Below are 72,089 nucleotides of genomic sequence, written 5' to 3'. Positions count from 1 at the left end.
TGTACTAATAAAGTTATTCGAGATTTTTTACTTGTCTGTGAATGCTATTGCACGATACGTACCATCAACGGATAACAACATTTCAGTTACTTCCCTTGTTTTTATCAAGAACTGTATAATGCATGTCTTCACTTTACTGAGCTATAAATATTTCGAACTTTGTAATTCGTGCCTTTTGATTAATTGTTTTGTAATTTAAGTTTGAACTTTTTGTACGCACTTTTTTAAAATCCATCAGTTTGTGGTATCTATTTGGCATGTCCAGTCATCCCGCTAAATTTCAACACTCTTGGCCTAGTGGTTCTCAAGTCACTGTTCAGGCTCCTGTGACCTTGACCTTTGATCAAGTGACCTCAAAATAAATAGGGGTCATCTACTCCGCATGTCCAATCATCCTATTAAGTTTCAACATTGTAGGTCAAGTGGTTCTCAAGTTATTTCCAAAAAATGATTTTACATGAACAGGCCACTGTGACCTTGACCTTTAATAGACTGACCCCAAAATCAATAGGGGTCATTTACTCTGCATGTTCAATCATCCTATGAAGTTTCAACATTCTGTGTCAAGTGGTTCTCAAGTCATTGATTGGAAATGGTTTTCCATGTTCAGGCCCCTGTGGCCTTGACCTTTAACAGAGTGACCCTAAAATCGTTAGGGGTCATCTACTCTGCATGACCAATCATCCTATGAAGTTTCATCATTCTGGGTCAAGTGGTTCTCAAGTTACTGACCGGAAATGGTTTTCCATGTTCAGGCCCCTGTGGCCTTGACCTTTAACAGAGTGACCCTAAAATCGTTAGGGGTCATTTACTCTGCATGACCAATCATCCTATGAAGTTTCATCATTCTGGGTCAAGTGGTTCTCTAGTTACTGACCGGAAATGGTTTTCAATGTTCAGGCCCCTGTGACCTTGACCTTTGACGGAGTGACCCCAAAATCAATAGGGGTCATCTACTCTTCATGACCAATCATCCTATGAATTTTCAACATTCTGGGTCAAGTGGTTCTCTAGTTACTGACCGGAAATGGTTTTCAATGTTCAGGCCCCTGTGACCTTGACCTTTGACGGAGTGACCCCAAAATCAATAGGATTCATCTACTCTTCATGACCAATCATCCTATGAATTTTCAATATTCTGGGTCAAGTGGTTCTCTAGTTATTGATCGGAAATGGTTTTCAATGTTCAGGCCCCTGTGACCTTGACCTTTGACGGAGTGACCCCAAAATCAATAGGGGTCATCTACTCTTCATGACCAATCATCCTATGAGGTTTCAACATTCTGGGTCAATGGTTCTCTAGTTATTGATCGGAAATGGTTTTCAATGTTCAGGCCCCTGTGACCTTGACCTTTGATGGAGTGACCCCAAAATCAATAGGGGTCATCTACTCTTCATGACCAATCATCCTATGAGGTTTCAACATTCTGGGTCAATGGTTCTCTAGTTATTGATCGGAAATGGTTTTCAATGTTCAGGCCCCTGTGACCTTGACCTTTGATGGAGTGACCCCAAAAACAATAGGGGTCGTCTACTCCAGCAGCCCTACAATCCTATGAAGTTTGAAGGTTCTAGGTCAAATGGTTCTCCAGTTATTGCTCGGAAATGAAGTGTAACGTACGGACGGAAGAACGGACGGACGGACAGGGCAAAAACAATATGTCTCCTGGGGGAGACATAATAAGATTGAGCTAAAAAGGTATTCTTGCTGTTGTCACCAGTCTGGAATGTAAACAAAGATGTTTTTCAACCATTTGAGAGAATTATCAACAGAAAATCACTTTTTATCATGAACATGTTTTATTTCATATTAGCCATATTTCAGAGTCATACTGTTTGAAAATAACAATTTATTTATTAAAATATACCCCATTCAATAAGCCTCATAATAAACACTTATTTACATGAATAACAAAAATATATTCAAATGTTTCTCTATAACAACAGCTGTCAGTGGACAGCGCGCTCGACTATTCTCAGTGCTTGATAGTATAATATAAGCAATGAGTAAAACTTTAACATTACAATAAGCATATTTTAAGTCAAAAAGGGGCCATAATTCACTCAAAATGCTTGATATAGTTGCCTCCTCCTTTTTACAGACTGGGGTCATGATGGTAAGCAAGTATGCAAAATATGAAAGTAATATCTCAATGGACTTTGAAAATATTTGGGGTGGTACGCAAACTTTAACATTTATTCTAAGTCGAAAAGGGGCCATAATTCAGTCAAAATGCTTGATAGAGTTGCCTCCTCCTTTTTACAGACTGGGGTCATGATGGTAAGCAAGTATGCAAAATATGAAAGTAATATCTCAATGGACTTTGGAAATATTTGGGGGGGGGGGTTACGCAAACTTTAACATTTATTCGAGGTCGAAAAGGGGCCATAAATCAGTCAAAATGCTTGATAGAGTTGCCTCCTCCTTTTTACAGACTGGGGTCATGATGGTTAACAAGTATGCAAAATATGAAAGCAATATCTCAATGGACTTTGAAAATATTTGGGGTGCTACGCAAACTTTAACATTTATTCTAAGTTGAAAAGGAGCCATAATTCACTCAAAATGCTTGACAGAGTTGCCTCCTCCTTTTTACAGACTGGGGTCATGATGGTAAACAAGTATGCAAAATATGAAAGCAATATCTCAATGGACTTTGAAAATATTTGGGGTGGTACGCAAACTTTAACATTTGTGTGACGCCCACGCTAACGCCGACTCCGGGGCGAGTAGGATAGCTCCCCTATTCTTCGAATAGTCTAGCTAAAAAACAGTATTTAATGCCTTAATTAATAATTATAGAACCTGTATAATAATCGTAGCACCCCCAAAGTAACAGTGTAAATGCAATACTTTTTACAGACAGGACTATAAAAAAAAAAGCTTACATACACATTTGTCCCACTTTATCCTTATATATTACCCTACATGTACAACCTAATGCTAATCTATTACCCTAAAACATTAGCGCTTTTCAACCTTAAAAGAAAACATATACTCATTCTGTATGCATTTAAAACTTAAAATACATTCACAGAATACAGTTTCACAAAACATTTTTACCAATATTCAGTTACTTCTGCTGAACAGAGAAACCCGATATAATGACATTCAGACAGTTCAAAAAGACCATAACTATATGTAGTATGTTGTTTCCAACAGTTTCTTCAATAGTTTACATATTCATTAAATATATGACCTTAAAAAGTACAGATGTACAGTCAAACTTTGTTTGCTTGAACTGGGATAATTCAAATACCACCCTATACTCAAACTCACTGTCAGTTCCCGGCACAATCCCTGTATTGTGTATATTGTTCAATGACTGGAACTACCGATAACTCAAACAAATTTTGACAATCCCGACAAGTTTGAGTTAACGAAGTTCGACTGTAATTACAAATGGACAAGAAAATATATATCAAGACTCTGTGTAACTGTAAGTAACAACATCTCTCTGTTTTCTAATGATGCTTGATTTACAGGTTGTACGGTATTGTTAAAACTGGACATAACTTACAGTTTCATCCATCCAATCTGTTTTTATCATGAATTTTTTTTTTGCAAACATCCTAACAGAAACTATTTAACATTCTAATGGTCTGTAAAAAACGGTAGGAGGATCTTTTGGAATTTCTAAAATATATTAAATATGTCAGTTTTATGGCTAAAAAAATGTATTTTTCACACTGCAAATTCAGACAACTTATTTCTAGACTTTTACATTTTTTTTTTGCATGGGAATACTGTTTTTATTCTTAATACTAAGATATCCTGAAAAAATTATAATATCGACAAATAATTTCAAAACTGATTTAGAAAAAAATCAAGTGAAGAAAATGTGCCCATCAAAACAACTAATCGAGATATTTTGAAAAATTAACCACTACCTGTTACAACCTTTAGTTCTTTAGAATGAAATATACCGGTCATCGTGGCCCAGCGGTTAAGGCGTCCGCCTCAGGATCGGGAGGTCGAAGGTTCAAGCCCCATGGGGAGCGTTCGTCCGGGGGATGTTTGTCATGGGACTCATTCAGAAATGGCCAGTTCGTGAGCTGCGAGCTAGTTAAATGAATGGTTACCGACTTCTATCCGCCTGGCGCCTGGCATAGTGGTAGAAGTTGGGAGGTAATTGGTAAGCACAATAAAGGTGTCTCATAAGCCAAATTGTCTGGCCCTTTCAATAGGGGTGACACTATAATAAACAAGACCTTTACCTTTACCTTTTTTTTTTAAAATCAATGGCATTGTCTTCTACCGTAATTAAAATTATCAACAAGGAAAATCCTTTTTATGGAAGAAGTGGATCAAATGTTAAAATTATACTTTTTCTCATTGGCAAAAATATCTAACATCCTTCAGTAACACAACAGAAAATAAAATCTAGTCTTAAATAAATACAGCACATTGCTTTAAAACTAAAATACACAAACTGTAATGTAGTCTCTACACAATATATATGTCATGACAGTACAACTATTTCCGCTGAACACAAAAAATATAACACAAACTAAATGCACAAATGCATGTGACACAGTTAATAAAAAACATGTAACATGTTACAATCATAAAAATATTAAAACAAAACATACTTCAATATACTGAATAAGTTACACTCAAAGCATTAATAGCAAGATATGTGAGATCAACTGGGTGATTCAATGTCGGAGTACGCTAACTCAGTATATAAAACTTGAGGCTAGGAACCATTCTTGTACTGCGATAATGACATCAGACCTTAATAACCTTAGACCCTGGTAGTTACAACTGGAATGAATAGGACGTTCATTCTACAAATGGATTTCTTTGTTTGAAATTCAGTAACAGTCTTTACAAAGAATGTGTGAAGACTAATACATACAGACATTAAAGGGACTGAGCCACACATTTTAGGCCAAAAATAATTTCTCGATTTCTCTCAAAAATTCATAAAAAGCGAGTACTCTGAAAGTGACTACTGGTACAAACTTACCGACATATGAATTTTGCTAAATATTCCTCAATTATTATAAATAAGCAAAACTATTGTGCAGAAGGTAGTAAAACATTGTAGCACCTTTGTCATGAAATAATTCAGAAAATTTACATTCTTCTTGCATTTTACCAATATCTAACTTTTATTTTTACCCATTTTATCTTTTTTCAGTGTCACATATATATTCTATGCTAAACTTGGTGGAAATAACTATGTTGAAAAATTTCACCCAGTTGCTTTAAGCAGGAAAAATAGCATGGAACAAATGGAAGTCGCATACATATATATGCATATATGCAAATAATTCTCAGATATTTTTTGAAGGGGTGAGGGACTGCAGAGTTTCCTTACCTTCACTGCATTATTTTGCAAACATCTCAAGGTAAATCCATGCTTGACCTTATGGTGGCATATTCACCATGAAATGATTGTTGTATAATAATTTATCACAGAAGCTTAGGTTCTACACCACCACTACCATTTGGGTGTTTATCCGACTAAATATTTTTTCTTGCAAAACTAACATGTCTTTTCACTTTTCTTTTGATAATGTGTAAGCACAAACAGCGTTATTAAAAAAGAAGTCGGTTACAGACATTTATAAAGACGGTCTTTTTTAGCACTGCAATCTGTGGAAGTCTGTCCATTCCAGACCAACTATTTAGTGTGCAGATGACTAAAACAACCTTATTTGGGATTATGGAGTACATACATTATCTATGCAACAGAATTCTGCTGGGGCATATTCCATTACCTCTCATTAACAAACTGAATCAAGCTGAGTCTGCTATTATTTTGCTTGGTTGCTCTCTATGCTTGCAATGATATTCTCACAGCCTTTTACAAATGTCATGTTTAGTATGGAGAAAAATATCATCAAATTATCACCAAGACAATAAAAAACAAGAGGGCCATGATGGCCCTATATCGCTCACCTGTCATCATTGCATTTAAGGACAAGAAGGTCAAAAAATCATAATCAAGATCAATCAAAAGAATCATGAGAAAATATAGTTGAAATTTTCTTAAAGGTACAGATATGTCAAAATACACTTATAAATTGGAGGTACCATCCATGTTGTACCACAGGAAAGTGGTCTCGGTTTTTCCCTACGGCCAATAGTGTTTCATCGTCCCGCATTCAAGACTTCTACTACACAAGGGCTCCTTCTTCCCAAGTGCAATACGGCTATGGAACAGTCTTCCAGAGTCAGTAGTAGCAGCCAGTACCATCGAGGACGTCAAGTCTGGGCTGCTATTATCATCACTAAATTAATCATAGAACTGTTTTTACTTTTAATTGTAAAAAGGACATTTTAAATTCACTTGCTGCCCTCGGCAACACATGCATGTACAGTCACAATTCCGAGAATACTCATCTTGAGGTTTGGAGTTAAACGGAAGAAGAAGAAGAAGAATAATAAAAAAAGTTACTAAATAAGCTATTTATAGTTACATGAAAGGGAACTAATTAAAACTAGAACTATCACTAAAGGTGATGAATGTACCACCCTCATGCACTGACACAGTACACTGCAATTTGACACACACAAGATTGCATAATTATGTGGACTGTATGTATACAGTATAGTAGCAAAAAACAAAGTCCCATAACTATGCAGAATATTTATCTAAAAGAACGTAACATGCACCATGCACAACTAGGGTTGGTACTAATCACTTGTGTGAAGTTTCATTAAATTATGTGCAAGGGTTCGGAAGATTAGGCGCGCACAAGATTGCATATGCAGACTGTATGTACATAGTATGTTAACAAGAAACAAAGTCCCATAACTCTGCAATTTTTATTGTTGAAAGAACCTAACATGCCCCATGCACAACTACTGTTGTTACTGATCAATTGTGTGAAGTTTCATTAAATTGTGTCAAGGGGATGAGGAGAGATGGAGCGCACAAGATTGTGTCTACGGACAGACGGACAGACAGACAACCTGAAACCAGTATACCCCCCCTTACAACTTTGTTGTCGCGGGGTACAAAAAAATTATTGTAAGTGATCAAAAGGATCTGCCAAATAAAAACAAGAGCACTGCAATGCAGAGCAATATACACACAAAACAAACTCATATGACCTTTGACCCCTAACTGTGACCTTGACCTTGAAGTGAGCCATCCAAAACATGCGCTCTGCACATCGATTTGATGAGGTGAACATTTGTGTCAGGTTTCTTTGAAATCCTTCAAGGGGTTCAAGAGTTACAGAGCAGAAGGGAAATTGCTAACCAACAGACAGACAGACAGATGGACACCGAGGCGATAACATAATACGTCTCTTATGGTGTATAAAAAGGAATCGATATCTTATGGTGATACAAGTTGTGTGCAAGTTTAGTTAAAATCAAATCATAAATGAAGCTGCTATTGTGCAGACAAAGTCAAAATAGCTAATTTTGGCCCTTTCATGGGCCATAACTCTGGAACCCATAAAGGGAAAAGGCCAGTTCAAGAAAGGAACCAAAATCTTATGGTGACACAAGTTTTTGTGCAAGTTTGATTAAATTCAAATCATAAATGAAGCTGCTATTGTGCAGACAAGGTCAAAATAGCTAATTCTGGCCCTATCAGGGGCCATAACTCTGGAACCGATAAAGGAATCTGGCCAGTTCAAGAAAGGAATCAAGATCTTGTGGTGATACAAGTTGTGTGCAAGTTTGGTTAAAATCAAATTATAAATGAAGCTGCTATTGCACAGACAAGGTCAAAATAGCTAATTTTGGCCCTTTCAGGCGCCATAACTCTGAAGCCCATTACGGGATCTGGCTAGTTCAAGAAAGGAAACGAGATCTTATGGTAAGACAAGTTTTGTGCAAGTTTGATTAAATTCAAATAATAAATGAAGCTGCTATTGTGCAGACAAGGTCAAAATAGCTAATTTTGGCCCTTTCAGGGGTCATAACTCTGGAAACCATAAAGGAATCTGGCCAGTTTAAGAAAGGAACCAAGATCTTATGGTGATACAAGTTGTGTGCAAGTTTGGTAAAAATCAAATCATAAATAAAGTTGCTATTGTGCAGACAAGATCAAAATAGCTAATTTTGGCCCTTTCCGGGGCCATAACTCTGAAACCCAAAATGGGATCTGGCCAGTTCAAGAAAGGAACCAAGATCTTATGGTGATACAAGTTGTGTGCAAGTTTGGTTAAAATAAAAACATAAATGAAACCACTATCGTGCAGACAAGAAATTGTGGACGGACGGACGGGCGACGGACGAAGGCGATCACAAAAGCTCACCCTGTCACGTGACAGGTGAGCTAAAAAAAACAGTCATGCTTTGTGACCCTGGCCTTAGGAAAAATCAACTTAAACATGGGCAAGGAAAATGACCTCTATTTACAAAATACAGACTGAGGGACAAGGGCAAATGAGTATACCCCTCACAAACATTCAAAACAGACACATTTATACTTAAATAAATCTTTTAGAATATAAATTCACAGTTGGATATTTGTTATGGAGAGCTCATGAAAGACAATGGAATGGCAATTTGTGGCGAAAATGTGCCCTCACTGGACAAGATCAATGGAATATAACTTCTGAAGACAGGACAGACATTTTCTTTTTAAATGTATCTATATCTAGTACAGTTTCTCAACACCTCCAGAACCTAGAAAACAAGTGAATGAAGTATTGCCATGCAATATAAAGTCCCCTACTGGAAGGCACCTAATTTTCTCTACTGCAGTTTAACATAATGAACTAATATCTGTCAATGATGTATAAACAATATTGTACTATATATATACAATATGTTACAACAGCACTCTTGAATTAAAATGTGCATATATAAAAACCCACAGTTACTTTCATACTGAATTGTTATGGCTAATTATGAAAAAGTTATCAAATAAGTTATTTATAGTAACAACAAAAGGAAATTAATCCTAAAAAAAAATAATAATAAAAAAAAATCTATAAAATATAAGTCCACAAGAAATTCTTTACAAGGTAGAGATAGGTCAAAATACACCTAAAAATTGGATGTAACATTGTAAAGTTGTACCAAAGAAAAGTGGTCTCGATTTTTCTCTACCGCCAGTAATAAAAAAAGTTACAATAAAATCTATTTATAGAAAAACAAAGGGACATAATTCTAAAAACAAGGGTGCCTCATGATGGTGAACATTTCATCCAAGTTACATCAAAATCCCTCCATGCATGAAGAAGAAATGCTCCATACAAAGTCATTCTTGAATTTGACCTCTGACCTCTAAATATGACCTTGACCTTAAACCTAGAGACCTGGTTCTTGGGCATGACAATCCGTCTTATGTTGGTGAACATTTGTGCGAAGTTACATCACAATCCCTCTATGCATGAAGAAATGCTCCAGACAAAGTCGTTCTTGTGTCTGACCTTTGGTCTTTTAAGTGTGACCTTGACATTAGACCTTGGGCCTGGGTTTTGCGCATGACATCTTGTCTCATCAAGAGGAATATTTATGCCAATTAATATCTAAATCCTGTTTTGCATGACAAAGTTATAGACTGGACAGGAAAAAAATTCTCTTGACCTTTGATCTCAAAGTGTGACCTTGACCTTTAAGCTAGGGTACTGGGTGTTGCGCATGACACATCATCTCATCATGGGAAACATTTATGCCAAGTAATATTGTAATCCCTTGATGGATGACAGAGTTCTGGATCAGACAGGAAAAAAGCCTTACTGACATTTGACCTCCAATTGTGACCATGACCTTTGAGCTAAGGATCTGGGTTTTGCGCAAGACATGTTGTCTCATCATTGGGAACATTTGCGCCAAGTAATATTAAAATCCTTTCATGGATGGCAGAGTTATGGACCGGACAGGAAAAAAACTCTGTTGAAATTTGACCCCCAAGTGTGACCTTGACCTTTGAGCCAGTGGTCCGGGATTTGCACATGACACGTTGTCTCATCATGGGGAACAATTGTACCAAGTGAAATTAAAATCCTTTGATGAATGTCAGAGTTATGGACCGGGCAGGAAACAGACCCTGTTCATGCTATGTTAACATTTGACTGCTAAGTGTGACCTTGACCTCTGAACTAGGGGTCTGAAAGTTGTGCATGACACATCGTCTTATTTTCAGGTACATTTGTGCCAAGTAATATTAAAATCCCTCCATGGATGGCAGAGTTATGGACCGGACAGGAAAAAAGCCCTGTTGACCTTTGACCTCCAACTGTGACCTTGACTTTTAAGCTAGGGGTCCAGGTTTTAAGCATTACACGTCGTCTCATCATGGGGAACATTTGTGCCCTCCATGGATGGCAGAGTTATGGACCGGACAGGAAAAAAGCCCTCTTGACATTTGACCTCCAATTGTGACCTTGACCTTTGAGCTAGGGGTCCGGGTTTTGTGCATGATACGTCGTCTTATCATGGGGAACATTTGTGCCAAGTATTATTAAAATCCCTTCATGGATGACAGAGTTATGGACCAGACACGAAATTGCGGCCAGACAGACGGCCGGCCGGCTGGAATGACGGAAAAGCGCATTCGGAAAAGCGCATTCCTATAGTCCCTGAAACTGGTTTTCAACCAGTAGGGGACTAATAAAATTCCTGTAAAAAAAACAACAATGTGTCAGACAGAAATAGTGAAATTAATTTAGCTGGAGTCTTTGAATCAAATTCTTACTGGAATGTTGACAGCTCCTGGCGAAAACATATTAGCAGGTTGTATGTGTTTAAGGTATTGGACCCGTAATAGAGTATCTCCTTTTTGAAGAGTATTCAATTCCTACCATAAACCTACTTTGACTGCAATTTTCAGGGGTGCGTAGGTTCAAACCCCACTGGGACCAAATTTTTTTTCCGTGTTTTCATTTTTTTTTCTAGTAAGTTTTTACTTCTTTCACGAGTAATTATGGATGCACAAAAGTGGAAAATTTTCATTTTATAAGCGATTTTTGTTGTTTAATGTGAATTTACCTCCTAATCAGGAGGGGTATAGTTAGACATCTTTAAAAATACTGAGTTACGTGCGGTAAAAGTTCTCTATTTTGCCTTCATTCGTTAGATTACATGTTGTGGAAGAAATGCAGGTAGGTTTTACTATTGCCCAAGGTTATTTTTGAATGAAGTGAGCAAAATTCAAAACAGACACACCAGATTCGACCTTAATTTTTCAATGTTGGAGCTAGAATTCCGTCTCATTAAATCTGTTTACTTGAGGCACCCTAGACAACAAGAGCTGTCACAGGAGACAGCGCGCTCGACTATTTCGATGCTGGATAGTGAAACTGGGCACATCTGAGGAAACTAGAGCTGTCACTGGAGTGTTTAATGACTCCAATTGTGGATGAAGATATTGCACAACAGCCTGAGTCTATGTCAAAAATATCAACTTAAAGTAATAAGAGAGGTAAAGATAAAATGTATCAAAACACTATATAAGTATATCCTTAGCAAAAAGGCGCATAATTCATTAAATATTGGTGCCAGAGTTATGCAGCTTGTGTCATATAGTGTGGGTGATGATGTTGAACAACTACTTTAAGTTTGAATCAAATCCATTCAGTAATAACAGAGACAGAGTGAAAGTGCATCAAAACTTTAACCTAAAATTCTAAGTAAAAAGGGGGAATAATTAATGAAAAATTGGTGCCAGAGTTATGCACCTTGCGTCATATGGTGTGGGTGATGATGTTGAACAACTATTTTAAGTTTGAATCAAATCCATTCAGTAATAACAGAGACAGAGTGAAAGTGCATCAAAACTTTAACCTAAAATTCTAAGTAAAAAGGGGAAATAATTCATGAAATATTTGTCCAAGAGTTATGCACCTTGTGTCATATGATAAGGGTAATGATGTTGAACAATTGTTTAAGTTTGAATCAGAGCCATTCAGTAATAACAGAGATAGAGTGAAAGTGCATAAAACTTTAACCTGAAATTCTAAGTAAAAAGGGGAATAATTCATGAAAAATTGTGCCAGAGTTGTGCATCTTGTTTCATATGATGTGGGTGATGATGCTGAACAACTATTTTAAGTTTGAATCAAATCCATTCAGTAATAACAGAGGTAGAGTGAAAGTGCACCAAAACTTTAACCTGAAATTCTAAGTAAAAAGAGGGAATAATTCATGAAAAAATGGTGCCATGCACCTTATGTCATATGATGTGGGTGATGATGGGAATAATTCATGAAAAATTGTGCCAGAGTTGTGCATCTTGTTTCATATGATGTGGGTGATGATGTTGAACAACTATTTTAAGTTTGAATCAAATCCATTCAGTAATAACAGAGATAGAGTGAAAGTGCATCAAAACTTTAACCTGAAAATCTAAGTGAAAAGGGGGGATAATTCATGAAATATTGGTGCCAGAGTTATGGCCTTTATGTCAGATGATGTGGATGATGATGAGTAATAAGTATTTCAAGTTTGAATCAAATCCATCAAGTAATTACAGAGATAAGTTGAAAACCAAAACTTTAACCAAGGTGGGGACGCGGAAAGACGCCGAAGCCGGGGCGAGTAGGATAGCTCTCCTTATACTTCGTATAGTCGAGATAAAAATGATTTTAAAGTGTTTTTTGTGTTTTATAATTGTTTAACAATAGTTTGATGTTTCTTTTATCAAAATTAATGTTGTAATGAATTCTCTGCAAGCGTTTTAGATAGTGGCCATCACACTGAATTTGTCACTTCTTGAGCGTGAGGAAATACCATATATTATACAAAATTTACAAAAAAACGCACGGTGAAAGTTGTTTAAAATTTGCAACACAGTGTGAAACATGGTCAACATTAAGAATATACCAAGCAAATGCCATTTTTAAATCATTACTATTAGGGGTCCAATACCTTAAGTAAGGTAGGTGAACAACCCGTGGTACTGCCTAAATTAAATGATGGACCAATCCATTTTAGAGCAAGCTAAAGGTTAAGTAAGGCATGTGTACATGAATTTTACTTTGAACAATTATCCATCAAGAAACAAGTGATGCAGATATAATAATATTATGATGAAAACAAATCTAGGCCAGTTAGCAAGACCTGAATCTAAATTTTAACTTACAGCCTAGTCTAATCAGTAAGACTTTGATAACCCTAATTCACTCAACATGAAATGCAGCTAAAATAAAGCCAATAAAATGAAATTATTAGTCTAAAGAAAGCCAATTTCACATACATCAGTGACAAATATTTATTAACTATTTAAAACAAAGACATTATATATAAATAATGTTCAATGACACAAGGGTGTCATCTAGAAGGCTGCTCTGCCTCTTGTTGAACCAAAAGTACATTTTTTGTGCTTCCTCTCCAATCTACAGCTCCCGCAATCTACCCTTCATCACCAGGAATGTCCTCAATTTCAGCAGTTTCTGCTATGGTTCCAGAAGCTAACTTACTTCCCTCACCAGCATCAGATGCTGAGCTTTTAGGCATACTGACAACTGAACTTGCAGATGTAATTAGATTTTCACTTGTTGACGTTTTTAGTGTGAATCCAACTGATTGTGATGAGCAATACGCTGAACTGTCCTTTGAGTATGCATTACTTGGCAACATTTTGTCCGTCCCCTGCTGATACAGCTCTGAGAAGCTGACATCATCCCAGTATAGAGCTGTAATAGGGTCTCCTCTGACAGGTGGCCATCCTGGTGTAGATACTATCTCCTCTTCAATGGTGCTATATTTTGAACTTGAGGGACAGGAACCAACGTTCCTTCAATTGCATGAACTTTTCTCTGACAACAGCATGGTCGAGAAGGAATGTCTGAAATACCAATAGATGTTATAGGTTATAATAGAAGTGACAAAATGTCAGAATATATAACTGACAAAGTAAGTTCAATATGATAAAAGACTATTTACTACAGCTCTATACTCAAGAAGGATAAATACTGACAGAAATTCTGACATGACCCGTTCCATATTCCTATTAAACAAAGAAGGTTGAGAACTGTGTGTTATTTTACAACAATTCACTTTTCTAATGTCACAATTACTGTCATAGCGTCAAAAGGCATATCAGTTGGATGTACTTTAAAATCCTTGGTAACATGTTAGAATCAAAATAATTTATCTCATTCAGTGATTTGTCGCTGAATAAAATCATTGTTTGACGTTGACATGCACATTATTAGCCATCATGATATAATTACTTCACCTCTGAATTCCAAACAATGACTTTACTCCACGACAAATCACTGAATGAGATAAATTATTTCTTAAACAACTGGCAATAATATTCGCTTGCTTGGATTTCAAGGGGCACTAGTACAGTCTAGGTCATATGGGGACTTTATAGCTTTAAATGATGGAGGAATCCTTTTAATGCTGGTTGCTAAGTGAGGAAGCTACAAGTATTGTTTTTTTACAGCTTTGGTATAAATTGATGGGGTCAGGGAGCGAACTCATGATCTCCTGCACTTGAGGCGGGTGCAATACCAAAGCTACCAAGGAGGTTCTTGTGGTAAGTAGAGCAATGCTCTTACCCGCAGAGAGTAGTAGTAATTAACAAACAAGAGGGCCATGATGGCCCTGTATCGCTCACCTGAGTACCATTGCTCAAAATGATATGATCAAGTCTTGACATAGAGCACATAGGCAGACACATTTTAACAAGATATGAACAAAATTTGCAGAGGTCCACTAGGCAATGCTACATGTCAAATATCTAAGATCTAGGCCTTCTGGTTTATTTTTAGAAAATTTTGAAGATTTTTCTATCTACAATCAAGTAACCCCATGGGGCGGGGTCGGGGGTCATGATTTGAATAAATTTTGTAGAAGTCTGCGGCAATGCTACATGTCAAATATCTAAGATCTAGGCCTTCTGGTTTATTTTTAGAAAAGTTTTGAAGATTTTCCTATGTAAAATCAAGTGACCCCTGGGGCGGGGTCAATTTTGACCCCGGGGGTCATGATTTGAACAAATGTAGAGGTCCACCAGGCAATGCTACAAGTGAAATATCTAAGCTCTAGGCCTTCTGGTTTATTTTTAGAAAATTTTTGAAGATTTTCCTACGTAAAATCAAGTGACCCCTGGAGCGGGGTCAATTTTGACCCCGGGGTCATGATTTGAACAAACTTGGTAGAGCTTCACACCAAATATCTAAGCTCTAGGGCTTCTGGTTTTTGAGGAGAAGATTTTCAAAGTTTTTCCTTTCGGTTGCCATGGCAGCCAGAGTTCTGCATGGAATTCAATTCTGTGAACAATTTTGAAAGGGGGCCACCCAAGGATCATTCCTGTGAAGTTTGGTGTAATTCTGCCCAGTGGTTTTCAAGAAGAAGATTTTTTTAGAAATTGTTGACACACGACGGATGACGGACATCAAGCGGTCACAATAGCTCACCTTGTCACCTTTGTGACAAGGTGAGCTAAAAACATTCTCAGCTGCTCATCCATGACACATTTTTGAAGATTAAAAAAAAACGTCATTATACCAGAAAGTTGATGATTGCCACACCAAAGAACTCAAGTCTATATGACACACTGGGTGGAGGCTGAAGCTACAAAAGGAATGCAAATGTGTCTATAATAGATATTGATAATGCTGTTGTGTAATAATAGATGTCTGTAGGAGACTTACTTTGTGTTCTGCACCTTTCTCTCCTTAGTAACTGAGAATTTATTATTAAGTACATAGAAACATTTGTAGCTTTTTGGCATTGTCAATCCATGAAATTAAATACTGACAAACAAATGCTCTTGATCTATCTTTAAAATTTGTAAAACCTGAAGCAATAAAATTTTGTGTGGACAAAATCAACTGATTAACCAGGAATCCAAACAGAATCCCTTCAATTTGTTACTGTTAATACCCCAGTCACACATATGGCGTGGATAGCTATGTCTAGCCACAGATAGACATGCAGTAATCCGTATCAATCCGTACCTGAGCTGTACCTTAAAATAGTAAATTTTATCTATATATCAATATGTATTAATCATATCAAAGTATTATGTGTGGCATTTGTGTTTAAGTATGTATACTTAACATCACTAGAAAATGTAAGTTCTAAGTAAGTGCTAGTTATAATGTTGTTCATTTCACATGCATAAAACTTCTTTTTTCTCATCCCCACTGAAATTACAGCACGACTATCACTTGTGACTTACCATCAAAGTTTTTACATCCATTTAGTATGTAATAATTATGTATGTTGTATACATACATCAAACTTGAAAGCCATAAACCACTGATATAGAAACATTGAAAGGGTTCAGCAGAAAATAAACTCCAACTGCTTTCACATAAACCCATCATATTTTGAGAAGTATTCAAACATAAAAAACATCTCCCTTTGATTACAATATACTCATAGCTACAACAAGGCAGTCTCAAAGACAGCTAAATCCCCTGCCACTGGTATGGATAGTGAATTGGTAAACCTTTGACCTTGAGCTGTGACCTTGAACTTGAACTGACATGGCTGACCCATGAATTATGCACATCATCTAGATGAGGTGATCATTTGACCCAAGTTTCAGGTTAGAGACCACCAATTGTTTTCCCATAGACTTACATTGTAACATTATGGCGTGTACGGCCTTCCATACACCGAAACATGTATATCTAATTACAAGTTCTACAAAAATATCGGACGAAAAACATATGAATAGTGATACTTTATTTAAGTAATTTTCGTGTGAATGAGATGACCCCCTGTTTACATTATTGACATGGTGGGAGAAATTTGTTTGATAAAACTTTTTTTCAATACACATAAAATGTAGCAAATTTTGTCAAAATGTATAATAAAATACTGTAAATGCAGTGAAAAAATATCAATTTTGAAAAAATAATCACTTCCTGGGTTTGTTTACATGACTGACCAATCAGAACGCACAGACATTACCTTATTCCCAGGTATACACTTACCTCATTTCCAGTAAGTTCCCTGTACTTTTTTGAATTGGTGGTCTCTGACCTTCATGAAAATCTTAAAAGGTGTTTTGGAGATACAGAGCTCAAACCTTTGACCACTCAATGTGACCTTGATCTTGAGTTGACATGGCTGACTCATGAGTTCTTGATGAGGTGATCATTTGACCAAACTTTAATGTAAATCCTTCAAGGGGTTTAGGAGATACAGAATGGACACAAAATGGAAGACTCAAACCTTTGACTCTAAGTTGTGACCTTGACCTTGAGCTGGCATGGCTGACTAATCAATTCTGCACATCATCTTGATGAGGTGATCATGAGACCCAAGTTTGATGAAAATCCTTCAAGGGGTTTAGGAGATACAGAGCGGACACAAAATGGAAGGCTCAAACCTTTGACCTTGAGTTGTGACCTTGACCTTCAGCCGACATGGCTGACTCATGAGTTCTGCACATCGTCTTGATGAGATGATCATTTAATCCAAGTTTCATAATTATCTTTTAAGAGGTTTAGGAGATACAGAGCGGACACAAAATATTACGGAGGATGGAAGGACAGAAGGACGGAAAGAGTCCATTCCTATAACCCCCCCTCCACTTGTGGCGGGGGATTAACAAAGTTTCATATGCAAGTTCTGGCAAATAAAGATTCACTGTATATCTTGTGAAATCATTTCATTTTCTGATCATGAAGATTTATGGTTTTGGTGAAAAAGATTGTTTCATTGGTATTTGATTTCATGGACTGATAAAACCATGAAAACTAGAATGATTGTACAGTAATACACCTACTTGTGTTTGCATGAATAAAGTCCTGTACTGGCATCCTTGCTGATACAAGAAAATTCACATCCATCTTCCCAAGCCTGGTCCTTAATGTACAACTGTCCTTTAATATAAACATCCAACTGAAATAGCAAAGAATATATATGCCTCAAGAAGATAGGCCAACTAAATAAGTTACTGTTGTTTGACAGACACTTATTTTCAAAGCTATTTTTTGTTGAAATTGAGGTAGATACTCTGTTTAATAGGTAACTGATAGGAGTCAGTGGTTAGCAGGTTAAACCACTGTGCTAGAAGCCTGGTATCAATTTTCTGTTGCACACCTGAGTATCAATTTCCAGTTGTAAATAGATGTTAGTTCTGGGTAATTCCTTAAACTGGTACTTTTTTCAGCTGTATCAGCCTAGACATGATGCTGGGGAGGTACGATGACACCTGCTATGTTCCATCCATTCCAGGCGGGTACTTTTGTCAACTACCCACTTTAATTTTATGACAGTCTCTCTATTGCTGAGACATTTGTTAAGTACAGAAATACAACAACTTTGATATCTGATTCTTGTCTTTATTCTCAATTACGGTAGTTAGTTACATTTGAAAGGGTCAAAGGTCAAAAGTAAATACATACTGTGATGATGATGAAAACGCTTACTTATTGTTGGTGCCGTAAAGCCTGCACTACCAGCTCCCAGTAGCAACACCTCCCCTGATGGTAAAGTTGGCTGCACTTGTTTTTTTCCTACAACTGTGATGGCAAAGACAGCTTTGTTCATAACATAATCCTTTATTCTTTAATAACTACAGCATCATTACATTTTAGGAATAACTTAGTAACAAAAATATATTTTTGTTATAGTTTATTTTAAACAGGAATTACTGGCACGCGAGTAGTCCCCGGACACACTCCTACAATGCCCTATTTTCGAGATTCTTCTAAATATTTTTGTGTCTAATGTAAGAAGTTTATCAAGTTCATTTTTCAGGTAATCATATGAGTATAATAATCGTGGAAATTCCTACAGCATGGTTACTTGTTTTGTTTACATTTTCACTGGTGGGGCTTCCGTTTTTATTGTGGATGCGAAAAAGAGGTCTGTCTGGAGGGTTTTAAAATTAAGGCTACATGTCTTTACTTCACGACTAGCGGACATACACTTTCAACAAGAAAACTTATTTTCTTTGTGACAAAAATACTAATTTGCCAAAATATTTCATTATTGTAAAATTAATATCTGTGACTTAAGCATAATTATCCTATTTTCTGTTGTCGCTAATTCTGTGTGGCTGGGACAAATAAATATGACGCAAACTTGTGATCTTTTTACAGTTATATAAAATATCAGTTCCAAAAAGTATATTCATGAAAAATTGGTCTCCAGGCATTACTATCAGGCACTTTAAAATTTGACCTTCTACAGACCCCTTTTCTTGCCTCGCTAATCCCCCACGAACGTGATGTCATTTCAAAGAAAAAACACCAAATTGATAATACCGGAGCTGAGGTATATATATATGTAAATCGTCTTTATTTTTGAGATTGTTTAAGCTTTCCAGGATGAAATATATGGGAATACTTGCGTGCCAGTAATGTGTGATGTGAATCTAAGTACAGCACTAATGAGATATATTATTAATTCCTTTTTATAAATTTATGTTACAATTATATATATCTAAACATTTCTTCTCACCTGCTGGAGGGTTAGAAACACTTAGAGCCAAGCCGTTAGCTAGGGAACCGAGGTTTGTGGATGAGGAAAAGAAGTATCCATCCTGACACTGAACTACTGGGCAACATTCACCAGACTTCTTCACTACACGGCAATATCTTGGCAAGTTGTTGTACGATGGATATCTACAAAATGCCAAAGAGAAATACGTAATTCAATAAAATATTTGGCATTCAAGGAAAATCATTCAGACATTATTCTGCAGTAAAAATCAAGTACAGATTCAATAAACAAATACATTAGCTGGTTCCATTGTTCTAAGGTATTTCCTTATCATATGGTGATTTTCTAGCTTTTGATGGTAGAGGAATTTGGTAGGTACACCGCCGTCCTCTATTTCAGTGACAGTCTGGCCCCTGGGTTGAATCATCCACCTTCCGTTAGTCATCTCTAATAGTTACTACACATGAATAAGTCATCTCTAATAGTTACCACACATGAATAAGTAATCTCTAATAGTTACCACACAGGAATAAGTCATTTCAAATAGTTACCACACAGGAATAAGTCATCTCTAACAGATACCACACAGGAATAAGTCATCTCTAACAGTTACCACACAGGAATAAGTCATCTCTAATAGTTACCACAAAGGAATAAGTCACCTCTAACAGATACCACACAGGAATAAGTCATCTCTAATAGTTACCACACAGGAATAAGTCATCTCTAACAGTTACCACACAGGAATAAGTCATCTCTAACAGTTACCACACAGGAATAAGTCATCTCTAACAGTTACCACACATGAATAAGTCATCTCTAATAGTTACCACACAGGAATAAGTCATCTCTAACAGATACCACACAGGAATAAGTCATCTCTAATAGTTACCACACAGGAATAAGTCATCTCTAACAGTTACCACCACACAGGAATAAGTCATCTCTAATAGTTACCACACATGAATAAGTTTGGTTTGATTTGAAATCATTCTACATCCAGAGTGCGGTTTGAACCCAAAGCAGTGACGGACAAGTGACTGGAATTGTTCTTAACTTTTTTTGGTGTTTTTTATTCTTTTTTTTCCCCTAAATACATCAAACTTTTCAACAGTTCATAAATAAACAAGAGGACCATGATGGTCCTGAATTGCTCACCTGTTCCCACATGACCCAGTTTTGAGTATGACGTCGTTTTTTCTATAATTTGACAAAGTGACCTAGTTTTAGAGCTCATGTGACCCAGTTTTGAACTTGACCTAGATATTATCAAGATAAAAATTCTGACCAATTTTCATGAAGATCCAATGAAAAATATGGCCTCTAGAGAGGTCAAAAGATTTTTCAAATTTTAGATCTACTGACCTAGTTTTTGACTGCAGTTGACCCAGTTTCAAACTTGACCTAGATATCATGAACATTCAGACCAACTTTCATACAGATCCCATGAAAAGTATGGCCTCTAGAGAGGTCACAAGGTTTTTTTATTATTTGACCTACTGACCTAGTTTTTGATGGCACGTGACCCAGTTTCATATTTGACCTAGATATCATCAAGGTGAACATTCTGATCAATTTTCATGAAGATCCATTCAAGGGTATTGCCTCTAGAGAGGTCACAAGGTTTTTCTATTTTAGACCTACTGACCTAGTTTTTGATCGCAGTTGACCCAGTTTCAACCTTAACCTATATATCATCAAGATAAATGTTCAGACCAACTTTCATACAGATCCCATTAAAAAATATGACCTCTAGAGAGGTCACAAGGTTTTTTCATTATTTGACCTACTGACCTACTTTTTGAGGACACATGACCCACTTTCAAACTTGACCTAGATATCATCAAGATGAACATTCTGACCAATTTTTTCTATTTTTAGACCTACTGACCTAGTTTTGAACCGCACATGACCCAGTTTCGAACTTGACCTAGATATCATCAAGATGAACATTCAGACCAATTTTCATACAGATCCAATGAAAAATATGGCCTTCAGAGAGGTCACAAGGTTTTTCTATTATTTGACCTACTGACCTAGTTTTTGAGGGCATGTGACCCAGTTTCGAACTTGACCTAGATATGATCAAGGTGAACATTCTGACTAATTTTCATGAAGATTTTTTTAAATATATGGCCTCTAGAGAGGTCACAAGGTTTTTCTATTTTTAGACCTACTGACCTAGTTTTTGACTGCACATGACCCAGTTTCGAACTTGACCTAGATATCATCAAGGTGAACATTCTGACCAACTTTCATAAAGATCTCATGAAAAATATGACCTCTAGAGTGGTCACAAGCAAAAGTTTATGCACGCAGGCACGGACGAACAACGGAATCTGCGCGATCACAAAAGCTCACCTTGTCACTTTGTGACAGGTGAGCTAAAAACCAGAAATGAAAACTGGTAAGTGTACTTATATTTTACCTAAATGTTTTTGAACGATTGCATTCTTACCTTAATTCTATAGCTAAGTTTCTGCAAAATCAATTGATAAATTACTAAACCAGAGGGCCATGAAGGCCTGTATCGCTCACCTGACCTATTGACCTAAAGACCATCAAGATTAACATTCTGACCAAGTTTCATTAAGATATGGTCATAAATGTGAGTATTAACTAGTTTTTCCTTTAATTTGACCTAGTGACCTAGTTTCTGACCCTACATGACCTAGATTTGGACTTGGCCTAAAGATCAATCAAGATTAACATTCTGACCAAGTTTCATGAAGATACAGTCATAAATGTGGTTTCTAGATTTTTAACAAGCTCTACTTTAGATCTGACCTTGTGACCTAGTTTTAGACCCCACCTAATTCAGACTGGAACTTAACCTTAAGATTATTAAGATTAACATTCTGACCAAGTTACATAAAGATATGGTCATAAATGTGCTCTCTAGAGTGTTCACTAGCTTTTCCTTTGACCTGGTGACCTAGTTTCAGACCCCACCTGACCCAGATTTAAACTTGACCTAAAGATCATCAAGATTAACATTCTGACAAAGTTTCATTAAGATATGGTCATAAATGTGGCCTCTAAAGTGTTAACTAGCTTTTCCTTTGATTTAACCCTGTGACCTAGTTTTTGACCCTACCTGACCCAGATTTGAACCTGACCTAAAGATCATCATGGTTTACATTCTGACCAAGCTTCATTAAGATAAAGTCATAAATGTGGCCTCTAGAGTGTTAACAAGCTTTACATTTGATTTGACCTGGTGACCTAGTTTCTGACCCCACTTGACTTAGATTTGAAACTGACCTAAAGATCATCAAGATTAACATTCTGATTAAGTTTCATAGAGATATAATTATCATAAATGTGGTCTCTAGAGTTTTAACAAGCTTTACATTTGATTTGACCTGGTGACCTAGTTTTTAACCCCACATGACCCAGATTTAAACTTGACCTAAAGATCATCAAGATTAACATTCTGACCAAGTTTCATTAAGATATGGTCATGAAATGGCCTCTACAGTGTTAACAGGCTTGCTTTACATTTTATTTGACCAGATGACCTAGTTTTTGACCCCACATGACCAAGACTGAAACTTAACCTAAAGATCTTCAAGATTAACATTCTGACCAAGTTTTATTAAGATATGGTCATAAATGTGGCCTCTAGATTGTTAACTAGCTTTTCCTTTCATTTGACCTGGTGACCTAGATTTTAACCCCACACGACCCAGATTCAGACCTGACTTAAAGATCATCAAGGTTAACATTCTGACTAATTTTCATTAAGATATAGTCATAAATACTGAGTCGGCTTTGATAAAGGTATAGAATGACATCCTCACATCCCTTGACCAAAATTCTGTAACAGTCCTCGTACTACTCGATCTGTCTGCAGCTTTCGACACGATTGACCACCAAACGCTATTACACAGACTTGAACATCATTTTGGAGTCACAGACAAAGCACTTGCATGGATGTCATCATATCTTAGTGACCGCTATAAAACTGTGTGCTTTGATGGTGAGTTGTCGACGCCTATATTGATGAAATACAGTGTGCCCCAGGGATCAGTGCTTGGTCCAAAGAACTATATCATGTACACTAAACCCGTGGGTGCCATATGCAGACGTCATGGACTTCTACACCATTTCTATGCCGATGACTTTCAATTATACCTATCCTTTAAGCCGATAGAGGCTGTGGCTAGAAGTGAGGCCTTGCGCCGCATTGAGAGCTGTCTGGCTGAAATTGTCTCGTGGATGCATTGCAACATGCTGAAGCTTAATGCTGATAAAACAGAGGTAATGCTATTCACATTAAAGCGTAACTCTAAGTACATTGATGACGTCTCTATTAAGGTCGGTGACTCTGTGATAAAATCCACAAAATGTGTTAGGAATCTTGGTGCAGTACTTGACAGCAATATGGATATGGAACAACAAGTCAACTCTGTGTGCCGGGCTGGATATGCACAACTTCACAGAATAGGTCACATCAGACGGTATCTTACCAGTGATGCCACAAAGACCCTTATCAACAGCCTGGTTACTTCACGGTTAGACTACTGTAATGCCTTGTTAAGTGGTATTCCAAACAGCACAATTAACAAGTTGCAACATGTCCAGAACGCGGCAGCTCGCGTCACCACCAAGACGCCCCGTCGCAATCATATAACACCGGTTCTGAAGGAGCTCCATTGGTTGCCAGTAAAATACAAGGTGCAGTACAAGGTTCTGACCCACACATTTAAGGCTTTACACAATCAGTCCCCTGCCTATATTAGGGATATGATAGAAGTGTATAAACCGGTCAGAAACCTAAGATCACAAGACACACTGTCACTGGTTATGCCAAAAACTAAAACCATGATGTATGGCAATCGCAGCTTTTCTTGCACTGCTCCGAAGCTTTGGAACTCCCTTCCCATCAAGATCTGGGAAGCTGACACGCTAGCTGCTTTCAAAAATTACAACATTTTGTTAACTGACCGATACATTGATGCTTTTTTTTAAAATTTCTTCTTCATAAACTGCGTAGAACAGTATTTTATCCTAGGGTAACCTAAATACTTTTAAATATGTATGTATGTTTGTCTTGTTTAATCTATACGTTTTACTTTTATGGATTTTGTTAATGTGGAATGCATTATTTTTGTATGTGTATTTGTTGGTATTTTTGCAATTTTTCTGTGAAGCACTTTTAAACGTGTACACGTGCATGAAAAGAGTGCTATATAAATGTGGTATAATAATAATAATAATAATAATAATAATAATAATAAAGATCATCAAGATTAATATTCTGACCAAGTTTCATAGATATTTTCATAAATGTGGCCTCTAAAGTGTTAACAAGCTTTATATTTGATTGGACCTAGTGACCAAGTATTTGACCCGAGATGACAAAATATTGAACTCATCCAAAATTTTGAGGGTTATATTCTGACCAAGTTTCATTAAGATTGGGCCAAAATTGTGACCTCTAGAGTGTTAACAGTCAAACTGATGACGATGACAGATGGACGACGACAGACACAGGGCGATCACAAAAGCTCACCTTGAGCACTTTGTGCTCAGGTGAGCTAAAAATGATAAAACACCAGTTTAATAAAGCTTTTTAACGTCAATGTCATTTAAAATAGCAGAGTTTGTTTGTTTTGGGTTTAACGCCATTTTTCAACAGTATTTCAGTCATGTTACGGCGGGCAGTTAACCTAACCAGTGTTCCTGGATTCTGTACCAGAACAAACCTGTTCTCCGCAAGTATCTGCCAACTTCCCGACATGAATCAGAGGTGGGAGGACTAATGATTTCGGACACAATGTAGTTTATCAAATAGTCACGGAGAACATACGCCCAGCCCGAGGATCGAATTCATGACCCCGTGATCCGTAGACCAACGCTCTACCTACTGAGCTAAGCCGGCGGGTCTAAAATAGAGGAGTTGTTGGTCAAATTGACTTGTGTATATAATAGTAAAAGAAAGTAAATTTTTATGTTTCGACTGGAAAAGCTTACATGTGATAAAAAGAATATTACATTTGTGATTTTCAACACTCGGCAGAGCCTCGCATTTTATTATTTCATTTACTAGTAACTTAAGTTTCATAAATTCAATATGAATAGACACTCCTGTCATATCCTCTATATATCAACCGTATTAACATGACTCTATTTGATTTCCATTTAAAGACGGAAATGAAGCTCTGTACGTTCTGCAATAAATAACGATTGATGCACAGACCGGTTTAGGCCTTCTTGTGATTTATCCTCTTATTTACCATGGTTCAGATGCTTCATTATTTAACTGTGGTAAATTAGACGATAAACCACTCGAAGTCCTTGATAGTCTGTTAAACAGTATAAATACCTCTTCCACTTCTTGCTCTCTCTTCCTTCATCTACCTCTTCTTTTCTGCTTTCAACCTGCAATGCAAGTATTTTTCATTCAAATGTGTCTTTTACAATAAAGAACATTAGGAAGTTACAGACTGTTAAATTATTGCATGAATTTGAAGAAAATGGAATAATATTAGATCCTTATCAGATGGAATCCTCTTTCATAGATCTCAGTTTTTCGGTATGGAATTATATTTCCCATTGTTCTGCATTAACATGCTATGACTGTCATTATCAGACATGTTAACTCAATTTGCAAGAGACTGAACAAGAGCTGTCACAGGAAACAGCACGCTTGACTATTTCAATGCTGGATAGTGACACTGGGCACATCTGAGGAAGCTGGAGCTGCCATTAGAGTGTTTAATGACTCCAATGGTGGATGAAGATATTGGACAATAGCTTGTTTATCAGCTGTTTACACTCAACTGAAAATTTTCAAAATGGCGGTGGCTTACAATATTATTGATTAACTACAGTGGAATATTAACGCTACGATCGGTTGAAGTCTGACAGGTGAGAAGGCGGGGTTGACCATTGATTTATCAGTAATTTAATCTCATATATGCATCAAGTTTTACAACTGAAGTAAACAGATTACAACACTCTGAAAAACTTGGTGATTCAGATTTCGGCAGGAGGCAATAATTAGGCAAAGTGGCTGACTTTACAGCCACAATATCACTCAAATGGCCCTGTAGGAAAATCCCTGCTCTAGGTTCACATCTCACGAGTATGGTATTGTTCCATATGTGTCAACAACTCTCCTTAAAGTACTTTCTTAGGCACTGCTCATGCAGTCATATCTTCATTTTGGGCTAGGAGCCCTTAAACTTTTGTTTGTTGGACTAAACATCACACTGGCACAATTATTCATCACATGACTTTCTAGCTTTTGGTGGTGGAGGGAGACCCAAGATGCCTCACCAGGCATTATTTCATTATGGGCAGGCTTCTGAAACCTTAAACCTTTAGGCGTTAGAGAGAGGAAAGGGGTGGGTTGATCATGTAATGCATCTTTATGAAAGTAGTCGGTATAAAATTGATAAACATGAAAACTTTGTAAATGATAAATACACATACACTCAGTTTCCTAACCTTTCTAAAATTAATTTTGATGAAAAAGTAAAAAAAAAAATTGTGAATTGACCTACTGATGTAACACAGCCTGGAAACTAATGAGTCAGCAGATAGGGCTATGCTATTTTAGAAGATAATTTTAAAATACAGCAAGATAAATATGGTACATGACGTCACCAAGAAAGAACGCTACAGACTCGGAGAAACTTGTAAAAAGCATGCTGTTGTCCCACAATTCAAACAACACATCCAACTTGATCTTTCAGAGTATCGTCAGTAATGATTACTTTACTTAAAATATCAACAACATTTGTATCGAAGTATATTCACTTTCCCTTTATTATTATATACAATACAAAAAAGTACTTAGTCTAGCTTTACTTCAATCATGTTTCTTACACCAGCTTTGAAATAGAGGAACATATATGAGGGTTCTTTTTTTTCATTCTGAATTTATTGAATCAGTTGAATAAAATATACAAAGCATTTTATTGGTTTTATCAAATGTTAGATTTTTATGTTGAAACATTGAAATATTTCTTTCTGTACCTATCTCAGACAAAGTAAATTCAAAAAGCAACAATGTTGAAGTGTTACTTCACTAGTGTAAAACCAAAACCATTACTTAATTTCACTCCTATGATATAAATGTTTTCAGTACGTGCTAGTAGTATAGTACTTGTTTGTGCGAAGACCTATTTAACCTCGCCTGACCCCTTGCCTCTATTCTATAAGTGGACTTTAACCTTACCCTAAACTTAAAATACTAACTTGATACCCTTGATACCCTGAAAATCTTTTAAATCTTTAGTTAAACCGAATGAAAACCTTTGATTCAGTCCCCGGTCCGAACCAACTAATGTCAAACAATTTAAAACCCACAGGTTTTAAACCCAGTTAAAAGTTTTAAATACATATGATATAGATGAGTTTACAGAATAAAATATATTGTTTGAAAGAAAGAAGATTTACTGATAATATAAATCCTCATTATGTTACAACAAAAAACGGGAGAAAAATGATAAGGGCTACTTGTTCATCTTGTGGAAAAATGAAATCAAAGTTTGTTAAAAGTACAGGGGGTAATTTAGATATTCACAAAGCAATGTTACCTTTATTACCTAAGAAAGGTTTAACACTCCCAGGATATAATTATTGTGGGCCAGGAAATCCCCTAGATAATGGACCCCCTGTCAATGAACTGGATGCAGTATGTATGGACCATGATTTTTGCTATGACAGTGGTGTAAAAAAGGGTACATGTGATAAGCAAATGCTTTCCAATTTAAATAAAACTAAATCAAAAACATTTGGGGAAAAGATTGCAAAACATTTAGTTGTGAAACCTATAATTAAAACGAAATACAAACTTGGGCTGGGACAGGAACAACAGTTCCATATGGGTTTAACACCCAGACAAAAGTCAAAAAACGGGAAAAGGGGGTAGAGTATACCCCCGGAATCACCTGGAGTGATGAATTAGCAGAAGAATTACACAAACCAATTAAAAGAAAATTTAGGAAACGAAGAGTGATAGTTAATGATATTGATGATACTTGGTCAGCTGATTTAGTTGACATGCAAGCTTTTTCAAAATATAATAAAGGAGTAAAGTACTTGTTAACCGTTACTGATATATTTAGTAAATATGCTTGGGTTATTCCATTAAAGAATAAAACTGGAGAATCTGTTACTGAAGCATTTAATAAAATAATTTTAAAAGGTAGAATTCAGGGACGAAAGTCCCCGAAGACTGCAAGAATTCCAACAAATTTATGGGTAGATGAAGGAAAAGAATTTTATAATAAAAAGTTTGAATCATTTTTGAATAAAAATAAAATTAATATGTACCATACATTTAATGAAGGAAAGGCTGTAGTAATAGAAAGATTTAATAGAAGTTTAAAAAGAATAATGTGAAAATATTTTACAGCAAATAATACTTATACTTATTTAGATAAGTTGCAGGATATGGTTGATAAATATAACAAAACAAAACATTCTAGTATAAAAATGACACCAACCGAAGCTAGTAAAAACTTAAATAAAGGTACTGTTTACTTTAATTTATATGGTGATTTAAAGATACCAAAGAGTAAAACAAAATTTAAAACTGGTGATCGAGTTCGCTTAAGCAAACTTAAAAGACATTTTGAAAAAGGATATACACCAAACTGGACAGAGGAAATATTTATAATTTATAAAATTAATAATACAAATCCCAGAACATACACTATAAAAGATTTAAATGATGAAATAATTCAGGGTTCATTTTATGAACAAGAACTTTTACCTACTACACAAGACGTTTTTAGAATAGAAAAAGTTATTAGACGAGACTATAAGAAAAAACAAGCTTTAGTAAAATGGAAAGGTTACAATGAAAAATTTAATAGTTGGGTACCATTTAGTGAATTGGAAGAAATTTAATTTAAAAAATATATTATATAAATGAGCCATAAAAATTTAATTTCTAATAATGGAATAGAAACAATAGATCAGTTAATCATTCACTTAACTAAACTAGCTGCTGCTTACAGAAAAAGTTATAAATTTTGTGGGAGAGTAAGTACCGGATTATATATTACAGCAGGTATCTTTGGTTGCTCAGCTGCATTAGCACTTGTTCCAGCTATTCCTATATTTGTAGCAGTTGCTGGCGCTGTTCCATCAATAATTACCATATTTACTAACAGATTAAAACTTGACGACAAGAAATTTATTTTAAAAGCACATCATCACAAAATAAAACAACTTATAACAAAAGCACGGATTGGAAAAGTAAATAAGGAAGAAGGGAAAAAAGTTATTCAGGATATTTTTACAATACTATTAGAAATGCAGAAAGAAAAAAAATATTCAATGCCTTTTGAAACGTATATGAAGGAATTTGAACTTAACGGATATAAAAGTAAAAAAGAAGAAGAGCTGTATTAAATTTTACGTGTGTTTTTAGAGATTTTTTTTCTATAAGTATATTATATATAGATGGTTAATAGAAAGGTAGATAGAATGATTATGCCAAAATTATCTAGCACTTTAGGAGAATTAATGAATCCAGACAAAAATTCATATAAAAAAGTTCTTAAAAGAAGAAATGTTATTAAATCAAAACTTGATCAAATAGTTAGTGATGAATATAAAAATCACGTTATTGATAAATTACAGAATGTTATAGATCCTTATCTTTTAAAAAATAATTTATTTGAATGGAACTGTGGTTGTCTATTAACTGAAGAAGAAAATGCTGAAAGATTATGTGATTGTCCCAGACCAAATAATATTCGAAACAATCCTAAAAAAGTTATTGCAACCAATTATGATACTAATGAAGAAAAAACATATAAAAGCACTTATGCAGCATCCAAAGACCTTAATATTAATTCAGGGTTAATAACAATGTGCTGCAAAGGAAAAAACCAAGTTAAAAGTGGAATATCAAAAACCAGTGGAAAAAGATATAAATTTAAATATTTTAATTCTTCTTAAACTTTATTTATTTTATTATTTTTTTAATCATTTTTTCCTTAGTGATTTTTTTTTCTAAATATAATATATAGATGGAAATCGAGAGATCTACAAAACAATATTATAAGAAATTTGAACTTAAAATTACATATAGACAAGATCCAAAGAATCAATTATATTTAACTATAAACGACTCTTATGAAATACTTAAATCTGAACTTAAAACTTTAAAAGGTATAAAAATAAACGTTGTTTTAAAAATAACTTTTGCAAAAATGGATAAAACTGATACAATATATAAATCAGCTTATTTTCAATCAAAGGCTTTAGAAATTATTAACACAAACGAAATAAAAAAAAACTTTACATCAAGCTTTTGATGAAATAATAAATAGAGTTGGTAATTGGATTTCTGAAGGAAGTGGCTGGAGAATAGAGTCAGTTGATGCTCATTATATAAATAGATATATGTATAGTCCATTGGCTGCTTCAAGTTATTTAGAATTACCAAAACCATTACAAAATTCAATGAAAGGATTAATAAATATAAAGAATGATGATAACGAATGTTTTAGATGGTGTCATTTAGCTTACAAATTTCCTGTAACAAAACATTCTGAAAGAGTTTCAAATTATAAAAAAACAAATAAACGATCTTGATTATACTGGAATTAAATTTCCTGTTACATTAAATCAAATATCTAAAATAGAAGTTTTAAATGCTAATTTTAATTGCTAATTACTAATGATAAAATAACTGATGATGACTGTAAGAGGGCTAAAGCCACTGTAGTCCAACATTATGTTTGGATAAAAGACTTTAATAGATTAATGAATAACAAAACAAAAAACACAAACAAGAAACATTTTTGTAGATCTTGCCTGCAACACTTTACCCAAGAAAGAATATTAAATGAACATATTCCAAATTGTTTAGCTATTAATGGTATCCAAGGTGTAAAAATGTCAAAAGAGGGAAGTAAAGTACAATTTAAAAATTATCATAAAGGTTTAGCAGTACCTTTTGTAATTTATGCTGATTTTGAATCAATAACTAAAAAAGTTTTAACTGCTTTACCATCACCTGAATCTTCATTTACTGAACCATATCAAAATCATATAGATTGTGGTTACGGTTATAAAGTTGTTTGTTGTTATGACGATAAATATACTAAACCAACCCAGATTTATAGAGGTCCTAATGCAGTTTATAAATTTATTGAAAAAATGCTTGAAGAAGAGGAATATTGTAAAGAAATATTTAAAGAGCACTTTAACAAAGAACTAAGAATGTCTAAAAAAGATGAAAGTGAATTTAAAAAACAAAAGTTTTGTCATATTTGTGAAAAAGAATATATAGAAGATTCAATCAAAGTAAGAGACGAAAAACAAAGTTTTCCGAATGGACCAAAGACAAAGTCTTCGGAAAGTTACACTTTACCAAAGGTCCGTGACCATTGTCATATAACAGGAAAATTCAGAGGAAGTGCTCACTCAGAATGTAATATTAATTTTAAACTAACACACAAAATTCCTGTTATTTTTCATAATTTAAGAGGTTATGACGGTCATTTTATTATGCAACAAATAGGAAAATTTAAAAAAGAAATTAATGTTATTCCTAACAATATGGAAAGATATATGGCATTTATGATTTCCGACTTAGTCTTTATTGATTCATTTCAATTTATGTCTCAATCATTGGATAACCTAGTAAAAAATATTCCAGAATTTAAATACTTATCTCAAGAATTTGATAAAAATATAGAATTATTAAAAACAAAAGGTGTTTATCCATATGATTTCATGGATTCATTTAAAAAATTCAAGGAAACAGAATTACCTTCTAAGGAAGAGTTTTATTCAATTTTAAATGAAACACATATCTGACAACGAATATGAACATGCTAAAAATGTTTGGAATAAATTTAAAATTAAAACAATGGGAGAATATCATGATCTATATTTAAAAACTGACGTGTTACTTTTAGCTGATGTATTTGAAAATTTTAGAAAACTATGTTTGGAGTACTACAAATTAGATCCTTGCCATTATTTTAGTAGTCCTGGGTTAGCTTGGGATGCAATGTTAAAAATGACTGGAATTAAGTTAGATTTAATAACTGATATTGATATGTATCTTTTTATTGAAAAGGGACTGAGAGGAGGAATAAGTTATATTTCAAACAGATACAGTAAAGCAAACAGTAAATATATGAAAGATTATAATCCTGAATTAGAATCTAAATACATTATGTACCTCGACGCCAATAACCTTTACGGTTGGGCTATGTGTCAACCTTTACCCTGTGGAAACTTCAAATTTATATCCGAAAAACAATTCAAGAAATTAATTGCAAAAGGTAAAACTAACTTTATAGTTAAATGTGATCTTGAATATCCAAAAGAATTACATACTGTACATAATGATTATCCTTTAGCTCCTGAAAAAATTATTATACCAGATCAATGGCTTTCTGATTATAGTAAAAATATTAAAACAGAATTTGAAATAGGAAAAAGTAATGTAAAAAAATTAGTTCCAACTTTAATGAAAAAACAAAATTATGTAGTTCATTTTAAAAATCTTGAACTATATACACAATTAGGGTTAAAAGTAACAAAAATACATAAAATATTAACTTTTGATGAAAGTCCTTGGTTAAAAAAGTATATTGATTTTAATACTCAAAAAAGATCTAAAGCAAAAAGTTCATTTGAAAAGGACTTTTTTAAGTTAATGAACAACTCTGTATTCGGTAAGACGATGGAGAATTTACGCAAGAGGGTTAATATTAAATTAACACATGATGAAAATATTTTATTAAAATACATAGCCAAACCTTCATTTGTTAGTTCAACGATGTTTAACAAGAATTTGTTTGGTATTCATAGAATAAAAGAAAGTTTGTTATTAAACAGACCTTGTTATGTTGGAATGTGCATTCTAGATTTATCAAAATATTTAATGTATGATTTTCATTATAATTATATTAAGGAAAAGTATGAAAACTCAGCAAAGCTTTTATTCACTGACACTGATTCATTATGTTATGAAATAAAAACCAAAGATGCATATGATGATTTTTATAAGGACAAAGATTTATTTGATAATAGTGATTACGATAGTAATTCAAAATTTTATTTTGATCATAATAAAAAAATAATTGGAAAATTTAAAGATGAAGCTGCCGGCATTCCCATTGTTGAATTTGTTGGATTAAGAAGTAAAATGTATTCTTATTTATTAGAAAATGAAGTTAATGTTAAAAAATGTAAAGGAATTAAAAAACTTGTTGTTAAGAAAACAATAGTTCATAAAAATTACAAAGATACTTTGTTTAATTCAACCCAAAGTAATCACACCTTTAAAGTTATTCGTTCTGATAAACACAATCTTTCCAGTTATGTTACAAGTCGAAAGATTTCCTGCGGCCAGAAGTTATACCAGGCTAAAAAGTAACTTATGAGTGAATATCGTACTTGTTTTTTTTTTTTATCATACCATTACGCTTTACATAGGAAAAATAACTCCATTCTACATGTTGTACAAGCAGACCTATGAAATATATATTTCTTAATTCTGAAAGTTATTGTTCTGAGCAAAAATAACTATATTTCCCTTTCATGTATGGCATAACTTTTAGCTCAACAGGCCACATTCCTTGACTATTGAAATACTTTACTAGAACTATTACAACTGTGATTCATGCCTTCACTTGGACTTAACTGACATATAGAGCAAAAAAACAACTAGGTATCAATATTGATCACCGCTGAAAGTTTGAATAAGTTATATGAAATAATAAATAAGGAATTCAGGTCACAAGACTTTCTCTATATATATCATACAGAGTGCCAGCTTTATTGCAATATAGGCGTTCCATAAATGCGATAAGCCAATCGCAAATCGGTAAAATATCACGTGAAATCGCCCAGTCTCCATGTGCTTTACTACTTGTTGCATTCCAATATACCTGCGGCCTCCAGGCCGCAGGTAATAAATAAAACATCTTTATCATGTTATGACGATAAAAGATATATTCTTGATAATGGTATTGATACATTAGCTTATTCTTAAATTAATTCTTAAATTAACTCTTAAATTATAGAACCATAAATTGTTAACTGAATATTCATAACGTTTAAAGAATTAATATAAATAACATCATTTATTTTAAATTCATTTGCATAATTAACAGAAATAGATTCATTTTTTCTATTATTTTTTACATTATAACTTTGAAGAATTACATTTTCTCTATTTTTTAGTTGTAATTTAGCTTCTCCTTTATCTAATTTAATTGCATCAACAAGAATAATTAAGATGCAATTTTGTTTAATTGTTACATTATTACCATTTTGAACTAAACCAGGACTAGCATTTACAGTTTTCCATTGAAATAATCCATCATCGGTATCTTGGGTATAACATGTTAAAAACAATGGAGGTTTTCTTATTAATTGTCTTTCTATTTTATTTACTTTTTCATTTATATTATTGAATATTCCCATTATATTAATTATTCCAGTTAAATAAAACACAGTTTTAATAAGTTTTAATTAAAACCCGGAAGAAAATTTACATGTCCTTATTGGTTAAAATAATTTATAATAGTTTGTTCATTTTGTTTTACATTATTAATTTTTAGTATTTTATCTTGTAACATTTTAATGAAAAATAAACAATAATATCCACAGAGTGTACTTGTTTTGTCTTGATATTGAACATTGTTGTATTTTACATTTGGTATATACTTAATTACTTCTTTCGGCGGAGGAAGTCCAAATGGATCGAAATACATATTATTTAAGTAACAAACCCAATGTGTTCCAGGACCAACAGAGTCATCCAAATTTATAATTCCACACTCGTCCTTTTCTTTTAATTTTGGTAAATTATTTTTACTAAACACACCCCTAAAGTTTTTAATTTTTAATTGTTTTACCCATTGTTCAATTTCAAAGTTAGATATTGGTTTGTTTATAAATTTTATTTTTTTTTACTATAGGAATTCGTCTGTAAGGTCTCCGTTGTGAATCAATCTGTATACCCTGGCCATGTCCCTTACCACTTAACAAAGATGTAATCAAAGGTATTCCTAGACTAGCAGCCAACATACCTAAAAAGCCGCCATTTTGTTTTTGTTTTTGTGTTAATTTAATTACTCCAGATCCAACTAGTTGCTTTCTTTGATTAGGTGTAAGATATGGTGATATCATATTTCTCTTATCATTAGCTACTGAAATCATACCATTTCCAAGTATTTTACTAACACCAGTACTGGCCAGCCCAGACAAAGCGCCAATGCCTAGAGGGGCTAATATTTTTGGAGCTATTTTTGCTGCCATTGGAAGAATTGTTTTTCCTAACAAACCAGCCAAAGCTCCTAAAAATCCACCATTTTGACCTTGACTGGACATTTGACTTTTTGAAATTGTAATTTCTAATCCCTTATTATTTGCAACAGCTTTTTTAATTTGATTAATTTGTGTTTTTGTTAAAAGTAAAGGGAAGTTTCCACGTAATTGTTCATGTTGTAATCTAAAAGTATGTGGAATTTTATTATTATAAGCTTGTGCTAAATTTTTCTTTTGTCCATCTGTAAGGTTAACTTTATATTCAATATAATTTGATGACATTATATATTTAAAATTTATTTTATTTAAACAATAACAAGTTCATTTCCAATAGTATTTATTTCAACTGTTTCCTCATACAATACAATTGCGTAAACACGGACATGTGCTGCCGGCCGAACATTTAATTTAGCTGTTAATGTAATGTGTTTAGGATCTTCTGTTATTACTTCCTTTTTATATTCTAAGTTAAAATGAACAAATCCAAACAAACTTTGAAAATTAAATCTATTTAAGAGACTTCCAGTAGTCTTATTATTTTGTTTATAATAATAATTAATTACATCATCATATATTCTTGATATACTTGTGTATTCTGTTTCCGGATAAAAAACACCATTACCAACTTCAAGACGACAAGATTCCAATGTACAATCATCATCTGCTGCATTAGCTTTAAATGTATCTAATAAATGTGGATTCTGTCTTTGTGCATTACTTTTATCAGGTCGTTGTAAATAAACAAATACATGTTGTGGTTTTGTTACACCAGCTGTTATTCTAAAAGTTATGTTCGTCTGTCGTGTATCAGTTGATTGTGTTATCATTTCCCGAAGGTATGACCATCTTGCTTTTTTAAATCTTTCAGTAGCAATTAGATCAAACCCAAATTCATTGAAAATTAAACGTGGAACCCATAGAATTAATTTTGTTACAATTACTCTACCAGCATCAGCACCATTAGCTCTAAAAATTAATTCATCATCATCTGTCAGCTGCAGTGTTATTTGAATTTGACTTGGAGGTAAAATATTAGTTTCTAAACCCTGAAAAAATGAATAATTATTTAGTGGAATTTTAGCATTTACCTCATTACCACCCTGGATTAATCCTTTTCTAAAAGCAAAACCTGAATTATCAGCAGCAGCAGCAGTAGCAGTAGTATCTAAATAGATAAATTCATTTGTTCCAGTTGATTTTGCATAATCCTCAGACAATTCAACCAAACTCTTTACATTTACTACCTTATATAAATTATTACAATCATATACAATTTTTCCATTTTGTTTAACCACTAACTGATCAATTAAAGAAGCTGCATTATTAATTAGAGCAATTTGATCTCCATCAGCATAATTATTACCGTTAGCAAGCTTATTTACTTTAAAACTTACTTCAAAATAAGCATTAAACCAATCAAAATATGAACTTCTATCATTAATTGTAAAGTGATAACCGTTTTTTTGTTGCTTAACATTATTTCCCAAGACAGATATTAAAGCTGTATCTAATTGAATAGGAGTTAATTCATATCTTTCACAATATTGTTTTGTTCTATATATGTTTTGGGAATGTAACTGTGTACAACAACTATGGAACAAATTACATATGTACCTTGACAAGAAAAATCTCAAAACACAATTTAGCTTAGAGGTAGTCAGTTTTGGTATCGCTGAAAGGAACGTAAAACGAAAAAATGTGATAAACTTTATAATATTTCTAATGAAATCTTACATTTTTCAAATCAAAAATAGAAAACAAACACTCAGTTTTGACAGTTTCATATCATATCATATCTTAAAATCAGGATAAAACTTGAAAAAGAAATTGCATTATCAAATGACAAAATAAACCAACATAATATCAAATGGTCTGGTTTTGAGGTATGAATGTAGATGCTGTTGGCTATAATAATAATAAAAAAAAAAAGAAAATATCTTACATATTTTATTCTTCATCTATATAATAAAATGATACTTTCTAGACAGTGTGTCTACAAATTGACTTTTACATGATTGTAGCATAAATAACCATTACAATTTTTAGACAATTATATGAGATTGGAGACGATCTAAACATCCAATAATATCTACTCTTTTTAACTTTTTTCTCTCTTAGATGTTTTGTTCTCTAATTTTTTTCATCTAAAAATATATATATAGAAAAAGTCTTCTTGTGACATCCATTACTACAAATGTTTGTTTAATTAGATGACCATAAAATACATGTTTTGTATCTATTGTTAAAAACATTTATCCAAGTCATCATATTTTGTAAATGTATGAAGATTGAAAAATAAATTATAAAAAAAAAAATATTGTTTTGTTCTAAACATGTATATATTATATATTATTTTATTTTTTATAAATTAATTTGTTAATACGTTTTTGTCGAGCTAAAGTCCCAGATCCTGATAATAATCTATTTAATCTTATATTAATATCCTCCTCCTTATTATTTTTACTGTTATTCTTTTCTTGTAATTCCTTAGCAATTAAATTACCAACTGCCGGAGCAGGTTTCTTTTTAAATTTTTCAACAATTTTATCAGCAGCTAAATTTCCAACTTCCGTTCCAACCTTTTTTGTTCCACTTTCAAGTGCTGCTTTTCCTGCTGTTTCCAAAGCTTTTTTTCCAGCTGTGCTAATTGAAGATGCAACTCCGCTTGAAAACAATTTCGTTAAAGTGTCAAAGATACCTGTACCAAGGACTGAGTCCTCGGAGACCACAGGTATACCGTGTATGATTTCTTTTCCCGTGTGAGCATCAACATAAATAAATATTCCTTTATTTTTGTCATAAACTTTTTTGTACATTATATAAAACTAAAATTTATAATTTCATATTTCTTTTAAAATTAGTGTAAAACTTGTTTCAACCTCATTAAAATTAATTATTCTACCAAATACATCTGTAATATATATTCTAATTGAATTTATAATATATTTATTAATTTCAGAATATCCAACTCTTTGTGGTTCTTTTGTAAATGGATAAGCTCTTGTTAAATCTGCAGTACTTAAAGCATAGATAATATCACTGAAATTACCATCAACAAGTGAATTATCAATAAGATCACAATGAATGTAAATTGTATCCACAGAGTTAGTTATATTTGGTGTTGTAGTTCCCCATTCAGTATTTCTCAATGCTTTTTTCTCAAATCCAAGCAATGTATGAAAATTTGACATTCTTAAATCCAACATAAAATTATCCGTAATTGAAATCAAAATCTTAAAACTACTTAAATCAAATTCCAAACTTATTGGAGCAATTTCTGATTTATTAAATTCAAAATCATCATTACTTATTAATGTTTCCCTAATATAATTATTAATATCTGTGTAACTGTAAGAACCATTTGTAAATATGATATCTTTCCATTCTTTACCATTATTGTAACGAATTCTTTTATTGTCATATTCATCACTAATATTATGCCAAGAGTAGGTCATAGTGTTAATACTATCCAAACCAACAACATAAGTTTTATTTTTATCTAAAATTAAAGAACGACTAAATCTGACTGTAAAATCACTCGGAGTATTTTTGTTATCATTTTTAACTGTTTCAGAACTTAATACTATTTTTTGTTCCATTTATATATTCAAGAAAAATAATTTTTATATAACATTTCATGTTGTTCTGGTAACAATTTATTCATTTTTAATAGTTCATCAATTATGTTAATACCTTCATTTTTTAGTTCTTCATTATTATTTCCAGCATCAATTGAACCACAAATTAACTCCAAGTCATTAACCAATTCTTTTGGATTACATGGACAAACGTCATAACCTTGTCCCCTAATTACTTTTTTAAATTTCATAGATCTTTTATTGATAGGCAATCCTGATTTTTCTGTTAATTCTTTAAATATTTTTCTTGAATGAATTGAATGTTTTTTATTATTGTTATATCTTTTATTAATCAAATCAATCAAATCATTATCTACTTTAGTGTTAATTACTTCTTTTCCAGTTATTCTATCCTTAGCAACCAATTTGTTTTGACCATAAAGTTTATTTAAGTTAATAATTAAATTACCATATTGTCCGTTTGGTGAAACTTTATATGGATTATGATGTTTTATTCCTTGTCCATATGTAGAAGCCATACCAAGAATATGATTTAACCGTTTTTTGTACTTTGTTAATTCGCCTTGGTTATGTTTTAATTCTTTTACTTCTTTTTGTTTATTTGGATCTTTTGATCTTGATTTGCTAGCTATTGGACCATTTAATTTTTTAATATTTTCAGTAACACCATCTATTGTAGCTTCAAGATCGTCTTTATCTATTTTATTAGGATCAATTACATTTGCAGTTAAAAAGTCAAACAATTCAGACGGTTTGTAATATCCATATTCTTCTAAAACATCATTATCCAGAAAAACATCTAAATCTACTGTAGGTATTTCCTTTTCTTTCAGTCTTGCTCCTAATTCTTCTTCTGATTCTTTGGATGTATCATCAGTTGTTTCAGTTATTCCCATCTTTTTTTTCCATAATCTTCTAATTTCTTAAATTCATCTTGAGAAACCCGTCCAACAGATTCATCTCCCCAATCTACCGATGTATAAGGTGTCGATTTTAAAGCTTGTTGTTTTCTTATTTCTCTTTCATAATCTTTCAGTACTTTTTTAATTTCTTTTTCAGTAGGTTCTTTGTTTATTTCCCTGTATTTTTTATATTCCCTCGCCAGTTCTTCAGGAGACCATGTAATTGGTGGTTCTTGGAATAGCTGTGGTAAACCCTGATATGTTTGTATGTCTTTCATTTCATCACCTAATAACGCTAATTGTTGTTTTATTCCAGGTAATGCTTTTAACTGACTTGATAATTGTTCTTTTTGACTTTCTATTCCTTCAGTAATTGGTTTAAAAATTTCAGTGTACATATCCCGATTTGTAGCTTTTTTAATTTTTTCTCTCATTATTTCTTCTCTAAGAGCTCTCATCTTTTGCCCGACTGATTTTTTTCTTATTCTCATTTCATTAAGTTTTGATTGCATTTATATAATAATGTAAGATAATGTAAGATAATGTAAAATAATGTAATATTATATAAATGGAAATTCCAAATTATGATACAAAAAGTGATAAATCCAATAACTTTACACAACATTATCCTTTTATGCCGGATTCATGTTTTAGAATGTTAATATGTGGATCTTCTGGATCTGGAAAAACAAATACATTAATGCATATACTTCGAAAACCTCTTATATATTATGATAAATTATACTTGTATGCTAAAAACCTAGAACAATCTAAATATCAAGATTTAATTAACCACTTAAGTCAAATTGCAAAAAAAAATAAAGTAGATCCAAATGAAATACTTGAATATTCAGCTGATTCCAACCAAATTGAACCATGTGATAACCTTGAATCAGAAAAACAAAAAGTAGTAATATTTGATGATTTTGTATGTGAAGATAAAAAAGTTCAAAATGAAATAACAAAATACTTTATTCAAGGACGTCACAAAAACTGTTGTGTTATTTATTTAAGTCAGTCTTACTATAAAACACCAAAAGATACCCGAATTAACTGTTCACATTATATTTTATTTGAAAGTCCAGGTAAACGAGAAAATGATATGATTTGTAATGAACAAAATATTAACCCTAACTCTTCTGCTAATGCAACAAATCAAAAATTTGATTTTTTATATATTGACAAACCAAGGAAGTTTTTAAGAAAAAACTTTACTGGTAATACATAATGGGAGTTTTTAATAATATAGAACAAATAAGTGAACCTGACAGTATAAGTAAAGTTAAATTTGATATTGATTTAAGTGATTATGCTACTAAAAAACAATACAAAAAGCTTAGAAAGGACATGGAATCATATCTTCACAGAAATAAGGAACTTGATACCACAATGAACAGAGCATTGGATATGGAAGGTAATGAAATAATCAACCTAAGAAATCCAGATAAACCCGCTGATGCAGTTCCAAGACGGTTTATGTATAAAAAAAATTCAAAGTGTAATAGATGACTATAAACTTGAAGATGTCAAAAGTATAAAACAAACACTAGAAGTAGAAGTAAAGAATACTGAAGAATTAACAAAAGATTTTAAAAAGAATTCATTATTAATAGTTGAATTACAAGGTAAAATTGAAGAAGAAATGAAAGCTATGATTGATTCTATTAAAGAACTTGAAGAGAAATCTGATTTGACAGATGACAATATAAAAAAAGTATTTAGAACCAATTTTGAAAAGTTATACACTCAAGTTCAAGAATTAAAAGATAGTATGATTAAACATGAAGAACTAAAAGACAAGATTATTGAAGCTGAAAAAAAGTTACAAAATATGTATCAGTTAGAAATTAGAACAGAAATAAGTAAACTAAATACTGAAACTGAAAAAAAAACACCAAGATTTATTAGAATTAATTTCAAATAAACTTGCAGAATATAAATCTGAATTGGAAAAGGCAGCTTCACAAAGAGGTGATGATCATGACACAGCATTAGATGACTTTAAAAAAGAGCTTAATTCTAAAATAGATGACTTTAAAAAACAAATTCGAAATTGGATTAGTATTGTTGACAACCGTCATAATTTAAAGTATGCAGACTTAAGTAATATTATAAAAAAAATACAAGAAGATATGACGCAGCTTAATGCTAAAGTTGAAGAACATAAAAATGAACTGGACTTTGTAGTTGAAAAATCAGTTAAACAAGGAGAGTTAATTACTGCTAATACTGAAGCAATTAACATAATTAATAATCAGCTAGAAAATTTGAAGAAACAACTTGTAGATATGATTAATAATGTTGATGCACGTCACAATATAAAGTACGAAGAGTTAAGTAAACTTAAAGGTTTATTACAAAAAGATATTAATGAATTTAATGATAAAATTAAAAAAATAATAAATGATCTGGACACTATAATTGAAATATCAGCTAAACAAGGAGAATCAATCACTGCTAATACTAAAGCAATAACCACTAATGTCGAAGAAATTTCTACTAATAATGAAAAATTTCTAATAATTGGGAAAAAATTATAGAAGTAAAAGATGCTTTCTTAAAACAAGAAACACAATTAGCTAGAACAAAGAATACTGTTGACAATCTATCTGCTTCTGAAGTTGCTACAACAAAACGACTTGATGATTTAGCTGAAATAATTCTTAAACTTAAAAAGAAAGACAAAAAAATAAAAGAAGAATTGGAAAAAGAAATAGAAAAAGAAATAGAAAAAGTAAAACATGAAGTGTTTCTTTTTGAATATAACAGCGGTTATAAAACAAATTCAATGTTTGAATACGGTTTTTATGATTACGTAAAAATGAAAAAGTATTTTAACCGTCATGGTATCTGGATATATTCAACATATGAAGATATGGTCGGTCTGAACTATTTAAATGCATTTCAATTAAGACCCGGAATTATCTTAGATTATAGAGATTTTATAAACACAAACCAAAAATATAAAATAGCTGTACTAGATGTGCCTATGAAGGGTGTGTTTGTGGTTGAAAAAACCGGAACTTATATAATAGATATTAAGACTTTATTAGCGGGGGTCGGGTTTAAAGCTGAACCGAGTAAACCGAGTAAAAGCCCAATATCACATTTTATATTTAGGCTGTGGGATGATGATAGTAATCCATTTTTTAGTATATTTATCGATAATGTAAATATAGTAGCCGAGGACTTTGACATTGGATCGGACAAAACAATATCTATGTATAAGAAAAAAATTAAAGTTTATCTAATACAAGGGACAATGTTTGACATTCATCCTTATGATGATTCAACATCTACAGAAATAAATTTTACGCTTTTGACGGATAGTTACATCAAATTCTACATATCGGATGAACATGTATCTTATGATGAAAGTAAACTATTGAGTTAAAAGCTTAATTAAAGTTTTAATTACTATGTGTACCCTAATAATATACTTACTAATTGAAAATAAGATCAAATACCTTACATTTTATTAATAAATATAATCTGCCAAAGTTTTGCCAAAGTTTTGCCAAGTGGCATCAATGTGGCAGTGTCTGCCAACCTGGCAGAAAAATGGCAGGCTTTTGATTGGTTGAATTTGTGGTTTCCCACATTATCATTTTCAAAAAATGCACTTGATTTACCTATGACACAACAGGTACATAAAGGACAAGTATGTGTCTTACAAGTAGGACAAGCTCTCAATACACAATAGAATTGTATTTGTTATAGCGTAGTATTTGTTCTCCAGTTACATTGAAAACCTGATCTTTATCTTGATATGCACTGTCAATCAGGAAGTAAATACGCTACGGTGTATAGATATTTAAGTCAATTTTATTTCAGCTTGTATCTTTGATAAAACCTGTGGGTTTTAAATTGTTTGACATTAGTTGGTTCGGACCGGGGACTAAATGTTTTTTTTTTGGTTAAATCAAAGGTTTTCATTCGGTTTAACTAAAGATTTAAAAGATTTTCAGGGTATCAAGGGTATCAAGTTAGTATTTTAAGTTTAGGGTAAGGTTAAAGTCCACTTATAGAATAGAGGCAAGGGGTCAGGCGAGGTTAAATAGGTCTTCGCACAAACAATTACTATACTACTCGTGCTTGAGTAAAATTTGGCAAAAGTAAATAATTTATGTTATCTATTATCACATTTCATGAGTAATACTTTGCCCGACTGACCTGGTAAATCTACACAAGTATAAAGATGTTGTCTATGCCAACAGCCAGCATGAGGAATGATACAACCTCTATAAAAATCAAGGTCACTGGAACGCTGCAGTAACTATAGAAACAAACTGATGAGGCCACAGATAATAAAACTGTTGTTACACCACTCAGTCCCAATGTCAGTTTTGAATCAATCTGTGAAAATATATAAAAAGTTTGAAGTTATAGTACTATATTGTAAAGTACTGCAAGATATAAACAAGAGGGCGACAACTGCCCTATACTGCTCACCTGATTCAACATGGGTACATGATTTCTCTACCCGATACTTTATACCATATATCAAAGCTCTGTCAGTTTCAGCCAAAAAGATTTTAAAGTTTTTCCTATATACATCTATGCAAAACATGTGACACATGGGTGTGACAATTTAAACATTTACAGAGAAAAAGTAAGTGCTCATATTTAAGGCAGGGAGGCTTGGTTATAAACAAACTATCTTAAAAACAAAAAACACACGCACACACACATACAAATTATTGCTGAAAAATGTAAGACCCCATAAACTTCACACCTTATATAGGCTAAGAGTTAGGATGAGATTAAAGAAGTTGCCTTTGCCTGTGATCTTAACATCCCTCTTTCCTGCAACACACCTTTTAATCATTTTAAAAATGCTTAACAATCGTGTAATTTCACTGGAGTTCCTTCAAGGCTAGATGTACTAGCAAATGTTCAAACAGACATAAAAATGAGTCAAACAATAAATGTGAAATAACGCAGTACATACTAGGATTGAGTCAAGGCCATGAAACTGACCCTGGAGTGCTATCCTTATGTATCCAAACATGATTAAGTAACTCAGTTCAGTAGTCCACACATCTGATCTGCACTCACGGTCCAGTTCATCCTTGATCGCTGAAATATCACAAAAATACTTATTCATTATGCAAACGCTGATGAAAATTTTCTAGTTTCAACATTATTTAAAAAATTTAGCTAAATCTAATGTAACATAATTATCCAGCTAACAGAGTTGTCATTCTTATTTACCATAATTATTATTCTGTTACATAAAAAAGCCTAAGACATATAATAACATGAAATTAACAATCATGATAAAATAATACAAAATTGCACAAACATAAATTCATGCGTCGGGTAAACTGAAGACTGTAAACCAAGTGAACAATGTGCAAACGTTGCCAAGCAAGCATTAAGACGATTAGGTTTACTTAGATGGATTTTCAAACATGTTGATGTGAACAGTTTTAAGGTCATTTATCCAACATATGTCAGACCATTAATGGAATATTCTGTACAATCATGGAATCCCTACTTTGTGAAAGATATTGAATGTCTTGAGAGAGTACAGAAATATGCAGCAAGGTATAGTGCCCGAGTTGGCGGATTTAAATTATGAAGAACGTTTAGATCTTTTGAATATGTACAGTTTGAAAGAAAGGCGTTTAAGAGGTGACTTGATTGAAACATATATGTTTTTGACTGGTAAATACAATTCTTATCCTGACAAGTTCTTCAAGTTATCAGATATTTCATCTACCAGAGGACATTCACTCAAGCTTTATAAACCAACTCTTAAGAAAGGACTCCTTCTTCGGAAATTTTTTTTCTCCATCAGAATAGTAAATGTATTGAATGGATTACCAGAAAGGGTTGTAAGTGCTCAGACAGTTGATACATTCAAAAAGAGATTAGACCACCACTGGAATGTAACTAAGAGACATGGGACACAAGAGGCTTTGTCTAAACCTTAAACTCCCATCAAAACTGTAAATGTAAATGTAAAGAAATACGAAATACAATATTAATGAACAATAGATCTAAATATTTCTTACCACAGCGTCTGGTGAATTAACTGAGGATTGTTAAATAAATAAATTCAAAATAATTTGAATTTGTATTTAAGATTTTCCCATATTACTCGTAAGAGAAGAAAGACTGTACTGAGGGCCGAAGGATTTTGGCGGTGAAAAGTGCAAAGAGGTTAAAAAAGAACAGACCAATGTATATCTTTCTCTCAGTCTATCTCTCATTCAAACATGTAAGACAAACAAGATGATTGGACAAACATGACAAGTGTTCACAAAACTGCACGGACAAACACACGGACAAGGAAATTCATTGATGCAAGCATCAAAGACGCCGCCAAGTGTTGTGTCTGAAGTACATTTATTGCAATATGAGAAATCACCTTATCATTACTTTATTAGTCTGACTGGCTACAAGTTATCAACATTAGCACATAAAACAATATATGTTACAAACTGTTTAAAACATGAAGAATAAACATGATAGAAAAGTTTTACCATGCAATACAAATCCTTTACCTGCAATGACATTAACATTGCGAGTAGGTGGTCCCTTTACATACAAAATTAAAGTAATTATTTCACTAACTAAGGTCACCTCCTGTGAAAAGTTCTTATATGCAGGAGCGTGTGTATGAAGTTTCACAGAAATGCAGTTTGTTGGGAAATGAGGAAATGTTGAAATTATTTCAAAGTTGTGGTTCACAGAAACCATTATTTTTATTATCATGTAGTGTAATGAGTGTTTTCTATTTACTGATGAAGTTTTATGGACCTTAGTCACCTACATTATAGATTTCAGAATGCAGATTATACACAGCAATTCACTGTTTCCCTTGCCAAAAACAACCAAATATTTTGTCCAAGAAAAGAATGATATAACATAAATAATCTCTGTACTGCCCCTATTCACAAAGCATGAATCTTTCTTATATACTTTTGAATATCATAGAATTCATTTTTTTTTTCGGACGAACGATAAACTTGAAGTCCTCGTTGAACTGTAAGGTTACTAGGAGTATGTCAGTGTCTAGTTCAAATCTAATATTACAAGAAATTTAGCAAGCATAATAACCCACTGCCAAAGTGTAGAAAATATTTCAATGAAAATGTTTTTTTTTTTTTTTTTTTTTTTTTTTTTTTTTTTTTTTTTTTTAGGAATGGACAAATACAAAAACTATCTATTAAATTAAAAAGAAAAAAGAAAAAAAAAAGAAGCAAGTAACAAGATATAATAAAACCAGAGCAACTGACTAGTCATATAAGATCAATGAACATATCAATTCAACAAGGAATTCTATTTTAAAGTCACTGATGCTTTGATAAGTTATGGTCCCATGGCTTTTGATATTTCGATCTAACCACAATTAAAGAAGTATTAACTTGTCACTGACAAATTCAGCCAAATGCTCTTTAGCCTATTGCACACCTTAGTTGACAGTGTATATCTGTAAACAATGAGTAGATCTATATGACACATAAGCAAAAAAAAAAGAAAAACAAAAGAAAAAAAAACAAACAAAAAAAAACAAATAGAAGTAGGAATTTGCAAAAGTGTGCGCAATCTAAAATTACATCACTGTACCTATCAACAAAGAAAATAAGACAAAAAGGTTAAAAATAAGTTAACAGCGGCACTTCCTTCGTTCATTTCAACATATCTATGCTTATTGATTCCTTTATTTACTTTGTAAATACGTTTTTTTCCAAGGAATTTTTATGCAGGCAAATTGTAATTTTCCATAATTTTTTTTTTAATTCTCTTCGAAGTTGTAAAATACACGAACGCTCCCTTGTCCAGGCGATTCACGCAGTACTGTATGGTATATCTGCGGTGTGTTCTATTTATAGAAAATGAGATAGGTAAGTAGGTCATGCTAAGAATAGAAAATAGAAAACTTGACCTACAGAGTAACCTCCCTTATCAATAAATCGGATCAACATTTTTGACGAAATTGTAAATAAAAAAAATATGTTCTGCTCTACAAATAAGGAGAGGAAAGACAGATAGCATTGTTTTAAATCACATAATAAGTTGCATTACATACATTTTTTATGTTTTCTTTTTGCCATTTTTTGTTTATTCACTAAAATGTATTGTGCAATATCGTTGATACTTTTACAAACTATTCACTGTGTTCAGCTTATCACTCCGAAACTATTCATTACCATCTTTACAGGGTCCGAAATAAAAGTGTATCCCATATACTCGACACCGCCTTCAGGGCGGCGTCGAATGATTTGCCTCAGGAACTTCTGTTAATATCCGTTATATTACGTACATAAGTGAGAAGCCCCGATTCAATTAAGTAGCAGACTATGCAACATAATAAAAAAACCTGATGGACACTATCGGAAATTTGGCGCATGTGCGAGGGTTAAGTATTATTTTCCCACTCTGGGAAAGACTTAATGCATGGCGCACGTTACTTTTAAAGATAAAACAGTATAAAAATTATGACCCGTGACATTATTTCTGAAATTGGTTGAAAATATATCAATTTAGGGACTTCAGTACAGAGTATTATAATACAGAACTGCCGTAGGAATAACCATTTGCGGGGTTTTCACTATTTTTCCGGGAGAGCTGTAAGAACGTAAGAATGGCCACTTCCGGCACCGTAAGAATGGCCACTTCCTTTCCTAAAATGCATGTTACAAACTGAAAATACTTCAGCCCTGACCGGGAATCCAACCCAGGGCCTCTCACACCTAAGGTGGAAACTCTACCACGTCGCTTTAAAAGTTAGATCCATAGCAAGGTACTGGTTGAGAACCATTTTCCAGACACATTTTCATATTTCGGCTCCATTATTCCCAGGGCTTCGGAAATTTGCCGGTTTGTCGGTTTTGGACCGATTTTTGACTTTTCAGACTGATTCGTGAAGTGAAAAAACGAAAAAAATCTGTCCCGTAAAAATGGAGAAAAGTATAAATTTCGGTCTGATATCTCAATACACGATCACCTGCCAAGTAGGAAATTGTTGGTCGCACCTTCAGATAATCAATAAACGTGTCAATCGGTCTGATTGTCACTTTGATAATCGGTCCGTAATTAGCGTGTGACGCAATCAGTGCACGCGCGGCACATCCTTTAATGTTTGCAGACAGCCGACTGCGGTGTATTAAACATTTTTGACTGGTTTCCTAACGTTTCTGACTGGATCCAAATCATTTCGACGGGGATCCACTTCTTTTATTTAGAATCCGACGGATGGTTTATTTCAAAAGGCTATGTTTGATCACGGTAACAAACAAATGGTCGCTGCATTTAATCAAAGAGCTATAATTGTACATTATCGGTCTTTGATTTAATAAGACATCACACGGAAAACCGATAAAAATAATTTTTATAATTACTTTATTTGAAAAAATTACATGATTCATTTGTTGGGGCTCCAGTTGAAACGAAAGAAAAAAATGGACGGGCAACCACGAATGATAAAGAAAACCGGAGTGGCACTGTTTATCAAATCGGTCTTTTAAAAAACGTTTCAAAATGAAATTTTGTTAACATCAGAAGAGAACATATAACTTTATAAAATGTAGTTGCTTATTGAAGTACAACGTAAGTGAAATGAAATATCCGCGGCCAACCCGCATGACGTTTTGGTACTATACATGCGGGAAATTCGATCTCAGCGTTCAAATAACGTACACATTCGGTCCGCGGCAGAGTATTCTTTAAATACTGAAGCTGTTTAGCAGAGAATATGTGTCGTGTAACTCACTTTGACGCACTGTATTTTATAGAATTCCGTCAAAGAATGAGGAAACATCACAAAGTATCTGCCGTATACAATCAGCCGTGTATACGGTATCGAAGTCACGTGCGTTGGCTTTTAGACTAGTTACGCACACGGTGTCAATGCCTCGTATTATCTCGGAAAAACATCGAAATTTAAACAAAGTAACGATCACGCATAACACTGAATAACTGTCTTCATTGTATGGTAACGCGCGGTGACTGGTAACTCAGTTTTAATGCATGACATGCTTATTTCTTTACCCTATCACGTTTTACAAAATATATAATATTGGGAATGCGGTGGGTGGGGTAGCGCCGATGTCAGGATTTTCGTTTCGGACCGATTGAGTTATCAAAATTTCCGGAGCCCTGATTATTCCCTAAAAAAATATTTGACATAAATGAAGCCCACACTGCACAAACTTCAGCTCCTTCGACATCCGATGTAGTAATCAGCATCGCGTTGTGACGTAAAATATGGGTTCCATGGGGCCTCAAATGGGGTCACTAAAATGAGTTATTTTTCCCGTCAGGTAAACCAGTTTCCGGACAAATATTTTGACAGTGTTTTGTTGTTAATTTGATATCAAAATAAGTAATTAAACAATTTCTAACAATCATTTCTTTTTCATTCATCTCTTCAAAACTGCACATGAAACATAACCCGACTTTCAACAGCAGCTACGAACGCACACCAAGGTTGACTATAAAAAACTCGAAATTCGTCTTATACGAATTCTTGATAATTCCAATAGATATAGAATAAAATTAGTGCAAAAATCGACAACCCTGCATCTTACATAACTTTTAGCGTGAAATTAAAAGTAGAACATGTTATCAACAGACAATCATTATGTAGTATGATTATTTCTTCCCCACTTGATACCTCGGCATGTGTGAACTAATACGCATGCGCAATGCTATCTTCATGCCCTGTTAAGACAGAAAGTTGTTTTGTAAACGCAGGTGAGTTATCATCAAAAACCCAAACGTTACACAGCCTTATAAAATAGTGTTTGTTGTAGACATAAAGAACAAACATCTAAATGATCTAGATGAAACACTTACATGAATAACAACGAAATAAAGCGGATATTACACGTGTCCGAGAAACTGGTCCTGTCCGGAAAATGGTTCACAACCAGTAGTATATCTCATTATCTGCACCCTTATACTCTACCCTACTACATAAAATTGTAATGTAATGTCCAGTTATTTTATTATTGTGGGCCTGTTACTTTGTTATTATGACATGTTCATACTTAAATTATTATTTAATTTTAAAGAGAAGAAAGAAAGGAAATTGTAATGTAATGGCCGTTCAGGACATAGTTATAAAGTAATATAGAAACAGTCCAGTATTCTAAAATATTGCTTCTACGAAACATTGTTCTCTCTGTTACATACACATGTATAATTGTATATTGCTTATCCTAAGGTTAACAGAGTACAGTTCTTCTCTGTACCAGGCATACAGGTAGCCAACTGGATGCTGGCCTGGAGGCCGCCATCATATGGAATAGATGAAGTATATGCGCGCTGGGAAAAATATTTCATGATGGACCTGTGAATTCTTTACTTATGGGTGAAAAAGGTCTCATAAGCGTAAATACGACTAGCTTCTACTGATTATAAAACATGCTGGGGGTTTCGTTTTGAGGAGGCTGCGTTTTTGGTGCGTGGCATTCCCTGTTTGATATTTGTCTTTGTTTTTATACCGTATGATTTGTTGTGAATTAACTGTTGTTGTACTTTTTGTAGTTCAACCGCCACCCTTGTTTAAGAGCAACATTTAAAAAACACGTTTTTTCATCCTCAAGTAATAAGTAAGTAGACTCGCACAGTGTAATCAATAACCCACAATTGACCGACCCCTCTGGTACAGTATCAAGACGCATAATCTAACTCTATACATAGAGCGCCTACTTCACCCGATTTACATTCGGAACATTTTCACGCGTTTCGGCCTTTATCGTATGTTTAACATGGGATTTTTGAACCGTCCAAAGATGTTGGAAATGTTTGTCTCATTGTTTTTGTTTTTTTTAATAAAAATGTTACTGCTTTCATTGCTTGCCAGAAAAAACAGTAATGAGTTTGTACACTGTTCAGACAACTGTGCTCTGTTGAAATTTAACCAAACACAAGTTTACCTGCATAAACAGAAAGCATGATATCTTAAACGTATGTCACTATACCTGTCCAGTACTGGACATTATGGTAAACGCTTCTTTCCTGCACAAATGACAATTTCGCAACTTCTGTCCGGTTTGTACAAATTTCTGGCCGCGATAAACCATTTGACTTGTTTCCACTATACATTGCAGATTCATGCAGATTCAGCAGTCCGCAGAATGTCGTATCACCATATTTGTAATAACGCTCGGACATGATAGCTAATTACCAACAATGCTCTTGGGTATATTTCCTAGATAATCCTGATTAACCAGGAAAAGCGCAGAACGGCACAGGGAACCGTACTGAATAGACTCTTCTAGTTATTTGGGCTAAAACACCTTGGGTTAGCTATCATTGTCCGTGCGTCTCACTTTTCCATAAGAACCTGGTAAAAACTGTTGACTTTCAAAGTGTTGTTTACTATTCCTTGTCACTGGAGTTTATTACGTGACAATTGTTTGGAGCCGTGACTGAGGATCTGTGAGACGGGAAGAACAGCTGATACAACGCATCTAAAAATACAAGGTGAGTGAACTGATTTTTGACACTGTAAGCGTATAAAATGGCAGATCAAGAAATTGGAGAATTTTCAGGCTTTGTCAGATCAGTTACGAGCTGTTTCAGCAGTGATAGGTACCCAGGGGGTTGCCCAAGCAGTGCCCATTTTTGAAGAGAAAACAAATGAATATAAATATTGGATAAAATGCATAGAAAAATATGCGCAATTAACTGGGTCAACGGATGAAAAAAAGAAACTGATTTGTTACCAAACCGTAAAGGGGCCTGTGTCCGATTTCATTCAACGTTATATGAATGAAAACCCTACTTGTACCTGGCCTGAACTAAAGGGCGAGTTACATTTACGATTTTCAGAAATACAAGACCATCAGCATGCTTTTTATTTGCTGAGAAATTTAAAACAGAAACAGGGGACAATGTGCAAATCCTTGCAGAAAAGTTACTCGAATTGGCAGAGACTGCATTTGAACAGGCTCCGGTACAAGGTCAAAACCAGCAAGCAAATTTAGCAGTTATCGAAAGACAATTAATAAATTTTTTTATAGATGGATTGTTACATGACCAAATTAAGATTAAGGTAATGAGACAAAATCCCCGAACCCTGCAGAATGCTGTAACGGCGGCAATGACAGAACAAAACCTTAGAACACGATTCAATCTTAGGTTTCAAAACAACACCCCTCCCGCTGTACCCCACTATGATCGTCCAGAACCTATGGAAATAGATTATCTCAGTCCTGCTAAAAGATGTTTGTATTGTAAAAAGGTAGGACATAATCACAAGGAATGTCGAACAAGGATTAGGCAAGTAAACGCCGTGGCTTTGGGCCAAGATCGATCTGAGGGAAATCCAGATGATAAAGATAAGTGGAAGAAAACTATTGAATGCTGGCATTGTGGGAAATTAGGGCATATTAAGAGGGAATGTCGTAGTAGGTTTAATACACATCCCCACACACACCAAGATCAATATGCAAACAGGTACGGGTACCAACAAGGTCAAAACAGGTACCAGCAAGAAGGTTATAGGTACCAGCAACACGGTCAAAATAGGCATTTAAACCAACACGCTCCTACCATGTAGAAGTCGGTGGTCGGGGAAAAAACTATATGTCTACCTTTAACACAGCTATTGCAGGCAACCCGAATTCTTGTTTAATCAAAATCTATCGTAATAAATATTGAGTACTAGTTGATTCACGCGCTGAAGTTTCATTAATCAGCCGTAGTGCGTACAGAGCTTTGAAACAAAAACCAAAACTTTTACTTGTTATTACAAATACAAATTTTATACAACAGACAAGAGACTTTTAAAATAAGTCAGAAACACAACACATTTAGTGGTGTTTGACCTACGACATAAGAGAGAAATGATCATGTACACCGGTTATACCCATATTAATCAAATGTCTAATAGAAATTTGGTATATAAGTATCAATTCATAATTCTACAGCGGCTCCCAACTAATAAAAGTTTGATAACACATTTAGTTGTGTTTTACCTATGGCATACAAGGAAGGATAACACATTTAGTTGTGTTTTACCTATGACATACAAGGAAGAACTTACCATGTGCACCGGTAACACCCGCTTAATTAATAAATTGACATTTTATAGAAATTTGGTACAATTCATAATTTTAACATGTCCAACACTTGCGTAAAAACAATCTGTCATGATGATAAAGTATGAATTCAATGTACTTTCCTTCAATACATCTACCATTCACAATTAAATACACCGGTAGCTCCGCCGAACGTTAGATTTCGTACTTTGGAGGCGGTTCATTAACACATAAGATATTGACATCATTTCATGTTTACATAATCTATGGCATTTGTCCATCTTTAACGATTTCACTCGGTTTTAGACACTCGAGATTCCTAATTTACTTCATTCATTGATTATTTTAAACAATTATTTTCGAAAAATATTCATTTCCGGAAAGACTGAAAATCTCCTTCGTAGAGAGTATCTACAACAAGGGAGTTAACTGTATAAGTATTATTTGCAAACGAATACACCGCATATTGTCATGATCCGGGGTCAGGAGAAACAAACATCTATGTATATGTATTAACACAAAGGGATACTATTATCGTGCATACAAATATAAATTCAGCTTACCTTCTCGATCTCCTTCACCCGCAAAAGAAAGTGATTGTTGTATATCCCCAGACGACTGTCCAGTCTAATAATGGCCGACAATTTCACTCTCCAGTGTCGGCTGGCGAGATATCTCGCCAGCCTCTCCAGCCATTCAGCCCAATTCCGGTAATGAAACATCACTATCAAGAACTGATAATTACGAATATACTCTACTAGCACATCTATACTAAGGTCACTTTGAGCCATTAGTTTACGGAAATCCTCGTACTTTCGCGTACAGTCATAACTAAATAACTGAGAAATTCTGTAATCCATAGTAAATTGTTATGTGCTTCAACCTTGTCATCATGAATATATATACATTACAATAAGGGGGGCGTTTCCCTGATCTTTCCAACTAAAGGAATTCTTACTGGTCATAACCTTATCACATGCATCAAGCACTAGGGTCCGGTTATATGAAATTAATACCCGCAGATCTTATCGTTTCAGGCTGAACAGCATGCCGTACACACTACATTATCTAGCCGTTTGCTATTTATTCTTTGGCACGGTAGCTTTGTTGAAGTACACCACAATGTCATTTTTCAAAAGGTCAATGAAAATACGACCACAAAATCCCACTGGAAAGTGGCCCTGGTCATTGACATTTCTATGTCTGAACATGTTCTAGATAAGTTAAATACCAGTATAGAAGGGACCGAGAAAATTGCTCTTCAAATTTTAGAAAGATATAATGCCACCGCCCTCCGGTCCTCACAGTTTCCACTCAAGTCACCACAGACTGAAGGTTTTAGTCTCTCTATTTGGAATCTTCGTGCTGAAATTACATCCCTAAAGTTACTATATCAGGATATACTACAGAGTTATATCAACTATCAATCCTTAAGTGCACGTAATAAACGAAGTATTCTACCATTAGGTGGTCTTTTCCGTGTATTGTTCGGCACAGCGCAGGATTCAACTGTTTCAGCTTTGAAACATAATGTGGTCAAACTGGCTAAAACACAAAAATCTATCATACAATGTCATATACTAGAATCAAATCTGTCTATTCTCAATGTGTCCCGCCAAGACATCTCACAAAACCGACAGTCTATAAATAAACTCATATCTACCTTACATGAGGTTGATCAGAAAATCAATAAGCTTTCAGGCCGGATGGAAAAACGGGTGAATTACAGAAATATTCACTCCTGTATAATACAAATGTAATTTAAAATTTGGTTATTGATGAAGTTAGACAAATGATTCGCCAGGCCCAATTTCACTTACAACACTTCGAGCGGCAATTAAACATGCTCTCCCTACCACGCTTATCACCCTCTATTATCACCCCAATTTATTTGCAAAATGTCCTAAACGAAATTATGTCTCAAATTCCCCCGACTTTCGTTTTGCCCGCCAACCCTGAAACACACCTCTGGGACTTCTATAAAATTTTACATTGCGATACCTTGCTATACGATAATCAGATAGCCATCCTGATAAATATTCCTTTACTCGATCTCGACGGGAAGCTAAATGTGTACCGCATTCATAATCTAGAAATTCCGTATCATGCACAAAATACTAATCAAATGCAAACTTATCAACCATCGATTGAAATGACGGCCACATATGGTTTAGATACCCCCGGGCTTCATGTAGATACAGAACGTACACGTTAGATAAACTTAAGCAATGCAGTGACTCGACAACAAAGTATTGCAATATGCAATCTCCTACGTATCAAATTTTGTAATCTGAACACTGTGAAATAGCCCTCTTTACAAAAAAAGAAAGAAAAATTAGTGAGTTCTGTCACACCTTGGTTAATCCAAACACTAATTTACCTATGGCTAGTTATCTTTATAAAGGCCACTGGGTTATTACCACAAATATACCTTTACGATTTGTAATCGTATGTCATTCTAGTAGTAAAGAAAAATCGGAACTCACTGTTCAACCACCCATGGATTTCATCCGTTTGGACATGAATTGTAGGGGATATAATGAACACCTGGCCCTGAATGCTTGGTTCTATGAATCGTCCACTAAACATATAGAAACTATAAATGACTTGTTGGCATTTCCAAATATATCTCAACTTCACATTTGGGCACCCTTCCATTCAGCTTTTCGAAATATATCGAAAATACATATTCCCCATCAGCTTAAACAGGTTCGACAAATACCCATGGATAATCTTAATAATATCCAGAAATTGAAATACTTAGAGAAAATCAATATGACAGAACCTTCCTGGCCAACTTGGTATTAGCTATTTTTGCATTTAGCTTTTTTTTACTGTAAATGCTGTAAAAATAAGAAACTGTGCCAAAGATCTGTACATAAGCAAGCAGTAGATAAAATCAGGGAGCCATCTGTGTATTTCCGATCAGCTACAACCAATCTACCAGCTGCGGCGACCATTCAGACAGCAAATGTACACAACGCCACCCAACCTAACAACGAGATGAACAATATGGCTGCCATGCAAACCAAAGGCAGCCTCTTACAACAACTGTACCCATCGCTCCAACTTGGCTCCTACAATGTCACTCCGTAATGCGTACCAGTCAACCTTGTTATGAAATGATCACAGCTAATATAGTCCTAACAAATGGATATTATACAACAAAGGAGTCAAGATAAGAGAACAGGATAAGAAAATAGGATATAATCAAGAAGTATTTTTGTACAAAAACACCATAAGTTATTTTTTTTGTAACTATAAGTAATTTCTTGTATACATCATAAGTACGTAGTCTAGATCAAGGGAAAAAAATAATAATTATTTTCCCGGTTTTTCAGTACAATCGTTAAAGAATTCTTTTGAATTCTTTTTTTCCGGAAGAAAGAAAGGAAATTGTAATGTAATGGCCTGTTATTTTATTATTGTGGGCCTGTTACTTTGTTATTATGACATGTTCATACTTAGATTATTATTTTATTTTAAAGAGAAGAAAGAAAGGAAATTGTAATGTAATGGCCGTTCAAGACATAGTTATGAAGTAATATAGAAACAGTCCAGTATTCTAAAATATTGCTTCTCCGAAATATTGTTCTCTCTGTTTCATACACATGTATAATTGTTTATTGCAACAATGCTCTTGGGTATATTTCCTAGATAATCCTGATTAACCAGGAAAAGCGCAGAACGGCACGGGGAACCGTATTGAATAGACTCTTTTAGTTATTTGGGCTAAAACACCTTGGGTTAGCTATCATTGTCCGTGCGTCTCACTTTTCCATAAGAACCTGGGTTGAACTTTAAATAAAAACTGTTGACTTTCAAAGTGTAGTTTACTATTCCTTGTCACCGGAGTTTATTACGTGACAATCCCTCCATTTTAGAATTTGACTTATATGTCCTAAAATTCCAGGATTTTGAACCTCTGTGGGACGTTCCAAGATGTCCATTCATATTTGCTCACGAGTTATTTACGTTGGGCACCAAATGTTACAGACTAAATTTCCTGAAAATACTTCTGCCCTGACCGGGAATCAGACCCGGAACCTCTCACACCTAAGGTGGACACTCTACCACGTTGTTACAAAAGCTGGAGACATAGGGAAACAGGCTGATTCGGACCGTGGCTGAGCCGCTGATTCGGACCATGGCTGATTTGGACCACATACTTTGAATAAAAGTAGATAATGACCATAAATTTTGGCTGATTCAGACCACAAACTTTTATTTAACATCCAATAATGACCATAAATTTTGGATGGTTCAGCAATTTTAGAAAATAATGTTGATTATAGCTTATATTAGAGGTTTAACTTGAAGTAAAGACATAAAATATACACCAAACAAGCATGCAGGTAAGAAGTTTTGACAAACTAAAATGCATCTAAATAAGGACTTTAATCATTCTTTGCATCAGACATTAAACTTAATACTCATAAATTTTATTTTTACTCATGACATTAGTGTCAGGAAAACTTAACAATTTGGGCCGAATAAGCCAAGTGAATTTGGTCCGAATCAGCCATGGTCCGAGTTAGCCTGTATTCGCGACATAGCAAGGAATTATAAGTGTACCCTTATACTCTACCCTACTACAGGTTTAAAAGCACAATTGAGCTATTATTGTCCGATCGGGCTTAAACTATCAAAAATAAACTTGCTGATTTCCGTTGCAAAATATTTGCAAATGGCGTAGACGCCAATAGGGGAGGTAATTAATACGTAATTAATACCTTGGTATACCTATATCACACAACCTTACATGGAATGACCACATTGACAACATCACCAAAAAAGCAAATCAAACATTGGGTTTCCTAAGACGTAACATCAAAGTGCACTCAGAAGAGTTAAAATCACAAGCATACAAAACACTTGTACGGCCCCAGCTGGAGTACAGTTCCACTGTGTGGTCCCCCCACTCTGAAACTCTTATTGATCAGCTTGAGTCTGTGCAGCGCAGGGCTGCACGCTGGGCCAAGCGCGATTACGGCCGTACATCCAGTGTAGAAAACATGCTGACTTCCCTAAATTGGCGACGCCTTGCACTCCGTCGCATTGACCAGCGCCTGGTTATGTTTTATAACATCTTGCATAACCAGGTCGCCATCCCACTACCGGACTACCTAACACCCAACACTAGATCTTACAGAACCAGAACCACTCATTGAAAGTCATTCCCAGGCATTCGTTCAAGTTTCACCCTCATCCAGCTATCATAAATTTTCATTCTTCCCTAGAACAGTATATCATTGGAATGCTTGCCCTCAGATGTTGTCAACTCCTCTGGGCCAGTGTTCAGTCAGGCTGTAAGCCAGACTGAGCACATCTCACCTTAAATACACCTGCCCTATTTTTAACCTGTTTTTAACCATTCTGCTTCTTTCTTTTTACTACTACTTTTTTACTCATTTAAACATTCTTGCTAGTTGACGCGCAAAGTCTAGGTCCCCAGCAGGGGTTTGACTATATGGAAGATAGATAGATAGATAGACCTAAGGTATGTATCCATCACACTCGATACATGCATACATCCTATTGGATGGAATGGCGGTCGGTCCCACGGCAACAAACATCGGACATTCCTTTTGGCTAACAGCCACCGTATACATTTCTGGCTATCGGAGCAAAAGGTGCGGTTGTGTACCACTAAAACTGAGTTGTTCATAATATGATAACTCTGGGGCCTAGTTAATTTCTATTCACGAGTGGCTATGGTGGTGAGGGGAGGGTTAAAGAAATGGTCTTTGTCCGTCCGTCCGTCCGACCGTAACACTTCGTGTTCGGTCCATATAACTTAAACCCCTTGAAGGATTTTCATAAATCTTTGGTCAAGTGTCCACTTCATCAAGACAATTTGCAGAACTTATGAGTCAGCCATGTTGACTCAAGGTCAAGGTCACAGTTTAAGGTCAAATGTTTGAGCATTTCATTTTGTGTCAGCTCTGTATCTCCTAAACCCCTTGAAGGATTTTCATGAAACTTTAGTCAAACGATTACCTCATGAAAACAATGCGCAGAATTCATGAGTCAGCCATGTCGGCTCAATGTCAAGGTCACAATTAAAGGTCAAATTTTGAGCTTTCCGTTTGTCCACTCTGTATCTCCTTAATCACTTAAAGGATTTTCGTGAATCTTTGATATACCAAAGTATAAGTCAGGAAGTCTTAACATTAAATCATCATGTCAGTCACAATGACTCTATCATAAATACATTTAGAAACCTTTTAGGGATCGTGTGCGCATGCTCGAAAAAAAAAAGCCGCGGAAATAAATTTCAAGGATAAAAATCCTTTAGAAAATTAAATTAGTGATCTTTGGAAAGCACAATTTGTGTCATCTAGTGCTAAAAAACTTCCTTATTATTGGTTTCTTCAGTAAGGCTACCGTTATTACAAATTGCATAAATATTTTGCTAAATTTTACTATCGTAATTCTATAAATTCAATAGTAATTTAAAGACACTTCTGCGAGAAGGTATTTCTAAACCCGTTTTTTATGGGGATGTCGTATAGACGATCACCAAATTAAACTACCGACCATGTATTGGATTCCTAAATTGCATAAACAGTCATATAAAGCTCGCTTCATCGCTAATTCAAGCTCTTGTACAACTACAAATATTTCAAAACTATTAACATCATGTCTAACTGCTGTGAAAGCCCACGTGGAAAGATACTGCGATAAAGTATACGAGAACTCTGGTAAACACTTATTTTGGTCGATTAAAAATTCTGGTGAAATCCTGGATAAGTTGAAAATTAATAATTACAAGGTATCTACAGTCAGTACATACGATTTTTCTACTTTGTATACCACTTAACCACATAACTTAATAAATGACAAATTAACTGCCCTAATTCAAAAGACTTTTGCCAGAGAGAATGCTACATTTATTGCTTGCAATTTTGATAAAGCTTTTTTTACTAACAATATTATTAAACATTATACAATGTGGACCTGTGACGAAGTTTGTAAAGCCCTTTCCTTTTTATTGAACAACATTTACATCAGGTTTGGGAATGCAGTTTTTAGACAAGTTGTTGGTATTCCCATGGGAACAAATTGTGCACCCCTTGTCGCAGATTTGTTTTTATATTGTTATGAAAGAGACTTTATGTTGAACCTCTCTCCAGATACGCAGGCAGATATTATAACGGCATTTAATAATACATCACGCTATCTAGATGATATTCTTAATATGGATAATCCGTTTTTTTGGTCAATTGGTGGGTACTATTTATCCTAGGGAGCTTCAGTTAATTAAAACTAACAATTCGGATACTGATGCTTCATTTTTAGATTTACATCTCTCTATTTATGACAGTTTTATACATACCAAAATTTATGACAAGAGGGATGATTTTAATTTTAGTATTGTAAATTTTCCCCATTTGGATGGGGATGTACCTCAGGCTATATCTTATGGGGTATATATTTCTCAATTAATTCGGTTTGCCAGAGCGTGTAGTCATGTCAAGCATTTCAATGAACGTAATCAATATATTACAGGTAAACTTCTTCAGCAAGGCTACCGTTATTACAAATTGCGTAAATATTTTGCTAAATTTTATTATCGTAATTCTGATTTAGTTTTAAAATTCAATAGTAATTTAAAGACACTTCTGCGAGAAGGTATTTCTAAACCCGTTTTTTTATGGGGATGTGGTTTACAAACTTCGTAAGATCTTGGGTCATGGTAATTTTCCAAATGTATTTGGAAAGATTATCAAACGTTTTATTAAAAGAGGTTACGACCCAACTGTTTTGAGACATACCGCATGTTTAGTGTTCAACCCGTTTACAGTTGGACACTACGCTTCCCTCTTTGATTGCGTCTGACGGAAGAGGGGGAGGACTCTATGATAAGCAGTTTTTAAATCCTACCAGGATTGAACTGTTTTGATATTTGTCTTCTGGCCTGTTTCGTCGGGCCCTTAAGGGTGTTTCTCTTGTTGCTCTGTCTTCTGAAAAGGCATTGAGTACATACGTTTTTGGTTCTTAAGGTTTGTTTTTTATATATTTATACACGAGCATTTTTGTGTTTTACATGCCATGCCTTTTTGTTTCCATTACGTGTGTAAGAGATTCACCTGGAGGGGATTACTTTTATTTACACTGTCCCATGTCTTTGGAACATGGTGGGGGTAAGAGTGAGGTTAGGTGCACCATAAACCGGTTTAAGCTCCCCAGTGGTGTTTTTGCCACTGACCGTTCCAAGGCGGTGCCCCACTGTGTTCCTTTGTTTGTTCGTTTCGTCTTATGTGTTGGCTTTGTGTGCGTGTGTGTTGTTCGTTTTGTCCTTATGTGTTGGCTTTGGATGTGTGTGTGTGTGTGTGTGTATGTGTGTGTGGTGCACGCGTCTGCGTGCTGGGGGTTTCGTTTTGAGGAGGCTACGTTTTTGGTGCGTGGCATTCCCTGTTTGATATTTTTCTTTGTTTTTTTTTTACAAACTTCGTAAGATCTTGGGTCATGGTAATTTTCCAAATGTATTTGGTAAAATTATAAAACGTTTTATTAAAAGAGGTTACGACCCAACTGTTTTGAGACATACCGCATGTTTAGTGTTCAACCCGTTTACAGTTGGACACTACGCTTCCCTCTTTGATTGTGTCTGACGGAAGAGGGGGAGGACTCTATGATAAGCAGTTTATAAATCCTACCAGGACTGAACTGTTTTGATATTTGTCTTCTGGCCTGTTTCGTCGGGCCCTTAAGGGTGTTTCTCTTGTTGCTCTGTCTTCTGAAAAGGCATTGAGTACATACGTTTTTGGTTCTTAAGGTTTGCTTTTTATATATATATACACGAGCATTTTTGTGTTTTACATGCCATGCCTTTTTGTTTCCATTACGTGTGTAAGAGATTCACCTGGAGGGGATTACTTTTATTTACACTGTCCCATGTCTTTGGAACATGGTGGGGGTAAGAGTAAGGTTGGGTGCGCACCATAAGCCGGTTTGGGCTCCCCAGTGGTGTTTTTGCCACTGACCGTTCCAAGGCGGTGCCCCACTGTGTTCCTTTGTTTGTTCGTTTTGTCCTGATGTGTTGGCTTTGTGTGTTTGTGTGTGTTCCTTTGTTTCTTCGTTTTGTCCTAATGTGTTGGCTGTGTGTGTGTGTGTGTGTGTGTGTGTGTGTGTGTGGTGCACGCGTCTGCGTGCTGTGGGTTTCGTTTTGAGGAGGCTGCGTTTTTGGTGCGTGGCATTCCCTGTTTGATATTTGTCTTTGTTTTTTTTTTTTGTTCAAAAGTGTAGCCCTAGAGTCGATTATGTAGTGCCATCACCCTGCCCCGTACGAGCCTGGAAACCACATTGTACCCCACCCACCTTCGTCATCATGGGACCGTCATTACAACTACTCCTCCTGATTATCATCTATTGGAGAATGACTCAAGTCAACGATGGATCCATACTACCCTCTGTTTCAGTTGGAATTAGTGTAAAAACCTTAAAACATAGATATTGATCGTTCAAAAACAGCACAATTGAGAGTAAAAAATTGGCACTTCTGACATGTTTATTATTATTGTGTGGTGATATTCAATTAAACCCTGGACCTGTAAATAATGCTGAAATCTTTCCTTGCAGTCTTTGTGAAATGCCAGTCACCTGGGAGCATTGGGACGGCCTTGCATGCGATGGCTGTTCGGTTTGGCACCATAGATCTTGTTTAGAATTGTGCTCGGCGGATTACGACTTGTTGGCTAGACACTCTCATATCCAATGGCTTTGCTGTAAATGTGAAAGCATGAATATTAACAGTTTTACGTTTAGATCTTTTGAATTGTCAAACATTTATAATCCACTTCTTGAAATTGACTCCTCCACAGACTCTGTAATTTCTAGTGTACCATTTAAACCACTTTACACTAGTAGCCTGTCTGGTTTAAATCGCTCAAGTATTAGACATTCACGGCTTTCGTCATCTGAACCATCAAATGTGTCATCTCTCTTTGACATCTCAGAAAAAAGAAATTTTAGACTAATGAATATAAACTGCCGAAGTGTTAATGGTAAAAGTTCTGAACTCGAAGCTGCCTTGAATTATATAAAGCCAGATGTGGTTTGCAGAACTGAGTCTTGGTTAAGGGGGATTAAACCCGGCAAGGCAAACTCGCCTGACGCCATTAAATCTAGTGAAGTATTCCCAAGCCATTATAATGCATACAGAAATTATCGTTGTTCTCTGGGAGGAGGTGTGTTTGTCTTATTTCATAAAGACTTAGTGGCACTTGAAAAACCTGAATTTGTGACAAACTGTGAAATAAATTGGGTGCAATTAAAACTTCAGAAAAGGAAATCATTACTGACATCTTCTTTCTAAATGCCACATAGAAAATTGAATGATATCAGTGAGTTGCGTCGCTCTCTGGAATTAGTTACTAAAACAATAAAGATCCTCAAATTATTCTTTCTGGCGACTTCAACTGCCCAGATATAGATTGGCAAGCTCTTACAGTAAATAAAAGTGCACAGGACAGGACAGTTCAGCAAGCCCTCATAGATCTATCAATTGACTATAACCTGACAAAAATCCATAACACACCAACTCGAGAAGGCAAGCTCCTGGATTTGGTATTCACAAATAATCCGTCGTTGATCAAATCTTCTGTTAACGCGCCTGGTATCTCCGACCACGACATAGTGGTAGTTGACTCTGATACAAAGCCTTTTTACACAAAGCAAAAACCAAGAAAATGTTTTCAATATTCTAAAGCCAACTGGGACAACCTTAAAACAAAAACATCAGAAATATCGATAGACATTATAAAAGCTAATAATGAAGGAGCCTCAGTAGATGAAATATGGGACTGTTTCAAATCTGAATTTACATCAGCTATAAACACTGACATTCCCTCAAAAATGGTTAAATCCAATACTTCCTCTCCTTGGATCAGAGGTAAAGTGAAACGGGCTCTACGACGCAAAGCCAGACTGTACAAGAAAGCAAAGAAATCGAACAATTGGGAAAATTATAGACAATACCAACGTGAATGTAAACGTGAAATAAGAAAGGCTGAATATACATACATAAATAAGACCATTAATGAAAGTTTAAAACAAAACAATAGCAAACCTTTCTGGAAGTATGTGAAGTCTAAAAAGGAAGATAACGTTGGAGTTGCGCCACTTAAATCTGGAAACCACTTAGTCACGGACGGTAAAGGCAAGGCAGAACAACTAATTAAACAATTTCAGTCAGTTTTTACAAAAGACAATGGCTAAGATATACCATCTTTCCCAACACGTGTTTCATATTCCATCCCTACACTTACCATCCGAGAGGAAGGGGTATACAAAGTGCTGAAAAACATCAATACTAGCAAGGCCACTGGTCCTGATGGATTACCAAATTGTGTACTTCGTGAGTGTGCTTCGGAAATAGCCTCTGCTATCACGACTATTTTTCAAAAGTCCATAAGCTCTGGGGAGCTACCTAGTGATTGGACTAATGCTAATATTGCCCCAGTTTATAAAAAGGGTGATACACATTTACCAGAAAACTATCGGCCTGTTTCCCTTACATGTGTGTTATCTAAAATGATGGAACACATAATCTGCCGCCATATGTTGAACCACTTGGACAAACACATAGTGCTCACACCACTAAACCATGGTTTCCGTGCTGGTTTTTCATGTGAGACTCAGTTAGCGGTTACAGCAAATGATCTTCTTGAATCCTTCGACAGTGACATTCAAACAGACTGTATGGTGCTCGATTTCAGCAAAGCATTTGATACCGTCCCCTACAAGAAACTCTTGAAAAAACTTGAAGCATATGGTATACGTGGCTCTATCCTACAATGGATCACAAACTTCTTAACAAAACGGAAAATGAGTGTAGTTGTTGATGGCGAAAAATCTCAACAAGTGAATGTTGACTCAGGTGTGCCTCAGGGAACTGTGCTAGGCCCTCTGTTATTTCTTTGCCATATTAATGATATGCCTGAATATGTGAAATCAACAATACGTCTACTTATAAGCAGATGACTGTTTATTATATAGAAAAATCAAAACCTTTAAAAATCATCTTCAACTTCAACAAGACCTTGATAATTTAGTTAAATGGGCCAGTGACTGGGGAATGGAATTTAATGTAAAGAAATGTTTCCATCTTAGTACAAAACAAAAATCAGTGCACTTTTATTCTATGAAAGGTCAAATTCTAAAACAGGTTCAGGAACATCCATACTTGGGTATCAATATCTCTGAAGAATTGAAATGGAACACTCATACTGATCAAGTACGAAAGAAAGCAAACTCGACTCTAGGCTTTCTGAGGAGGAATCTACATCATACTCCTCAACACAGGTTCACGACGTGTGGCCATGACTTTAACTACTACCCCCCTCCTCCTCTGCAACCCCCCAAAACCCTTGTGCACATCAAATGTATTCTAAAATCTAATAAACATCATCCAAACACCATAACTAATGACAAAAGTCAATTATATGGACCAAGTATAAAAATTTTGCTGGTCCATATAATTGACTTTTGTCATTAGTTATGGTGTTTGGATGATGTTTATTAGATTTTAGAATACATTTGATGTGCACAAGGGTTTTGGGGGGTTGTAGAGGGGGAGGGGGGTAGTAGGAAAAATGCATATATATCCTTGGTACGTTCAAAAATGGAATATGGGAGTGCAATCTGGGACCCATATACTAAAAGTGAAATTGAAAAACTTGAAAAAGTGCAAAGATCAGCAGCACGTTTCATCACCAAAGACTATCACTCAAGACACGAAGGAAGTGTAACAGAGATGCTTCAAAAGTTGGATCTTTCATCATTGCAGAACCGCCGTAAAAACCAACATCTGACGCTGATGTACAAGGTGGTGGAAGGGCTAGTACCGGCTGTCAACGCAGATCACTACATTCAGAGACAGAGACCTAAATGAGCAGTAAGGGCAAAAAAAATCTGACTATATTACCTCCTTTCTGACCATATTACCTCCAACATTGTGAATAATTACGTAACCAACTACTCAAAGTGCTATAAACCGATCTCAGCAGTTACTGATAACTTTAAATTCTCATTTTTTCCAAGAACAGTATAACTTGATGACAGTGTCGTGAACTTAGAAACAGTGGACTCATTTAGAAATAGACTCTCTCATTTAGACTAAGCGCACTCCTTTCCCGTCTTGTAAAAGCCAGCAGTGGTTGCTACGACGTATCCTATTCAGATTCAGATTCAGATTTCGCTCATGATGAAATAATGCACAGAGGGGCACCTGGGGTCTTCCTCCACCATTTAAGCTGGAAAGTCACCATATGACCTGTCATGTGTCGGTGCAACGTTAAATCCGAAAAAAAAAAAAAAAAGAGAGATTCAGATTTAGCACATTCTGGACTATTAAAGATTAAAGTACATAAATGTGTCAAAGTTGAGACAACAATAAAGTTTTGACAAGTGTCATGAAAACATAAATAGAATTTTCGTTATTTAAAATTTTAGCAACATAAACATATTGAATAATTTATCCTTACTGTATTGTAGTTTCTATGTTAAAAGATATACATTTTGTGCTATCTGGTTTTTTAACGATTTTTCACTGCACAACACTAGACCTATAAATCAGAATAATAACATATTAAGGTTTAGCAGTAGATCACAAAACAACAGATTTTATTAGTAAATGAATAGCATCTTGACATGGCAACTTAAATCTGTCCAATACATGTTTTACTGTTCTGTCTCATACAGTTGGATACTTAAATATTCGAAATGAGTTGTCCCCCTTTAAATAAGAATGCCATTTGTTAAGAAATAACAGGACTGACCATGTATCAACTTGAACAGGATTTAATTGGATGGACAGACAGACGAAAAGTGGTCACAATTCCTGATTTAAATTAACGCAGGTTCTGTATTGTATTAAATTGACCCAGGTTCTTTATTGTATTAAATTGAAATCTATTAAAGCCTTCTTTACGCAAGGGAAACAATCTAATTAGTGAAATTGTTAAGGCTGTATACCAATAAAAGAAATTGTTCTTTGTTTCATATAAAATTCAGCTACTTCAGAACAATTTTGTTACAGTTTCTAGATTTTCACTTCGTCGTAGACCTATATTCTACAAGATATCCATACATTTGCTTCAAGAAAAGGAAAAGAAAAAGGGGTGTTGAATAGTATGTAGTGAAATGCAAGTCAACTGAAGTCAGGTACCCTCATATTGCCGCATTTCAGAAAGCGGTCCGCAGAATAAACACCCTATTTTCGTTTTCATATAAACAACTCGAAAACATGCGAATATTAGCATGAAAAGTGTCCTATTTTATGTAAAATTCATTCCACGAGTGAAATAATGCCCATTTGGCCCCCGATTTACACGCAATTGCGCGAAAAATGGAAAAGGATCTATTTATTAGGAACTTCTTTCGACTACACCACGGAAGCACATTTTTGACCGAATTACTGCATTATGACCTATAAGAAATATCTTTTATCAAATTTCATAACATTTTCATCCCTATTTTCAAGAAAGATGTAATACCGAACATGTTAACAAGTTTCATTGTGAAAATTCGAGATTTTAGAGAAATATAGACATTTAAGTGAGGCCACCCCCTACCCATTTCCTGGGCTAAATTTAGGCTCTATGGTCGCTTCATTGTAAAATTTGGTAAAAGTTTCACCTGTATGCATTATTTTTCGCTTTGAATCTGAAATATCATTCATTCCGTCATGAATATGACTCAAATGGATTCATTCTGTGCATTTTCACACATTCTGGAGACAAAATATTGGCCTTTCTATTGCAGAAATTGCTGCAGAAATAGGCACCTCTACTCAAAATATGGTCAAAATTCAAAAATTTTCAAATTTAATGATTATTTTGCACTGAAAACATCATTTTGTAACATATACAATCGATTTATGACAATTAAGACTAATTGTGATGTGTTTCGAGAAAATTCTTATTTCAGCTCTTATAGGCTATATACCAATAAAAGAAATTGTTCTTTGTTTCATATAAAATTCAGCTACTTCAGAACAATTTTGTTACAGTTTCTAGATTTTCACTCCGTGGTAGACCTATTTTCTACAAGATATAAAAAAAAAAAAAAAACTGAAAACTGTTTTATTTGATTAAACGCCTATTTTTACGCAAAACATATTCAATGGCGTTTTACAAATACATAAAAATACGACAAAAATATATCCATATATTTGCTTCAAGAAAACAAAAAGAAAAAGGGGTGTTGAATAGTATGCAGTGAAATGCAAGTCAACTGAAGTCAGGTACCCTCATATTGCCGCGTTACAGAAAGTGGTCCGCAGAATAAACACCCTACTTTCGTTTTCATGTAAACAACTCGAAAACATGCGAATATTAGCATGAAAAGTGTCCTATTTTATGTAAAATTCATTCCACGAGTGAGGTAATGCCCATTTGGCCCCCGAGTTATGCGCAAATGCGCGAAAAATGGAAAAATTAGGATCTATTTATTAGGAACTTCTTTCGACTACACCACGGAAGCACATTTTTGACCAAATTACTGCATTATGACCTTGAGTGAACACCGTTTCTTAATCCTAATCGTGCCCATGTTATATCAGTGCAAAGGAAAAGTAACCTGTCTATGATAAATGACATGAATAATTACCCTGTTATGCATCTAACAGTCTTGAAATTGATTTCTTCGATTTTCTCATATTTCTAGATATTTTTCCCATACTTTGAAGCATATGTATGGGTAGTTTGGATGAGGTACTAGGTCAATTGTCACCTAAGCCTGTCATAAAGTCTTTGCGGAGTTGTCTGCATTTTTTCCAAATATTTCATTCGGGATCATTTTTTTCAGCTCAAATAACTCTTTTTCAGGAAATGATATTTTAATAATTTTTTCAGTCTTTGTATTCTGATGCAGTTAACTTCACATACATATAATATAGATTGCTCCTACTTGAAGTTTGTATTTTCAGTTACAATGCCTACAGTAGGTAACGTTACCTTGAGCGTCTGTAGATCTGGCCAGAAGTACATGTAGAAAATTCAGTATATACATGTATAACAAAATATTCCCACCAAAATTAGAAAAATCATACTTTGCATGAAATACAACCTACTGATAAAATTATCTGAAAAAGGGATAATACAAAAATATCTATACTGTATAAAATGACATAACTTTCAAAATGCTAAAGAATAAAAGTAGCTGTTGGAGAGTTTATTGAACTGCCCTTCTTGTATTTACTAATTCCAAAAAAAATGAAGAAAATGATAAAAGCAAGAAATGCATGCCCTTTTCACTGTAAAGATACAAAAATAGGTAGAAAAGTCCCAGCTGACTGAACATGAATTAGGCCAGACTTAAAACATCTTTGTTTTAGGCCTTAAAACTGCCTAATATGATTATTTCATAAATAATGGTAGACTAGTAAGTAAACTCCCCCTTTACTTTTCAGAGCTTACCAGCTCTCCATAATGACACTCCATTTCCACGCATGAGTCTGTCAAACACTTCTGACCACGGGCACAGGTCCAGTGTACATTTTTTGTTTGGTATAAAAAATCCCTTTTTTCACACAAATATTCTTTTAATATATTGGTCAAATGAAAAAAAAAATGATGTCCAAAATTCTGGTCACAGTATCATATACATTGAAAAGGTGAACTATGCAAGTATAACGCTATGGGAAGCTACTCTGCAAACTTGTAGAACATTCCAAAATCAGAGTTTATACACTTGCAGCCACTACCTGCATGATCGCACCTTCGAAACATTTAAAGCCTTCCATAAGTACTAAACTGACCCCATAAATTGCTTTGAAATACACAGTACAATTCTCTACGAGCAAAATTTTTCAGTTATCCCTGGCGATTTCAGCTGCTAAACAAAGTGATGAAAACCAGGAACACGTCCGCTTTCCGTGTGTATTCACTTAGAGCCATATTTTGGGTCCCGTGCGATTGGAAAAAAGATTAATGGCAACATAAACCAATCTGTTCCGTAATGTCTGAAGTTCATTATAAGCCATGTCGCCAGTGTGAATTCTGCGACTGGACTGAGTTATGACGTCATCAAAATGGCAGCCATTTTTTAAAATTAAATATATCATCATCTTCGAATGACTGACAGAGTTGTTTGTTTTTGTTGCTGAAAGTGAAGTTTTTTGTAGTTTACATCATATACATACATAATTATTAGCATTATATAGAGGATATTACATGAGTGTCTTTTTATATTGAATTTATTAAACGAGTTGAATGAAATGATAAAATGCGAGGCTCTGCCGAGCATTTTATCAATTTTATTCAACGAGTTTAATAAATTCAATGTGGAAAGTCACAAATGTAATATTCTTTTTATCACATGTTAACCTTTCTTGTCGAAACATCAAAAAGTCGACCTTCTTTTGCTATATAAACAAGACAATTTGACCGACGTCGCTTTTACTATAAAAGACGTCGACGTCAAAGCTTTATTACACTAGTGTATTATCATTCTTATTTAATGGCTTTATTACACTCCCGAGACATCAAACATGTGATAAGTTATTTTAGATATCAAAGGAATGTCATTTATACAATATTAAAGATATATTATGCCTAAATTTCATATTTGAATATATGAACAATTATCGCATATGATTTATGGAATTATAAAATAACCATGTTTGTGAGTATGAAAGGTAGTATGTTAGGTTTAAAAACAAACATAGTATAAATATATTAGGCTAGTAAAACTCTGGAAGTTTGTTTGAAACAAATGGTGTTACTTTACAGACATTTAATTGTGATTGCAGTATAGTTATTATATATATTTAGCCAAGGTAAAGATGTTTAATGAGAATGTACTAGATTCAGAGCAATATGCAATGATGAAATATTTATGTAGAAGGTGAGCATAGTACCTCTTTGAAGGGACGTAAAATAAAGAAAAAGCTTTGTTTAAGTAAATTCTATGCTGCATCGTAATTAAATGTAAATCAAAAATAGAAACCTGTTGAAAACAGTAATGATAGATTAAACAAACTTATAACCGAAAGCACAATCATCTCACAGGGACTTGTACTCACGAC

General features: G+C 34.3%; 1 long non-coding RNA gene across 2 annotated transcripts; it reads right to left on the bottom strand.

Moving 5' to 3' along the window:
* Positions 1-12,122: 12,122 nt before the first annotated feature.
* Positions 12,123-54,429, bottom strand: LOC123555238 (uncharacterized). 2 transcript variants are annotated; one of them, XR_008367958.1, is made up of 8 exons: positions 54,061-54,429; positions 45,004-45,131; positions 44,226-44,408; positions 25,614-25,669; positions 19,301-19,464; positions 18,265-18,357; positions 17,619-17,734; positions 12,123-13,709 (listed from the first exon to the last, which is right to left on the bottom strand). It is a non-coding gene; the product is annotated as an uncharacterized LOC123555238 (long non-coding RNA). The 2 variants fall into 2 exon arrangements; XR_008367959.1 differs by lacking the exon at positions 12,123-13,709 and adding an exon at positions 13,759-15,448.
* Positions 54,430-72,089: the final 17,660 nt, after the last annotated feature.

Source organism: Mercenaria mercenaria, chromosome 16 (genome assembly GCF_021730395.1).
Source record: "Mercenaria mercenaria strain notata chromosome 16, MADL_Memer_1, whole genome shotgun sequence".
Lineage (NCBI taxonomy): Eukaryota > Metazoa > Mollusca > Bivalvia > Venerida > Veneridae > Mercenaria > Mercenaria mercenaria.
This window is presented reverse-complemented; position numbering and strand designations above follow the sequence as displayed.